This window comes from Ambystoma mexicanum, chromosome 3q, assembly GCF_040938575.1.
Source record: "Ambystoma mexicanum isolate Mex_15411 chromosome 3q, UKY_AmexF1_1, whole genome shotgun sequence".
NCBI lineage: Eukaryota > Metazoa > Chordata > Amphibia > Caudata > Ambystomatidae > Ambystoma > Ambystoma mexicanum.
The window spans coordinates 840,498,253-840,570,341 of NC_090926.1; positions in this window are offsets into that span (position 1 = coordinate 840,498,253).

Genomic DNA, 72,089 nt, shown 5'->3' on the forward strand with positions numbered 1-72,089 from the left:
ATCCTGGTCTCCAACCCAGGCCTCCCTATCGCTGACACCTACACTAGTGCCTCCTCCAAGGAGACTCATACTGACATCCTCTTTTTCGTGCCTTCACCTGACCTGTGGACCCTTCATATGGTCTCTGTGCTCTCTCCTTTCTCCTCTTCTCCCATTAATGGTGGCACCCATTGGGATGTCCTCTTGGCCTCCTTCCACTCCTCTAAGGCCATCATTAATGTCTACGCTAATGGGACCGTCTTGGTCCAAGGCCCTCAGGCCAACCTTCACCTCTTCGATAGACGCTTCCCACACCTCATCAACTTCCTTTCCTCTCCTGCTGTGCCCCCTCTTCTGTCCTCGACTACCTTGCCTCTATCCTCCCTCCCCACCCCCTCTCGTGCTCCTTCTTCACCTCTGCAGGGTGTACCTCTGATCTGTACCCCTCCCCGGAAGTCCTTCAAAGATGGCAACCTTCTCCACATTGCTACTCTTAACTCTCGCTCTGCCGTCAAACATTCCTCTGATATCTGCCGCCTTCTTGAGCAACTTGACCTTGACGTACTCGGTCTCACTGAGACATGGTTCACAGCCAGCTCTGTCACCAGCTTTGACACACTCCTACCCAACGGCTACAAGATCCTCTCCGTGCCCAGGCCCAACCGTGCTGGGGGGGTGTGGCCCTTATAGTCCCTGAGTGGATTCAGGCCACTGTTACTCCCACACAGACCTACTTCTCTTTTGAATGTCTTGTCTGCCGACTCTCTCTCTCTCCTAGCCATTCCCTTACCGTGGCTACTATCTATCGGCCACCTGGTCAAATTTCCTCCTTCCTCTCCGAGTGGGCAGACCTCTCCTCCTCACGCCTGTCCTCAACCACTCAACTCCTCTTTCTTGGAGACTTCAACATCCACCTGTATGCCTCCTGTCCCCCCTCTGGACTCTTTCGCGACCTCTGCGACTCGCTCTCACTCTCTATTCTCCCGTCTGGGCCGACTCATTCTGCAGGGCACACTCTTGATGCTCTGATCTCCTCTGACCTTGCCCTCTCTGTCCCTCTCTCCACTCCTCTCTCCTGGAGTGATCACTCTCTCCTCTCCTCCCACCTCACCCTTCCTACCCCACAGGCAAAGCCACCCCCATCACTGCCACCTTCCTTCTCGGTCATCCGACCCATGAAGCGCGTGTCAGTTGACGCTTTCACTGCCACCTTCTCGCCCCCTCCTCCCCCTTCGGCTGACTCCCACCCTGAAACAGCCCTCTCCACTCTGCTATATCTGATACTCTTGATATCTTTGCCCCTGTCATGAGAATCCGCCTGAAGCCCAAAGCCAAATGTAACTCCTGGTATGACTCGGATCTCGTCACCCTTAAACGCAAGTGCAGGGTGGCAGAGAGGAAATGGCGTGCTTCATGTTCATCCTCTTATAAACTGGCCTGTCGCCTGCTCCAAAGGCAATACCGGCTCTCCGTTCTCACCAAGAAGAGAGCCCTTATCCAAGCCCGCATCTCTGCGGCATCTAACAATTCGGCTGAACTCTTTAAAATCTGCAAGGAGCTGGTCAACCCTGCTGCAGTCTCTACCTCTCCTGTCCCCTCCCAGGCCCTCTGCACGGCACTGGCCTCTCACTTCATTTAAAAAACTCAGGACATCCTGTCCTCACTCTCCTCCTATCACCCCCCCCCTCTATTCCCTGCCCTTCCTCTGGCCCATCTGCAGCCACCCCTCCTCTCTCCTTCTCTGCCTTTCCCCGTTTTTCTGCTGATGAGGTTTCAAGACAAGTCCGATCTATGAAAGTCTCGTCAAAATAGGTCCACGCCTGTTCCTCCAAAACTATCAAGAAAAACATCGACTCCTTGGCTCCTGCCCTTGCTGACTTCTGCAATCACTCCTTCACCTCTGGAGTCTTCCCATCCCCTCTCAAGCACTCCCTTGTGCACCCCCTTCTTAAGAAACCCTCTTCCGACCCTTCCTGCCCAGCTAACTATCGCCCAATCTCTATCACTCCTTTCCTGGGCAAGCTCCTGGAGAAACTGGCCATCTCCCAGCTTAATCTCCATGCTGAATTTGTTGGTAGTCTTCATGACCATCAGTCTGGCTTCAGAGCTGCCAGAAGCACGGAAACTGCTCTCCTGAACATCTGTGAGGACCTACTCTCGAACCTTGACTCTAACATTCCATGTGTCCTCATTTTGCTTGATCTCTCTTCTGCCTTTGGTACTGTCAACCATACCATCCTGCTCAACCGTCTCCGTGATAACCTGGGTATCACTGGTCAGGCTCTGGCGTGGCTGACCTCTTTCCTCTCCAATCGACCCTCCCAGGTCCAACTGGGGTCTTTCCTCTCTGACATCTTTTTCTCTACCTGTGGTGTCCCCCAGGAATCTAACCTCTCTCCCTGGCTGTTCAACCAGTATCTGGCACTTCTCGCCCACCGCACCCCTGCTCTCTGCCCCAACTTTCAGTGGTATGCGGACGATACCCAGCTCATTTTCAGGCTACCCTCGGCCTCCTCTTCTCCTTCCCTCATCTCTGACTGTCTTTCTGTTATCCAGGAATGGTGTGTTGCCAACGACCCCTGCCTTAATGCCAGTAAGACTGAGATTCTACTCATCGGCACTCCCACTCCCTCCTTCCCTGCAGCTCTCTGGTCGGCCTCTCTGGGCCCTCTTCCTGCTTCTACCTGCAAGGCAAAAAACCTCGGGGTCATCTTCGACTCGACACTCTCCTTCTCTCCTCACATATCCGACGTCTCTAAGAAGTCACACTACCAGCTACACTTTCTCAGAGGAATCCTTCCTTTCCTCTCCTTCCCCCAGAAGCTCACTGTCTCTAGAGCCCTGGTTCTCTCGAAGCTGGACTACTGTAACAGCCTCTATCTAAATCTGCCTGCCTCTACTCTACGCCCTTTGCAACTCATCCAGAACAGGACTGCGAGACTTGTCCTTGGCCTCAAGCCCAGGGATCGTATCTCTCTAGGACTGAAATCACTACATTGGCCCCCAGTGACTGCGAGGATCAAGTTCAAAACCCTCTGCATTGTCCACAAGGCCGTCTGGGGCCTTGGGCCAAAATACCTTCAACTCTCTCTTCCTAAATATCTTCCTTCTCAAGCTCTTCACTCATCCCCCTCCAACTCCCTCAGGGTCAGCCGCTTCTCCAAACAACGAGTTGGGGACAGATCTCTCTCCGCTGCAGGGGCCTCCCTCTGGAACAGCCTTCCTGCCTCCCTGAAACTTGAGGAGAACCATCTCCGGTTCCGGAAGCACCTCAAAACCTTCCTCTTTGCCTCCGCTTTCTCTCCCCCTCTCCCCTTCTAATACTACTGAAACTGCACTGAATCTGCAATCTGCAACTGGGTCACTTACCATTCTTGGTGCTTGGCCCAGCCACTCTCCCCTGCACTGCCTCCCCGGCAACCCCTGCACTGCGGGACTGTGTCTGTATTCCTACAGCCCCCCTTCCCAGCACTTGTCTGCACTTACCTCACACTTGTCACCAGCTGGCCCTTGTTATTTATCCTGTATGATGTATGCTAATAACCCTGTACTGCACTTTCCCCTCTCCCTTTCCCCCATGCACTTTTCCCTTCCCCTCTACACTTGCACTTGCGTGATCTGAATGACACCTGGCCTAGTAGGATCGCTGTCTGTCTCCCCTTGTTCCCCCCCTGCCTCGTCGCACCTTGAAACACTTGTGTATAGGCGCGTTACAAATGCCATATCATATCATATCATGCCACTGTTTTACAGTTTATTTGGTAAAATGCATTACCTGACATAGATATAAAAAGAAAGGTAAATACTATACCAAATGCCGCTTTCCTAGACCAGTTTGCAAAAAAGGACAAGTAAATAGCTTGTCTTCTGTTAGACACAGTTTAAAAGGCAAATCCCCTATAAACACCTACATTAAAAGGGATGAAGCATCCAAGAACATCAATAATTAGAATATAATAATTGCCCTCTTGTGGAATGCAAACATAGACACACAATACATTGCAGACAATTCCACTGCAGTTGCAAGGTATGTTACAGCCTATCTGTCAAGCTCACTCCTGGATTCCGTCAATTTCACCCCTCCTCTCGGAGTGCCCCTTACACCCTCCTGCTCACCTGTCGTCTCCTCGTCAGATGCGAGTCCGAATCTCTTCTTTCTCAATGCCTCCTCCCTGGAGTGTGGATGAGGTCTGCCTCGAGAGGAAGCCACCCTGCCCCTCTGACACGGGGCCAAGGGGGCCCCCGTACCGGGGCAGACCGATTAAGGGGAAAAAGCCTTGAGGCACAAAAAACCCCTTCCTTGATGAAGATGGCAGCAGGACACAAGGTGAGAACTGAGTAACTTCAACCGATTAGCAAAACCAGAGTAAGTGGAGTAAGGTGACTGTAACAGGGGGGAAACAAAGTTACAAGCTGGAAAGCCAAAGAAATGGGCTGTGGGAGGAGGACCCAGGAGAACAAGGGAGAGAGAGATCAAGAGAGCCAAAGTAGAGCAGAGGGGAGCTGAGAGCAATAGAAAGTCGGCCAGCAAACTGGAGAGAGAGAGCGGCAAATGCCGCGAAGGTAAGGACTGGAGCGTACCAACCCGGAAGGCTAACGCAAAAGGTTGCAACGCGCTTGCTTCCGGGTTGGCGCTCGTTAAATGTGCGTCGTCGGTCGGATGGCTGGAAGACTAGACCGCTGCCGAGGAAAGCGCGGGCGGCGTGACGGCTAGGTCAATGGCCGCTCCACCGCCAGCGCCTCCACAGCTGCCAGCGACCGCCGTGCGTGACAGTATACCCCCCTCCAGACCCGAACCCACCGGGTTTCCCTGGATGTGTCCGGTGAAAACGCTTGACAAGCCTAGGCGCATGTACATGTGACTTGGGTTCCCAGGAGTCCTCTGAACTGGGATAGTTCTTCCATGACACCAGGTATTCCAACCTACCCTTGCGATATCTTGAATCTAAGATGGCAGATACCTCATATTCTTCAGGTATAGACTTGGGATTTCCCAATAACCCTGTAGTCTTCCTAACTGGGGTGCTTGGATCTACTGGGCGGAGAAGGGAGGAGTGAAAGACTGGGTGCACCCGATGCATGGACTTGGGAAGTTGTAATTTGAAGGCCACTGGGTTAATCCTCTTGATTATCTTGAAGGGTCCTATATATCGGGGCGTCAGTTTGGTCGGATGTACCCACCTAGGTAAGTATTTTGTAGATAACCAGACCCGATCGCCCTCCTTCCAGTCAGGACAGGGTAAACGAGCTTGATCGGATTGGTCTTTGTACTTGCGTCTAGCCGAGGTTAAACTCTGTTGAGCTGTAGTGTGGGCTGTAGTTATTAGATCCAGGGCGGATTCAATGGTGGGTATATTAGTAGGTGAGGAAAATACTGGGAGAATACTGCGAGGATGAAAGCCATAAGAACAAAAAAAAGGGCTGAGTCCCGTTGCCGAGTGCACAGCGTTATTATACGCAAATTCGGCGGTGGGCAGAAGGTTTACCCAATTGTCCTGATTTTTATTGACATAACACCTAAGGTATTGCTCGAGAGAAGCATTAAGCCGCTCCGTCTGACCATTGGTCTGGGGATGGAAGCCTGATGACAAAGCCCTCTCTATTCCTAACCGTTGACACAGGGCACTCCAGAATCGAGATGTATACTGACTACCCCGGTCAGCAATGATCTTGTCGGAAGTCCGTGAAGCCTAAAAATGTCCCTGAGAAAGACATCGGCCATCTCGGTGGCTGACGGCACTCCCCGCAATGCGGAAAAATGGGATAGCTTGGTGAACGTGTCAATTGTAACCATGAGACAAGTCGACCCCTGGGATTTGGGCAGGTCCACTATAAAGTCGGTAGAGATTTGGGACCATGGTCGGCTAGGCAAGTCTGGCTGCAGAAGCAACCCATAGGGTTTGTGGGTGGAGTTCTTATTTTGGGCGCACACAACACACGTCTTACAGTGTTGCCTTACATCTCGGGAGAGAGAAGGCCAATAAAAAGACCGAGAAATTAGTTCTAAGGTACCTCGGATACCCCTGTGCCCAGCGGTTACATGGTTGTGACCCCATTCCAGAACCTTAAGCTGTAAGGACTTAGAGGGAACGTACAGACGCTGTCCCACCCGTAGAAGACCCTCAGACCAATGGATCTGAGAACGTAAATCACCGGGTACTGTGGTTGCCAAATTAGGTTTGGTTACTGTCCTAGTCTCTTGCAGGAACGAAGAAACTATCCCCACGATCTTATTTCGGGGAAACATAGGGTGGCTAACGGAGGAAGAGTGATAGTCTGTAGACCGACTTCTAGACAGGGCGTCTGCCACGTTGTTTCGGGTGCCAGGAATTTAGGTAATGGTAAAATCATACTGGCTGAAGAAATGCGCCCAGCGAGCCTGCCTTGAATTGACACATTCCATATTACGGAGAATCTTCAGATTCTTATGGTCGGTACGCAATGTAAATGGATGCGTTCCGCCTTGTAGCAGGTGTCTCCATTCTTCACAGGCCACCTTGAGAGCCAAAAGTTCCTTTTCGATAACAGAGTAGTTCTGTTGACTGGTGGAAAGAGTCTTGGAAAGATATGCAATTGGATGTTCTTCGCCATCCTTCAGTTGAAGGAGTACAGCCCCTAAGGCGCTCGCAGAGGCGTCGGCCTCGACTATAAAAGGGTGGTCTTGATCTGGTTGAGATAGGATAGGAGCAGAACAGAATCTCCTTTTGAGCTCGATAAAGGCTTGATCTGCTAGTTCCGACCAGAGAAAAGGTTTGGCATCCTTTTTAAGTAGAGAGGTTATGGGCAGCACAATCTGCGAAAATTGGTTGATGAACTTCCTGTAGAAGTTGGCCAGACCTAGGAACCGTTGGACGTCTTTCAAAGAGGTGGGCGTGGGCCAGTCCAGGATGGCAGATACCTTCCTCGGGTCCATGGTGATACCTTCCTGGGAAAGATTGTATCCCAAATAAGGTACGGAAGACCTATTGAAGAGACACTTCTCGGGTTTGACTAATAGATGTTGCGACTGTAAACGATGTAGGACCGTCTGGAGATGTAAGGCATGTTCTGAGGTGGACTTTGAAAAAACTAAGATGTCATCCAGGTATACTATGACACTGAGGTATAACAGATCAGAAAACAGGCGATCCATGAAGCGTTGAAATAGGGCAGGAGCGTTAACCAAGCCCAATGGCATCACTCGATACTCAAAAAGGCCAAACGGAGACCGGAAAGCAGTCTTCCACTCGTCCCCATCCTTTATTCGGAGCAGGTGGTAGGCACTCCGAAGGTCTAACTTAGAGAAGGTGGTAGAACCCTGGACGGCTTCCAATATGTCTGTTATCAAAGGCATCGGATAGCGGTCACGAACCGTGACCTTGTTCAGACCCCGATAGTCAATACATGGCCTTAATTCAGAGGAGTCTCTCTTAGGTATGAAGAATAGAGAGGCTCCAGCCGGAGACTTGGAAGGACGGATGAGGCCGTTGGTCAAATGAGAATCCAAATAATTGCGAAGAGTCCTCTTCTCCAGTAGAGACAAAGAAAACATGCGGCTAAACGGAACCAGAGCATCTGGTACCAGCTCGATGGCACAGTCTTCCGGCCTATGTGGGGGTAGATCCAAGACAAGATTGTCTTTGAAGAGTTCTGTGAATTCGGCCAACTCCGGGGGAACCTTACAAATCTCATTCACTCCTTCTTGTTGGGGAGTAAGGATTTGGACCAATTCTTCTGAGGAATGAACTGAACAATTCTGTTTACAGTATGAGGAGGTAAAGGCCATAGTGTTCTGCGCCCAATCGATGAGCGGATTATGCCTCCTCAGCCATGGGATCCCAAGGATTACTGGGAAATGTGCTGCTCGGATCAAGTCGAATTGTAACTGTTCCGAATGCTGGAATCTGCAGACTTTTAATGATACCGTGGAATGGGTAATAGGCCCTGATGAAAGCGGGGAACCATCTACCCCTTCTACCTTCTGGAATTCATCCCGTCTAAGCAGAGGGAGTCCTTGTTGGTGTGCCCACATGGTATCCATAAACACCCCTGCGGCACCACAATCCACCAAGGCCATAGTGGTAAGTACTTCTGTTGGAGTTTCCAACTAGATAGGAACGGCCATGAGGCGAGAGTCCAACTTGGTTGGGTGTGGAGCTACCGTCATAGTGACATAGGAACTAGCGCTCTGACCTCGGTTACTCGTCCCCTTAAGTACCGAGGTTGTTCGTTTCCCGACCGTTTAGGCGGTACTTCTGGACAGTTCCGAAGCAGGTGTGCGCCTGATCCACAATACATGCAGAGGCCAGCATCCCTCCGACGTCTTCTCTCTTCAGGTGTCAAGGAGGATCTAGCGGACCCCACTTGCATCGGTTCTTCCTTGTTACTGGAATGAGGCAGGGAGGGCAATGAGTGGGCACTCGGTAGAAAGGGGCCAGGGGTTATTTGCTTCTTCCTCTCCGCCTTGCGTTCACTGAGGCGATAGTCAATCTGGGTAACAATGGAGAATAAATCAGACAAGGTGGTGGGGCGGGCTATCCTTGCTAGTTCATCCTTTATCTCCTCCTTCAAACCCCGACGGAATATCGTGTACTGGGCCCGTTCTGGCCATCCAGCCTCTGAAGCCAAACGTTTAAAAGTGGAGATATAAGTCAGCAAATCACTGGAACCTTGATGCACATCCAAGAGTTCTTCCGCCGCAACATGTATGATTTCAGGCTGTTCAAAAGTCTGACGCAGTAAGGCCAAAAAAACCCTGTAGTCTCTGGTTATAGGATTATTGTTGGTCACTAGAGGGGCTGCCCAGGCTAAGGCATTCCCTGTTAAATTGGATATCATAAATCCCACCTTGGTGTGATCATTGAGAAACAACTGAGGTCTAAAGGAGAAATAAATGGAGCAGGCCTCCAGAAATTCCTTGAGGCGCTTCGGAGTTCCATCGAACTTGCCCGAGGATAGGGCCATAGGAGGTAAGTCGGAGTCCCTAGTTTCCCGAGTAGAGACCATCTGTCTCAAGACTGCATTATCGGCCTTCACGTTTTGTAGTTCTACGTTCATGGCCTGGACTGCGGCCACTAGTTCTTGCATTTGTTCTGGGGTGGCCATTTTCCCTTCTTGGCGTTGCAAACTGTCAAGCTCACTCCTGGATTCCGTCAATTTCACCCCTCCTCTCGGAGTGCCCCTTACACCCTCCTGCTCACCTGTCGCCTCCTCGTCAGATGCGAGTCCGAATCTCTTCTTTCTCAATGCCTCCTCCCTGGAGTGTGGATGAGGTCTGCCTCGAGAGGAAGCCACCCTGCCCCTCTGACACGGGGCCAAGGGGGCCCCCGTACCGGGGCAGACCGATTAAGGGGAAAAAGCCTTGAGGCACAAAAAACCCCTTCCTTGATGAAGATGGCAGCAGGACACAAGGTGAGAACTGAGTAACTTCAACCGATTAGCAAAACCACAGTAAGTGGAGTAAGGTGACTGTAACAGGGGGGAAACAAAGTTACAAGCTGGGAAGCCAAAGAAATGGGCTGTGGGAGGAGGACCGAGGAGAACAAGGGAGAGAGAGATCAAGAGAGCCAAAGTAGAGCAGAGGGGAGCTGAGAGCAATAGAAAGTCGGCCAGCAAACTGGAGAGAGAGAGCGGCAAATGCCGCGAAGGTAAGGACTGGAGCGTACCAACCCGGAAGGCTAACGCAAAAGGTTGCAACGCGCTTGCTTCCGGGTTGGCGCTCGTTAAATGTGCGTCGTCGGTCGGATGGCTGGAAGACTAGACCGCTGCCGAGGAAAGCGCGGGCGGCGTGACGGCTAGGTCAATGGCCGCTCCACCGCCAGCGCCTCCACAGCTGCCAGCGACCGCCGTGCGTGACACTATCTCACCAAAGCTGAGAAAACTAAATGACCTCTGGGATGACATATTATCTGACAAAACCCTGGGCCTCATTACGAGTTTGGCGGCAGCCATGGCGCTATTAGCTCCTTGGCTGCCGCCAAACTGGGCTCCTTTACCGGGTTCCCTGAATGGGGAATTACCGGGCCATTCCGAGTTCGGAGGTCCCGGTAATTCCCCCCTCAGGGAACCCGGGCCCAGACCTTCCCCATTCTCATTTAAGCCCCCATAGGGCTCAATGGGAATGGGAGAGGGAGCTAACAACGGGCCGACCCGTTGTTAGCTCCCTCTTCCCCTCGCGGGCCCTGGTAAGGACGCCTGGTTCCGTTCCAGCATACAAATAAACTCTCACTGCCGATATGTCATAGTAATGCTTCTAAGGTACAATGCAGATGGCATCGCCTGCATTAGCGGAGCCCGTAAACCCGTTCTGCGAAGGTCGTAATGAGGCCCACTGTCAGAAAAAGTGTACAGCTTCCGTATAATAATCCTCTCGCATAGACAATGCGGATGCTACCAAGTTGCTGATCGTTTAATAGGTACAGCCTTAAATGGAATATCTGAACACAATGTCTGGCTAAACCTTGGTTCAGCTTCATCACGAAAAAAAGAGTACAAAAATTCTACCAAGAGATAGAAACCATATCCACAAATGATGCCACAGGCAGGACATTTTAAAAAAAACAATTTCATTGACACACACTGTGTGACATAACCCAAAACGACTCCTTCAAAAACAATGTCACACCAGATGGGACAAGTGGCACATATTCAGTCTCAGAGTTTAAAGGAAGCTAAATGAAACTTAACAAACCCAGCCTAATGAATCACATAAAGCTCTCATTTAAATCTCTGCAACATAGAAAACTGTATTACATGGCCCTACTGCAACTTGTTTAACTTTGGAGAAAAGAAGAAGAATTATTAGGTAGCTATAATTCATTTGAAGCTGCATTCAAAGCAAATGAAAGCAGTATAACAAATGTCAATTTCAAACAATATAAAGCGATGTTGGACAATGAACGCCAATAAGAGGAAGACACTGAAGATCAACTAGCTAAAGATACTCCTGAGGGCAGTCAAACCTTACAGGAAGGCAAGAACCACTTGGAGAACCACTCATTCTAAATGAAGCAGAAATAGACATGACTGAGGTAGAAAATACCATGTACAATATAAACAATCTGAAGAAGACTTGTCAGTGCTCAAATCACAGCTAAATGATAAACAACTCAACATTAATGTGGAAGTCACTGAAAAAATTGAACGTGGTTTTAAACATGAAACTAAAACTTATTAAATATTATAGTCATCTGCTCCTGTATGTTAGTGGTGTAGCTGGGTCTGGTAAAACATTCTTAATTAGAATAATCAGCACATTTCTACAACCTTTCGGCAGTTGTAGCAGCCCCCACAGGTTTAGCTTCCTAGAACATAGGAGGTGTAACTTTACACCGACTACTGCTCCTCCCAGAGGCAGTACAAGGGGCTACTGGTCAAGCAGGAGCCTTGTGCGCATGAGGGTCATAGGGTGGGCAGGTAACGAGTTAGCGCAGCAGACATCAGCAGGAGAGAGAGAGAGAGAAATCAGAAGCAAAGAAGAAAGTCTTGACTTACTTCGGGAACCTTAGGTGGTACTGCTCAAGTTTATGGGAGGCAGGGAGGCTGTTCCAGAGGGAGGTCCCAGCCGAGGACAGAGATCTACTCCCCACTCTCTGTCTGGAGAATCATCTGACCCTCTGAAAGTTGGAGGTGGATGAGCAGAGGGTTTGACAAGGAAGATGCTTACGAACAGAGAGTTGGAGGTAGTGTGGTCCCCGTGCCCAGAAAGCCTTGTGGACAATGCAGAGGGTCTTGAACTTGATCCTTGCAGCCACCAGGAGCCAGTGGGGAGATTTCAGGGCTGGAGAGATATGATGCGTTGGCTTGAGGTCAAGGACAAGTATTGCACTCCTGTTCTGGAATAGTGGTAGAAGCCAAAGAGTAGAGGCAGGCAGATTTAGACAGAGGCTGTTGCAGTAGTCCAGCCTAGAGAGAACTGAGGCTCTGGAGACGGTGAGCTTCAGGGGGGAAGTGAAAAAAGGAAGAATACATCTGAGGAGGTGCAGCCGATAGTGTGACTTCTTAGAGATGTCAGATATGTGGGGATAGTACTACAAATTATCAGCAGAAGCGGCTATTGAAATACACAGAACTCTGAAACAAATGAAAGCACTCCCGACAGATGAAGTAAGCATGCTTTCCAACTTCATGGTGGCTGTAATTCACCTCAGATTGCAAGTAGTCCTAAAAACTGACTACAAAGAACTGTTTGGAGGAAAACACGTTATTCTTTTCTGAGACCTCCTACAGTTAACACCAGTAAAAGGTCAAACTATTTTCAAAACATTAGGACACAAACAATGCCGTAACACACTCGGTAGTATCATGGCATATTATGCCCTTTCTGCAAATCAGACAATCTGTGCAGCATACAAATAAACTCTCACTGCCGATATGTCATAGTAATGCTTCTAAGGTACAATGCAGATGGCACCAAAAATAACTGTAAGCTCACAAGCTTTACACACGGCCAAATATCTCTTGGCAAGAAATCCGTCACAATAGAAGGCATAATATACCACATTTCTTTTTTTGTAACATCTACTTTATTTCAAACCTTTATTACAACATTTTATTTGGTTATTTCAGTCCTTCATTTGTCAATTCTGGTTGATGTTTCTTTAACCCATCAGTTTATGACTTTATCAAGAAAGTTTATGACCGAGCAAGTTAAGTGTACCGAACCTCCACTTAAAATGCGAGCCCAAAAATCGTCCATCATGTCAGTTTTGGGCATGAATTTACTCAGATGGACAGATCGTAAATCCCTGAGCGACGGACATTCAGTCAATAGATGTTTTATTGTCTCCGAGTGCGCTAGACAGTGTCTGCAAGCATCATTTTTTATGTTTTCAATGTGTCGCATCACCATCATTTGTTTTGATTTATATACGTTCGTTCGTAATCGTAAAAAACTATCCCGATGGTATCTAGATGGGAATTGTAATAAGTACTTTGGCATATTGTCAACTTTGTTCATTGTTGTCCTCAGATCTGGAGCTGTGGGTAACTTTCCATACTTATCAAGACGTTCGATCCATAGCCACTCTTTCAGTTTCTTTATTGCATTTTGTGGCCGTTCCAACAACATGCCCATCGAGATATTGCCGGCTTGCATGGTTGCTTTCACCTTTTCTGACCAGGACAAAAGTAAGCCTGTACGAGGATGATTTTCATCAGGTGCCAGTATTTTAAACACTGGTTCAGGGTTGGAGATAACCATCTTTCTCAGTAGTGCCATAGACTTCCATATTACTATTCCATGTAAGCCATCCAGGGCTAGCTCATGTCGTATTATGGTCATGGATAAATATTTTGGCAGTCTCAGGACACGCCGCCAAAAGATTCCTTCCAAATGAGACCACCTCTTTTGGTCGATGTTCCATCCTGTTTCCACCCCGAAAGTTATTGCAGGGACTACTTTCTGCAAGTAGAACGTGCGTATCAGTGTTAACATGAATTTTCCGAATAGAGTCTGGATTCTTACTCCTTCTAAAGCGAGTGTTTTAGTCCGCTGATATATGTCTTTCACCCAGCTCGAACTTGAAGTTGTTGTTTTTACTGCCCTTTGAAGGCCCAAGCTTCATTTTTGTTTTTTTCACATTTATTGTTAGATCATTTTCGGCCATATAAGTTTTTAATTTTGACAGCAGCCGATGTAGACCTATTTGTGTGCGATCACACAGTACCAAGTCATCCGCATAAATTGCACAGCTTATGTGTTGTCCATCGACTTTAGGTGGAAAACACTTTGCACTAGCCAGGGCTATTGGCACATCAGCAATATATAGCTTAAAAAGGGCTGCTGCCAAGGGGCATCCATCATCAGACATCAGCAGGAGAGAGAGAGAGAGAAATCAGAAGCAAAGAAGAAAGTCTTGACTTGCTTCGGGAACCTTAGGTGGTACTGCTCAAGTTTATGGGAGGCAGGGAGGCTGTTTCAGAGGGAGGTCCCAGCCGAGGACAGAGATCTACTCCCCACTCTCTGCCTGGAGAATCATCTGACCCTCTGAAAGTTGGAGGTGGATGAGCAGAGGGTTTGACAAGGAAGATGCTTAGGAACAGAGAGTTGGAGGTAGTGTGGTCCCCGGGCCCAGAAAGCCTTGTGGACAATGCAGAGGGTCTTGAACTTGATCCTTGCAGCCACCAGGAGCCAGTGGGGAGATTTCAGGGCTGGAGAGATATGATGCGTTGGCTTGAGGTCAAGGACAAGTATTGCACTCCTGTTCTGGAATAGTGGTAGAAGCCAAAGAGTAGAGGCAGGCAGATTTAGACAGAGGATGTTGCCGTTGTCCAGCCTAGAGAGAACTGAGGCTCTGGAGACGGTGAGCTTCTGGGGGGAAGTGAAAAAAGGAAGAATACATCTGAGGAGGTGCAGCCGATAGTGTGACTTCTTAGAGCTGTCAGATATGTGGGGATAGCACTACAAATTATCAGCAGAAGCGGCTATTGAAATACACAGAACTCTGAAACAAATGAAAGCACTCCCGACAGATGAAGTAAGCATGCTTTCCAACTTCATGGTGGCTGTAATTCACCTTAGATTGCAAGTAGTCCAAAAAACTGACTACGAAGAACTGTTTGGAGGAAACCACGTTATTCTTTTCTGAGACCTCCTACAGTTAACACCAGTAAAAGGTCAAACTATTTTCAAAACATTAGGACACAAACAATGCAGTAACACACTCGGTAGTATCATGGCATATTATGCCCTTTCTGCAATTCAGACAATCGTTCCAGCATACAAATAAACTCTCACTGCCGATATGTCATAGTAATGCTTCTAAGGTACAATGCAGATGGCACCAAAAATAACTGTAAGCTCACAAGCTTTACACACGGCCAAATATCTCTTGGCAAGAAATCCTTCACAATAGAAGGCATAATATACCACATTTTTTTTTTTGTAACATCTACTTTATTTCAAACCTTTATTACAACATTTTATTTGGTTATTTCAGTCCTTTTTCATTTGTCAATTCTGGTTGATGTTTCTTTAACCCATCAGTTTATGACTTTATCAAGAAAGTTTATGACCGAGCAAGTTAAGTGTACCGAACCTCCACTTAAAATGCGAGCCCAAAAATCGTCCATCATGTCAGTTTTGGGCATGAATTTACTCAGATGGACAGATCGTAAATCCCTGAGCGACGGACATTCAGTCAATAGATGTTTTATTGTCTCCGAGTGCGCTAGACAGTGTCTGCAAGCATCATCTTTTATGTTTTCAATTTGTCGCATCACCATCATTTGTTTTGATTTATATACGTTCGTTTGTATCGAAAAAAACTATCCCGATGGTATCTAGATGGGAATTGTAATAGGTACTTTGGCATATTGTCAACTTTGTTCATTGTTGTCCTCAGATCTAGAGCTGTGGGTAACTTTCCATACTTATCAAGATGTTCGATCCATAGCCACTCTTTCAGTTTCTTTCTTGCATTTTGTGGCCGTTCCAACAACATGCCCATCGAGATATTGCCGGCTTGCATGGTTGCTTTCACCTTTTCTGACCAGGACAAAAGTAAGCCTGTATGCGGATAATTTTCCTCAGGTGCCAGTATTTTAAACACTGGTTCAGGGTTGGAGATAACCATCTTTCTCAGTAGTGCCATAGACTTCCATATTACTATTCCATGTAAGCCATCCAGGGCTAGCTCATGTCGTATTATGGTCATGGATAAATATTTTGGCAGTCTCAGGACACGCTGCCAAAAGATTCCTTCCAATTGAGACCACATCTTTTGGTCGATGTTCCATCCTGTTTCCACCCCGAAAGTTATTGCAGGGACTACTTTCTGCAAGTAGAACGTGCGTATCAATGTTAACATGAATTATCCGAATAGAGTCTGGATTCTTACTCCTTCTAAAGCAAGTGTTTTAGTCCGCTGATATATGTCTTTCACCCAGCTCGAACTTGAAGTTGTTGTTTTTACTGCCCTTTGAAGGCCCAAGCTTCATTTTTGTTTTTTTCACATTTATTGTTAGATCATTTTCGGCCATATAAGTTTTTAATTTTGACAGCAGCCGATGTAGACCTATTTGTGTGCGATCACACAGTCGCAAGTCATCCGCATAAATTGCACAGCTTATGTGTTGTCCATCGACTTTAGGTGGAAAACACTTTGCACTAGCCAGGGCTATTGGCACATCAGCAATGTATAGCTTAAAAAGGGCTGCTGCCAAGGGGCATCCATAAGCAGACATCAGCAGGAGAGAGAGAGAGAGAAATCAGAAGCAAAGAAGAAAGTCTTGACTTGTTTCGGGAACCTTAGGTGGTACTGCTCAAGTTTATGGGAGGCAGGGAGGCTGTTCCAGAGGGAGGTCCCAGCCGAGGACAGAGATCTACTCCCCACTCTCTGCCTGGAGAATCATCTGACCCTCTGAAAGTTGGAGGTGGATGAGCAGAGGGTTTGACAAGGAAGATGCTTAGGAACAGAGAGTTGGAGGTAGTGTGGTCCCCGGGCCCAGAAAGCCTTGTGGACAATGCAGAGGGTCTTGAACTTGATCCTTGCAGCCGCCAGGAGCCAGTGGGGAGATTTCAGGGCTGGAGAGATATGATGCGTTGGCTTGAGGTCAAGGACAAGTATTGCACTCCTGTTCTGGAATAGTGGTAGAAGCCAAAGAGTAGAGGCAGGCAGATTTAGACAGAGGCTGTTGCAGTAGTCCAGCCTAGAGAGAACTGTGGCTCTGGAGACGGTGAGCTTCTGGGGGGAAGTGAAAAAAGGAAGAATACATCTGAGGAGGTGCAGCCGATAGTGTGACTTCTTAGAGATGTCAGATATGTGGGGATAGTACTACAAATTATCAGCAGAAGGGGCTATTGAAATACACAGAACTCTGAAACAAATGAAAGCACTCCCTGCAGATGAAGTAAGCATGCTTTCCAACTTCATGGTGGCTGTAATTCACCTCAGATTGCAAGTAGTCCTAAAAACTGACTACGAAGAACTGTTTGGAGGAAAACACGTTATTCTTTTCTGAGACCTCCTACAGTTAACACCAGTAAAAGGTCAAACTATTTTCAAAACATTAGGACACAAACAATGCCGTAACACACTCGGTAGTATCATGGCATACTATGCCCTTTCTGCAATTCAGACAATCGTTCCAGCATACAAATAAACTCTCACTGCCGATATGTCATAGTAATGCTTCTAAGGTACAATGCAGATGGCACCAAAAATAACTGTAAGCTCACAAGCTTTACACACGGCCAAATATCTCTTGGCAAGAAATCCTTCACAATAGAAGGCATAATATACCACATTTTTTTTTTGTAACATCTACTTTATTTCAAACCTTTATTACAACATTTTATTTGGTTATTTCAGTCCTTTTTCATTTGTCAATTCTGGTTGATGTTTCTTTAATTCATCAGTTTATGACTTTATCAAGAAAGTTTATGACCGAGCAAGTTAAGTGTACCAAACCTCCACTTAAAATGCAAGCCCAAAAATCGTCCATCATGTCAGTTTTGGGCATGAATTTACTCAGATGGACAGATCGTAAATCGCTGAGCGACGGACATTCAGTCAATAGATGTTTTATTGTCTCAGAGTGCGCTAGACAGTGTCTGCAAGCATCATCTTTTATGTTTTCAATGTGTCGCATCACCATCATTTGTTTTGATTTATATACGTTCGTTCGTAGTCGAAAAAAACTATCCCGATGGTATCTAGATGGGAATTGTAATAGGTACTTTGGCATATTGTCAACTTTGTTCATTGTTGTCCTCAGATCTAGAGCTGTGGGTAACTTTCCATACTTATCAAGATGTTCGATCCATAGCCACTCTTTCAGTTTCTTTCTTGCATTTTGTGGCCGTTCCAACAAGATGCCCATCGAGATATTGCCGGCTTGCATGGTTGCTTTCACCTTTTCTGACCAGGACAAAAGTAAGCCTGTATGCGGATGATTTTCATCAGGTGCCGGTATTTTAAACACTGGTTCAGGGTTGGAGATAACCATCTTTCTCAGTAGTGCCATAGACTTCCATATTACTATTCCATGTAAGCCATCCAGGGCTAGCTCATGTCGTATTATGGTCATGGATAAATATTTTGGCAGTCTCAGGACACGCCGCCAAAAGATTCCTTCCAATTGAGACCACAGTTTTTGGTCGATGTTCCATCCTGTTTCCACCCCGAAAGTTATTGCAGGGACTACTTTCTGCAAGTAGAACGTGCGTATCAGTGTTAACATGAATTTTCCGAATAGAGTCTGGATTCTTACTCCTTCTAAAGCGAGTGTTTTAGTCCGCTGATATATGTCTTTCACCCAGCTCGAACTTGAAGTTGTTGTTTTTACTGCCCTTTGAAGGCCCAAGCTTCATTTTTGTTTTTTTCACATTAATTGTTAGATCATTTTCGGCCACATAAGTTTTTAATTTTGACAGCAGCCGATGTAGACCTATTTGTGTGCGATCACACAGTACCAAGTCATCCGCATAAATTGCACAGCTTATGTGTTGTCCATCGACTTTAGGTGGAAAACACTTTGCACTAGCCAGGGCTATTGGCACATCAGCAATATATAGCTTAAAAAGGGCTGCTGCCAAGGGGCATCCCTGTTTCACCCCTTTGTTGGTTTCAATGGGTTCGGACAGATCTCCCCTTTCATTTAGCCTGATTCTGATTGATGTTTTTGAATACAGGGCCTTTATTGGCTCCAGCAGAGCCTTTGGGCATTTCCAGTTTTCCAATTTCTGCCATAATTTCTCCCGATTTATAGTATCAAATGCCTGCTGCATGTCAATAAAAGCAAAGAATATGTTATCCTTCTTCTGCAAGGTTTCCAACTTCAGTAGGTTCACCAGGGCTAAGTTGATCTCTGTGCTGACGCCCTTGGTAAATCCTGTTTGCCTTGCATTGCATGTGTCGGTTTTCAGAGCCCACGCTGAAAGTTTTTTTTGTAGAAAGGTCGCAAACACCTTTCCAATAGTGTCCAGAAGGGCAATCGGGCGATAGTTGGCAGGATCGTCCCGACTGTCCTTCTTAAAAATTGGAACTATTATCGCCTTGTTCCATGAGGCTGGAATTTTCTGTCTTTCCGCCATCACTACGAACCGGTTTTCAATGAATATGGACCACGCATGTTTATGTTCTTTAAGCATCACATTCGTGATGCCATCCGGTCGCGCCGCTCTTGAGTTCTTGAGCTTCATGATGGCAGCACAAATGTCTTCGCTAGTCTCAATTATGTCCCAGCTAGTTTCATCTTTTACACATGCCTTCATCAGTGTCTCCTCGGTTGTTGAGCATACCTTCTGAAAATGCAGCAGCCAGTCACTTTCAGCCACGCCGTTTACCAACGAAGCAGCTTGATCGACAGAGCCTCTATTGAAGATGTTCGATAAATCTCTTGTGTTGTTTGTTTTAATTAGGGCCAGCATCTCTTCCCCACGCTCTTGATCCCTCTGATAAGAGAAAGCTTTCAACCAGTTTCGATATCTTTGCTTTCTCTGTTTTATCGGTCTGGAAGCGTTGGCACCAAAACGTGATTTTAAGTCAGATATGTCTTTCTTTAACAACTTCTTTTCCTTCCTTAATCTCACACTCCAGTTATACTTGTGCTCTTTATCAGTATAATGTTTTTGGCAAAATCCAAGACTTAGAGATGGCAAAAGTGCGACGTAATCTGTCGGATCAGAGCTTTGTTTGTTTGCCGCCTGTATCTCAGTGGTCAATTTCTGTATTTGTTTTTCTTTTATTCTGAGTCTGTTTCACCAATAGTTCACTTCCAGTGCTTGGCCTTCCACCCCAGACTCACGTTTACACCTTAGCAGCCACGACATTACCAATACGTGATGGTCGCTGTTTACAGTTGGTACAATACTTAGATTGTTGATTTTTTCGAACACGTTTCTTGACGTCCAGATGTAATCTAGGATCTTGTCGTGTCCCATGTTATGCCAGGTGTAATTTGGTGGTGTGTCGCCATTTACACTTCCATTTACCATCTGACAGTCACGTGCTTCCATTTCATCATACCATTGAGTTCTTCTTGTATTTCCTTTGTGTCTGTCTTAAGTTTTCTCTTCTATTAGCTCCTTATTTCCATCGAACCAGGAAATATTCAGATCTCCGCACTCGATGATTGATAAGTCATGACGACTCCTTTGATTTTTATCAATTATCTTCATCACCGAGGATATAAATGCCCCAGCAGAGATCTTTACTGGATTCCAATAGACACTGGGCCTCATTCCGAGTACGGCGCTAACCAATGGCGCTATTAACGCCTTGGTTGACGCCGTACCCGGACCGGCAGCGCCTTGGTGGATGGCGGAATTACCGCCCCATTCCAAGGTTGGCGGGGCGGTAATTCCCCAATCCCCATTTACCCTTCCCCATTCCCATTCTTGCCCCATAGGGCATAATGGGAGTGGGGAAGGCGTTAATTACGCCACCGTAAATTACGGTGGCGTAATTAACATCAAGGTCCCTTAGCGCCATGGATTTTAACACCTGCTAAAAGCAGTAAAACCTCCATGGCGCAAAGGGAACTCGGAGTATGGCGGTAAGGGATTACCGCCACCGCTCTCGTTAGCGGTGGCCGCTATCCCTTACCGCCATACTCGGAATGAGGCCCATTGAGCAAGAGCAAGGTTTGTGCTTTATGTTTCGGTTGCTTGAACATGGCTATTTGGATTGTTTTCTTTGATTACTTCCCAGTTTGTACCTGACTTCAACATAGTTAGTAGACCGGAAAATGGTCGTCCTTTTGAGTTTTTCTCAGCTGGGTTTATCAATATTCGATAACTGTCCTTTGCTGGAGGCGCACGCATCCCAGTTTCTTGCAAACAAATTGCTAAATTATCAGTCAGGTCCGCCGGGAAGTCGCTGTAAAGGTGGCTGAAACCCCTTGTGTTCCAAGAGATCAGTGTTACTGGAACATCAAGACCAGGCTTCTCTAGCTAGTGCTTCCTCATCTCGAACACAGAGTTCCCGTTCTGCTTTTTTGGGAATGATTCAGTGTTCAATTGCCTCTGAAGCTCCTCTCGTTGCTGTTCCATGGTTACATTTGCACCCTGATTATCATTGCCCTTTGCTGAGGTTTTGCTTCCAAACATTTCATGTTTCGAAATCTCAAATCCCAAACACACGAGTTCATCTTTAGCAGCCATCAAGCACTTACGAACTGCTTGTGAGTTAATGTGTAATAATACACAATCAACACGATCTTCCGATATGTATTCAACTATGCGAATGTCTTCAGACCTAATGGTTCTTAGCACTGGCACTAAGTGCAACAAACACATTATGTTTCCTCGATTCAAATTTTCATCGATGTCGTCGCTGAATACGTTTTCGATCTTTATTTTTCTTGTGAGCACTTTCTGCTCTTGTCGATGGTTTCTGCCACTCGTTTGAGTATTTTCTAATTTTGAGCTCATGTTTGTTTTGGATTCAGAGACATTCTTGATTTATTTTTGGACTCTGAACTAGTTTTTGCTTGCCATTTGGTCAATTTATTTGACTGAACCACCGGATATCGTTCTCCTACCAGCTCATTGCCTTTTATATTTTAATTTGGTCGTGTTTTCCCCCGCAGCGATTTCTCGTGTGTGCTCTGTGTTGGTGACACTGAACTGCAGCTCGTCACGTTCCGCAGCGCCGCTTCAGACACCAGAGTGCAATCCTCTTCGTCGTCGTCAGGGTATGTGGACAGATTGCATAAGTCCTCGAATCGATCCGCTGAGGAAGACGTGCTCTGGTCAGATTCAAATATCCTTCGCTTTTTGGGATTTGTGGGTCTTTTGCTGACTTTGCCCACTCCTTTGTCAGCATTTTCTTCAGTATTTTTTTTTCTTTGATTTATCAGGTTTTCCCCTTACAAATAGCTTTGGTTTAACTGGCGTAGTTAGATTTCTTATACATTTCCTTGAGTTACTGGTTTGTTTTGTTAAATCCTGAATGTACTTCTTTTTTTCTAGTTTTTTCTTTGCATGTTCCTTTGGAACTGCTTGCGGTTTGACTTTACTCTCATTAATTGAGAGATTTTTTTTCGGATCCGCTGAAGATCCCATACGATGCTGTGGATGAGGAGCAAGATGGCATTTCCACGGACTTCTCATGTGAGGGCGCAGACCCGTTTCCTGTTTTTCTTGATTGAGCATTCACCTCCATGTCACAATCCATGGACGTTTGTGTCCTACTTTGAATGTTCTCCTCCGTGCCGAGAGAGTTATATTTCCTGTCATGACACTCATCGTGTTGTCACTTTTACTTGTTAGGTCGGAGTGTCCATTTACATTTATTTCAGTATCAGTGGCACTTTTCCGGCTCTGCCTGTTCATGTTTTCTGTCTCCTTGTAGCATTGTATGGCCGCATCTGTTCCATGTTTCACCGCGCTTGGTGTTACTGTTGCCGGTGCCGTAATCTGCCCGGCCATCTGTTTCAAAACACCAAACATTTCGTCCATTAGAGTGTTTTTTTTTCTCTGCTAACTTTCAAAATCAACTCATATTGCCTGTTTATTCGCTCTTCAAACTGACCCCCTTCTGAGTCTTGTCGCTTTGACAGGCCACAATTTGGGATTCCATTTTTGTTATTTTTTCATTCAGGTGTCCCAATACAGCTCCATTATTTTGTATAGCCTCGTTTAAACTTTCATACAGTTTTATGAATGGAATTAGGGCCAATGATGCGGCAGCCAGAACATTATTATGAATCTGGATCACTGCTGCGGCTGACAGATTTGATTTTAAATCTGTATCTTTACTGGCAGCACTACATGTAATTTCATTGTTCATATTTCTCTGATCACACGTTCCATGTGAGGGAGTTCTTTTTTCTCTATGACTAAAATCTGATGTTGACCCTTCTTCACTCTCGTTAGTCGATTGCATGTCACAATTGCCCCCCGCCCTTTTCGGGCGTCCCACCAACGCAGCCAAATCTGGCTCGGTAGGATGACATTTTTGCCCAGCTTCTCCCACTCCATCTCTCGGCGGGAAATTAAATTCGCTGGCGGTGACATTTCCAATGACATTTCCAGCTAGCGTGCTCTTTCCCGTTTTTACATTTGTGAAACTTTCAGCCAATCTTGCTTTCATTTTCTCAAAGTCTGCCTGTAGTCTCACCATCAGGTGTGCCTCACACCCCGCTAGGTCAATCCCCTTATGACATGTGCCCCTTTCTCGGCTCCAATGCGTGTCACCACCAAATCCACTGGTCTCACCACCAGTTCCTAAATCCAAACTGTTTTGCATGTTTATTTCGTATTCTACTCTTCTGCTGCAGACATTATTTTTCAAGCTGTAAGTGCCTCCATCATACTTGGTACTTACAGTCTTTTGTATGGGAGTGCTCTCATTCCCTGAATTTGGGTAGCCTGCATGTACTTGGGGAAAAGTGAACCTCAGCAGGTTTGTGTCCAGGGCGGCGCGTTGAACATCTAGTGCCAGCAGTTCCATGTCTGTCACATCAAAGGGCGATTGAAATGCTCCAGCATTTATCTCAATCACCTCCGGGTTGATAACATGTGAGGGAGGACCATTTAAAGGTGTCTCTGATAAAGAAATGTCAACATTGTCCGCACTATTTCCAGCACCGGAGGATATTCTTTCATCGGCGCTGACTTCACCAGTGGCGGGGAGAATGATCGGGAGAGCGCGGTGGAATTTTTTTTCCGTGTTTTCCTTCTCTCTGCCCTATGTTTAGTCCTTTGCCCTCCATTGCTTCTCGTGATCTTAAGTGGATCCCGAATGATATTAGCTGCGAAGATAAATAAATCTGAGCCCCAATACCACATTGGTGCGACAACCATCTCAGGCCACTATACTGCATATGTCAAAGAAAGAAGTGGTTGATTTGAATGTAACAACACCCCCGTTACACCAAAACATATGTTACCAGAAAATCTAACAAATGCTTACTTAATATTCCTTCAACCCAAATTTACTCACTAAACTTTGCATAATAAACAGTTAGAATATGCCAACAGGAATCTAACTATATCCATAAACCTACAATACTACTTTTAAAAGTCTAGATAGTTAGAATTACTCCAACAGGTATCTAACTACTTCATTAATACCCTTCAGTGTAATACACTTCAAATACGCCATCACATTTCCTGTTACTGCAAATCATCTTCTAAAGCCTAATATGGTTAGAATACGCAAACAGGTATCTAACTATTTTAAACAGTCCCTTAATTACAGACATTTCAAACAAACATACTATCACACACTCACATAATTGTAATATGTTATTTTAATCCTTTATGATTTTTTTCCCAATGACCCAATGATTATTTGATATCAATACAACAACAGTGTAGCACACACTAATATTGTAACAAACATAGTACATAGAACGTACTGTTTATGAGGGTCAAAACAAGTAAATGTATATGTAAAATTGTATGCAATTGAAGCTTTTAAACGATCCTACTTAGCAAATTATACAGTTTTATTTTCACAGAAAAAGAACGAGAGATTCCAGCTTTATTACTGTATGCAACTAAGTAACCATAACAAGTATAAACAAATACATATTCCATAAGCACTATCCTCAATTGTACTACAATCATAAATGCCATATAAGCTTCAATTATATAATTCCACCATATTACAAATACTGTATACTCCCACTACATTACCTATAATTACTATAAACATATTACTATAGTGCGTGTGGCTATTGGCCAGATTCTTGGGGGCTTGGCCTACCACCATGCCCGCAAGAATCTGGCCACTGGCCACAACCACCACTATAGAATGAAACCATATAACAAGTATGTACAATACACCTTCAAATAACAAAACTCGCACTGAAACCCCTGCAATTGAAATTATGTCCACGGACACCAAAATGGACCGCAGATTTCACCTATAAAAACAGCTCCATGTCAATTTTATTCCACTCTCCCACCCTTTCCAGCCCCTCTTTCGGCCACCAAATAACCCCAAATGTGTTTTCCAGAATTTTTCCCACCGCGCTTTCCGCAGATAACGGCGGCTCTCCGCAGATCCAACATGGCGACCGTTTAAAGAAATATGATGCAACTCAAGCTTTTGAGCATCCAATTAGCAGGGGCGTACAAATCAGGATTTGAGTCCACAGACTAGATCCAGATATCACAAATGGATTTATACCTACTTTTTGGCATTTAAGAAGAAAAAATTGGATGGATTTACACCAAATTTACAAAAGCGTCCAGCAGTTTGGGCTGTAGAAGCGAGCAACTTTTTTCCATTATTTCTATGAGGCTTTCAACACATTTTGGGACCCCCCCTATAACTTTGCCCCCCTGAGAATAAAACCGCACCATATTTCGATGAATCATTACAAGGCAGACATATACTTTTCTTGCAAAGCTTGGTGAGGATTTGTCCGGGGGAGGGCAAGGTTATAAACCACCCAAAAAAGTGCTCTTTCTATGAGTTGAGCAACATAACCATAACTAAAGGCTTGCTACCGCAGGCCCTGTAATATCCAGGAAGCAGTGTAGAGCAGTGAATCTGCACCAAACACAGAGGCAGGAGATCAGGTATTGCCAGACAAAAGTAATTCTTTAATTGATTTAATGTCTTGGACAAAAGAGAAAAACACGAAAACTACGCGTATCGCGGCAAACAGAATGCTTGTTCACATTTAGGGTATAAACACTGGAAAAGGACTTATGAACTGGCGTCATCTCTATGGTCACCGTGTGTAGAGTGACTTACAAATCCAGACTGTGGGTTGTCAAGATCCGCCATATTAGAACGGCATACGTGGGGCAGTGAGTCATGACAAATACATGAAAGCATCTTTAAAGGAGCATCAAAGTTAATACACAGTGTTCCTTTTTAGCCTCGACAATATTTATAAACCGCACGGAAATATTTTATCCATAATTAGCATTTTACATACAGATAGTATTCCATTTCAGTAGCAGCTTATTTGTAATACATACTCAATAACATATCTCATTATATGCTGCCTGGCTGTATTTTTTCTTCCAAATGAGGAAAAATAAATAGCAGTTAAAATTTTGTATTCAACTGTACCATTCAGTAAATAAAGTACATCACTTGAATTCGTACACAGTAATGTGTTTACATGGCCATAGGAATTTGGGATCTCTGTTTGTTTAACTTGCTGAGATACGTGCTGCAACACGCTGAAAAGGCTGGTTTGTGCAATATGGAAGCAGTATGTCTCAAGTGAGATGTGGTGCTTGCAAGGTGTTACGGTATTATGAGTAAAGTGCATGGTGCTCATGGCTGTATGTTCAGATACCTATGTTAGAAAATACCACTTTTTTAAAGGTGAAAATGCATATTTTTACTAAATGTGCAACTTAGCTATATTCAACTTGATGTTGATAAAGTCCAATCTGCTATTAACGGCTAGAAGGCAGTATTCCCTATATAGGGATTGTAAGCGATATTCAATCAAAATGCCTAGTCTGGGATGCTGAGGAAAACCCTTATTGATTTATTTTTATATTCAGTTCAGTACTCTGGATGACAACCCTTGTATAACACCCCCCTCTTAGAATACCCCTGACTCCACTGAGCCAAGAAGTAGGTTTTTTTTGCAAATTAAAAGGTTTATTTGAAAAATTAAACAATATATATATATCACACTTTTATAATAAATTAATATCTGATAGTGCACTGAGACATATGATGTGGATCCACAATGGGTAATGTTACAGTGGTACACTTGATTACTTACGAGTAGTATAGAGGGTGAGGTAGCTGAGAATGCTTTATGGTTTCAAGGAAATGCAATGAGGAATGAAATGCAGTACAGAAATACTTGATATGATTTTAGCAAAAGATAAGATAATCACTTTTTCTCTGGCAATTCACCCCCCTCCCCTATGCAATGTAAGAAATGGAAGGAGATGGAAAGAGGAGCACACCGTTCTCAGGAATGCAATCAAATACAATACAAAATTCAGTTCCCCCCCCAGCAAGCTTAGAGGAAACAGGTAGGAGTTTGAAACACAGGCCCAAAATGCTTTTAAATGTGATGGCAATGGATGGGAAAATGTGCAAACTGATTTTAATTCCCTCTAGAGATTCAGGGTGAGTGGGAGATGCGTGTTGGTATTAGTTCAGGCTCACTTTAGCAATGCTCTATGAGTTATTACCAAGTTGCAACGGATTTTAACAAAAGAAAGAATGGAGCTGCTATTTTGACAAGTGGAGAAATTGAACCAAAATCGCAAATCGCGGAAAATTTCGCGCGTAAATCGTGATTACGGAAAAAGTATAATGAGTAGGAAGTCGCTTCTAGGCTTGTTAGAAAGCTTAGATTCTAAGCTTTCAGGGGAAAGTTAAATCTCGTTCCTAGCCCAAACGGTTCCAGAGATACGGATATTATCTGTAGATATTAAATAAAGGTAGTTTTTCAGATTTAAAGTAAAACTCAAAATGACAGGTGACAGCTTGCAGCTTCAGAATTGACAGGTGACAGTTGTGCAGCTTTAAAAATAACAGATGACACGATTTCTAGGAGGCAGTTCTACTTAGGTTAAAATAGTTTGGATTACATTATTTTAACTAAGAGATTGGTTCTGCACAGTTCTGCTAGGTACTCACAATATAAATTTCAACTAGGCCTCGTCACGGATCTGGTCAACACGTCCGGCTGCGGTTCTGTCTGCTCGGCGGGTCAATCAGGCACCGGTTCTGCTCACAGCGATCTGGGTCAGCTCTGCTCTGCTGGTCTAGCCTCTCTGGATTCTGGATGTAACACTGCTTTCTGGCTACTGCTACAGGTTCTTGCAAAAATTCTCGGCAAAACTTCAAACAGCTCGCCCGGCTGTTGAATAGTTTGGTTAGTTTTGAGGCCTGCTGAAGAGGATTCAGCTGGTGGATTCAGGCCTCTCTGCTACAAATTCTGGAGTTAATTTCTGCTACAGGTTCTGGAGATTGATGGGTTTGAAGTCTGGATCTCTGGATGTGAAGTCGTCGGTCAGCATGCTCTGCAGCAAATGGAATTGAATGTCTCTACCTGTCCCAGCAGTCTCTTTTTATGTGTTCTGGAAAGTGGGTGTGTGCGTTGGTCATAACTAAACCTGCCCCTCTCACTTATCATTGGCCAATTCCTCCTCTCTCCCTTGATTGGGGGAAGGAAATGTGAGTCAGAGTGATGCTGTGGGTTTTATGGTCAGAGGAACCTCCCCTTGTCAGATTGCACACAAATCTATTTCTGACCCAAATACATATTTATCTATGTACCATTTTTCTAATATTATAGGTCCAGTTAACATATTTTCTGTAGCACCAAACCATCCGATCCCTGTCTTTGTACGATGTCGTGTCCACTGATGACAGAATTCTCCCCTTTTCATCCAGATAACGACCTCTAAACCTTTCCAGATTTTACACAAATGTGCACCAGGGATATGGGTTACAGATGATAAAGTGTCAGATTTTTAACATGCATACGTTTAGAGTGAGACCCTATTTTCTGCTAGCAACCCCCCAGAATACACCACAGGGTCCTAACGCCTCTTAAAATGTTCACAGAAAAATCACAAAAATAATGATATTACTTATATAATTCTGACAAGTCCGCACTATGAGTTATCTATCTTTTTAAAATTATGCCCTGGTCAAACAGGGGTGTGGCTTCCCACATCACAGGGTGGAATAACTGGTTTATCCACTTCCCCCAAGCCAGCTTGTTCACAGAGGCACAGCTGCCCCCAGTTTCTCCCAAGAGGAAGCTATTTTACGACGCCCCCAATATAACATTTGCCTGAGTCCAGGACAGGCCTTTGTTCAACTCCCTGTAGTCCCCAGCTGCTCCACCCCTAATCTAATCAGAGAGGTGACAACTCCTTTTGGCAAGGGGAAGCTGAGCAGGTTTCAACTCCTGTCGGGGGTAGTTGTCAGGCAGAATCCAGTTTCATTAAGCCAGGTTTCAGCTAAATGTCACTTTTTGTTCCCAGTTTAAATCACTTACAATTTTTACATATACATTAAATAATTACTTCCTTCAAGTCATTTCAGAATATAGTTTTACATTGTATCCACCTCTTAGCAAGTCTTTCCTTGGTCTGGTTTTGTCTCATTTGTTCAGTTTTACACAAAAGTCTGGTGGTTTTAAAACGCCGGCTTTCTGATAGTGGTGAGTACTGGTAATGCAACCATTTTTGGGATTAAGAAAATGAATTCCCCACAGTTCTAAGTTGCTTTTTTGACAATCAGCATTGCCATTCCCAATGGTTTCAGGCTACTGTGTGTGTAGCCCAATGGTGGTTTTAGGCAGTGCCCTCCTGTGCTCACAACATAGGCAAAAATGGGTGGCAGCCTATTCTTCATGTTTTCCCTGTGCACTCTCTGGGGAGTTCTGGCCATCATGATGTTTTCCATGCCAGTACTGCACAGTTTTATGGTAGGGCTTGTATGCATGGGTAAAAACATCCCACAAGCCCCCCCTCTTGCGATGGCCATTCTGTCCTTTCACTGATGGAACTTGCAAGATCTGGGATGTTTGCCACCTCTTCTTCCAATTCCATGGATGGCACAGTTCAGCATCTTTTCCTCCCTCCAGTCGATCAATCAGTTCTCCTTGCTGGTCCTGATGGGAGGATTGGGCGGTACCCCCGGCCCCTCGGGTCTCTGCTCCCGGTCCCCGGTCATCCTTCTTGGTCAGTCTCCATGGTTTCATCTCTCCTAGGATGATAAAGCAAAGCGGCAATACCTATTCGTAGACATTTCTTCACCACTATTAATGGTGTGGCGAACATATACATTTTATGAATCAGAAGATATGAACATATACATTTTCTTTTTTAAATTAGGAGACAAGAACATATATATATACAAGGATCACAGAATTTTATATGCTATATGTGGAATATTTTAGGGTTGGAACTGAATTACTCTGGAGCGGCCCCCTCTGGGATTCCAGTGGATTCCTCCAGTTGTTGCAGAGTGTGCATGGGATGGCAACACTTTAGCTGATTTATATGTACCCACTTGTCTTCCCCTTCCGCCAGACTGCCTTTGGGGATGCAGATCTTATAGGCAACAGGGGAGATCTTGTCTATAATTTCAAACGGTCCCTTCCATGTAGGCAAGAATTTTTGCTGTTTGGCCTGGTTCCTTTGGAAATTGTATAGATAGACCCGATCACCCACCTTATATTCCTTTCGGGTAGTTTTTAAATCATAGTGGGTCTTCATGCTCTCGGCTGATCTTTCTAGATTCCGCTAGGCAAAAGCATGCCGAAGGTGTTTCCTTAAGTTCTCCACATACTCATGAATTGAGGAGGCATTTATCAACGTTTGCTCTTGGGTTCTGTAGAGCAAATGCTGGGGAAGCACCATCTTGCGTCCAGTCATCAACTCAAATGATGACATTTTGGTTGCAGATGAAGGGGTAGATCTGATGGCCATTAGGACCAGAGGTAATCGGATATCCCAACTTGGCTCAGAATCTGCCACAAACTTTTTTAAGATGCTCACAATGGTTCGGTTATATCTCTCCACTGCTCCAGAAGAAGCTGGCCTGTAAGCAATTATTTAGCTTTCTTTTGACCCCCAGTATCTCCCTCATCTCTGTCATTACTTCACTGGTGAAGTGGCTCCCTCTGTCTGACTCAATCCTTTGAGGTAGACCAAAACGGGAAAAGATGTGGTTAATCATCAGGGCAGCTGCTGTTTCTGCCTTGCAATTTGGTGCCGGGAGACATTCCACCCACTTGGTAAACAAGCATGTAACTGTCAACATGTACTTGTTTCCTCTAGACGAGCGGATTACAGGGCCTACAAAGTTTGCAAATCTGACCATGGCAGTGTCATCCCCCTCTTTTGGAGAGGCGCACGGTGTGTGAGGGATGATGGCTGAAATTGTGCACACACAAGACACCCCTTCAAGTATTGGTTGAGGTCCTGCCCCATGTGTGGCCAGTATGCAACCTCTCTTAAGATTTCCAGTGTTGTGTGAAACCCCCTATGACCGGCGGTGGCCGCATCATGGACGTGATTTCACATCAGGCTTCGGAATGAGGTAGGAACCACCCACTGATCGTGGCCAGCTTGGGATTTCCTTACCAACAAACCGTCTTGGATTCGGAACATTTTTGGACTTTTCATCAACACTCTTAGGTCCTCTTTCCCAATGTAATCGGTATCCGTCAGGGGAAAGTTCTCAGGGTCCTCAAGGTGTTGGTAAAACTTACCAATAATTGGATCCCCCTTCTGAGCTGTAATTAAATCAGCATCAGGGGTCTCCTTACTCCATTGTGCAGTTGAAAGATCATTGTGAGCATTTGTCTGGGACCTAGTGATAGCAGTGACCTGGATTTCCCCCAACAGGGACTCTATTTTTATTAGATCCCCTTGGATGGCCCCGGTTTTGGCCAGCTGATCATCTAAGTCATTTCCAGTTTTGTCTGGTCCCTCTACTTTGGAATGACCCTTGATCTTTTTTCCAGTAGATGGTCATCCCATTCGATGTGACCAGATCATCAATATTTTGGATTAACTTCCCATGTTTCAGGGGTTTGTTATTAGCACATAACATGCCTCTGGTTTTCCAGTTAACCAGGTGCTCCACGAACCCGTTCCGTACATAATCCGAATCTGTGATTATGACCAGTTTGTGGAGTTGATGTTGGACAGCAGTGAGGATGGCCTGATGCACAGCCATCAATTCTGCCACCTGACTACTTCGGGGACCAATTTTGTATCCAGCGGAGGGTTCTGGAAACTCCCTCACCCATGCATTCCCTATGCCGGCCACCAGTTCTTTCTCCCCGTTGTCGTCAACATGGTACGAGCATCCATCCACATAGACAGTGGGCATTCCCTCACACTTGTCTTCTTCAAAGACTTTGTGGGGGGAATTAAGGTATGCCTCCATGTTGTCCTTGGTTTTTAGACTTTCGTCCTTGAGACAGTTTTCTCTGGCACAATCATGCAAGTCAGCCAGACCTTGCGCGAGGGGACTCTTCTTGTTTTGGGCATATCTGACCTCTACAGGAAAGCCTTGCATTGACAGAATCCAGGAAGTAATTCGGGAATTACTCACATTTCCGGCCCGGATTCTGTCACTTTGGATATATTGCAGAGGCTGGTGTGGAGTCTCCACTATGATGTGTTCCCCCTGCATAAACGGGAGGTAATTCTTCAATGCCCACACCGTTGCCAGGAGTGCCTTCTCACAATCGTTGAATTTTTCCTCCACAGAGGATAAAGTTTTGCTCGCATAGGAGATTACTTTATTGACCTTGTCATGCTTTTGGTATAATACTGCTATCAAGCACGTATTAGAGAACCCCGTCTCCAGGAAGAACTCCTTGTTTCTGACAGGGTAAGCTAGGCAAGGCGCTTGTGAGAGGCTTCTTTTGAGTTGTCTTACCGCCTCGGATTGTTCTGGACCCCATTCCCACTTGACCCCCCTCCCTTCAAGAGATGAATCAGGGGTCTGGTGATCTCTGCGTAGCCTTCAATGAACTTTCTGCTGTAATTAGTCAGTCCAAGGAGGCTCCTTAGTTCCCGCAGAGTTGTGGGGTCTTTCAGTTTCTGGAGTGCTTCCACTTTCTTTTCTTGGGGACAGAGACCCTGAGGAGTAATCTCATGCCCCAAGAAATTAACACGGGTTCTACACCACTGTGCTTTCTGAAAGGAAGGTTTTGCTCCGGCGGCCCTCAACTGTGTCAGAACATAACGGATCTCTGCTATGTGTTCCTCCACAGATGAACTTTTGATGAGGACATCATCTACATAAGCCAGGTTACCCCTCGCACCCAGGTCGGGCATGGCCTTATGTAGGAAAATGTTGAATTCATTGCCGGAGTTGAGGTATCCGAAGAGAGTCCGGGTCCATGTGTACTGCTGGCCCCTAAAGGTAAAAGCCAGTTTGTATTGGTCCTCCCTACTGACAGGCACGGTCCAGTATCCATTGGTCAGGTCTATTGCTGTGAATACCTGTGACCCCTGGATCTGGGCCAGCCCTTGGTCAATGTAGGGCAGAGGTCATCGTGAAGTATGGACCCGTTTGTTGAGCTCCCTAAGGTCGGCGCAGAGTCTCCACTGGCCGTTTGGCTTCAATATTCCCAGCACCGGATTATTGAAAATGCTGTGGACTGGACGGATTATTCCCCGGGACTCAAGGTTCTTAATTATTTCAGTAAGGGACTCCATGGATGCGAGAGGCAAGCGATATTGCTTCACAAACACTGGAGTCATTCCAGGGTCCGTGAAAATTGTTGTGGTGTGGATGTCGGTGCGACCACAGTCATATGCATCTACCGCAAAGAGATCTTGGAAATCCAAGAAAACTTGTTTCAACTTTTGCTTCTGTTCCAGAGTCACACAGGCATCAGCTAGGTTGACTCTCTCTTCCACCATCTACCTGAAGCCTGGAAAGACTTCTGGTTTGGCTATCTCAGCGGCCTCCTCCAGCTGGGTAAGGAAGTCCCTGGTCAGAGTGCTGATTTGGACTGGAGGCTTCAGTTGGGAAAGGCAGCCCTCATGGACCTGGAAAATCACCTCATCCCTCCTGAAGTCACAAGTCACATCTTCCTTACCATAAGGGCAAGAAGTGTACACCAGGAAGTTTCCCCCATGCCGGGTGAAAATCCTGTCTGGTGTTGTATTGTCCTCACTGTCACTGTCAAAACAGTCCTTGGGGATTGGTCCTAACAGTTCATTTCCTAAATCAATGGAGAAATGTCGGTCATCAACCGCCATTCCAATAGTGGTGCCTGCGGCTAGAGTAATACTCTGTAAGTCGCTGTTATCCACCTCTATTGGAATGGTGTCATGTTCTATGTTGACTAATGGTGTTGGGTTTACCCCTAACCCTTTCTGTTGGAGAGAAGCATTTAGATGAATATAAGCATCAGGGTTTTGCAATTTTTGTCCTCTTTTAACTTTCACTTCCAGGGAGAATCGCCGGGTCCTTTCTGGGATGGTGATTTCCTCTTTAATCTGAATTTCAACTGCATAAGGTAGCAATTGAGCTGACCTAAATGCTTTTTCTGGATCATCAAAACCCATGGGATTATCCGCTAATCGGGACCAAGCTTTGAAGTTTATTAGGTCCAAACTAATGGCGAAGCGATTGAGAATGTCACTGCCTAAGTAAAAGGCGGCAGTGACGTCTCGCACGACCCAACAATTATAGAATATGCTCTTGTTGCCAAAGGAGATTTTGAGCATACACCTGTTTGGCAGGAGATGTTTGGAATGAGGTGCTTCCAGGTCCATTTCCCATTTGTCTATCAGTTTGAATGTGGGAATGGCTGGATCTTTTGGGAGTTGGCGGAACATGGCTTTGCTGATGAAGCTCTTACCGTTGTTCACACACACTCGAGCGAGAACAGAGTCCTTCCCATCATTTAACTGAACAGGGATGAACAACTGATCTCCAATTTGCTGAATATCAGCCAGGCTCTGAGGTGATTTCACATCTTTCTGGACTATAGGAGTGGGAGTGTCTGATTGTGGATTGGTGAAGAATTTCAGAGTGTTTCCTTCCAGTGTGGAATACCACCTTAAACTGGAAGGAAGGTTGATTTTTAGAAATAGAGAGGACCCCCCATCACCAGTCTGTTGTCCTACTGCTATTACTGTCACGTCTGGAATCTGGTTGTTCTGGAAGTGAAATTCTACTTGCTCAGATTTTTGTTCAACCGTGTGGCAGGTGCCGTTTAAACTAACATGGTTGACACTCTGTTTTAATTTTATTGGTCGGCTAGTCTGGGTCCAGAGGACCTTGTTTACACAATCTATTAGGGGTGACAACCTTCTCAGGAGGTCATTCCCTAGTAAACAAGGGGTGCCCTCTGGAGTCACTACTATGACCGGGTGTTTCACCTTGTGTCGCCCAATTTTGATGTCCAAATCTGCAGTCCCCTCGACAGGAATTTCCTTCCCGTCAAAGTTCTGCAGTTGTCCAGGAAGAGAGGTGAGAGGAATACGGTAATTCTCTCCCCTTCCTGCATTCAGTTCATCAAAGGCCCTTCTGGACAGAAGGGTAGCTTGAGATCCAGTGCCCACCAGTGCTGCAATTGTACCCTGCCCCTGTACTTGTACCAGGGCATAATATCTTCCCTCCTTCTCCTCAAGGGGGCACAGATAATGCACATTTTTGGACAACTGGTGGGCTAACTTTCTGGTTTTGGACATTGCTAGCGAAGAGATTTGGGCAGAATTCTGTGGAGCGTCTTGGGAATCTGAAAGAAAAAGTTGGCAACTGGAGATCAGAGCCATTGTGGGTTCCCCTGGTTAGGGTTCTGGGCTGCCCCCCCCTTTTTGGAGGCAGTCATCAGGATGGGTTTGACCCAGGGGATTTCGGTATTGTGGGTTCTGGGATGAGATGATGGGCGGCGGTAGCACAGTCTCCATGTCTCTCCAGTCTGAATTGGCATCCCTTGGGACCCATTTTTCCTTGGGAGGAGTTCCCCCATCTCTGAAGGAGAAGATCCTTTTCCCAGGATCTTCTGAGGATCCCTCTCCCTCAAATTGGAAGACCTGTACCTCCTCCACAAAGTGGGTCCGTTTGGGTCCTTTGTTTCTCCTACCCCCCCTCTGCTCCTTGGGAGGCAGGCTTTCAGGGGCAGGAGATTTTGTTTCTGGTTCCTGGTTTTCCAGGGGCTGTTTACAAGTTGGGAAGGAAGCTTCCTCCAAGGCTTAACACCCCCCTTCCCCTTGTGCCTCCTCCCTGGGAACCGGTGGGTTATCGGGGTGCTGCCCCCGTCATTGTTCTGGAGCACCAGGTCCAGAGTTTGGGGCATTCTGCGGTGGCATGCTCATCTGAGGGTTCTGTTGAGCCCTCAGTATGTGACCCAGATCTCGTGCCATATTTTGGACCTGGCGCTCAAGTTGTGAAACCCGCTCAGGCTGATACGGGGCTCTATTTTCTCCCCTGTGCTGATCCCAGGAAGGGTAGCTATCCCTTCTCTGGTAGTACCCCTGGTTGGGAAGATTTTGGTACCCCTCCACCCTTGGCCTCCCCTCTCCCGGATTAGGTTGTCTGGGCTCAGGGAATTGGGGCAAGAAGGATGGATGATTTTGGGGCTGGAAATTGGGTGGATACCTGGGGAAAAAGTTCTGCCCAGGATTTGGTGAATTTCTGCCCTCCTGGGGGAAGTAAGGAGGGAAGTTCCCTGGGTCAGGTGCTTGGCTGGATCCCCCCCTTGGGCTGGAGGAGTCCACACATAACCCAGGATTGGTCTGTTTCCCTTGTAGCGGGGACTTACATAGTCAGGGGGCGGGGGACCCCATTTGTGGGACTTCCTCCTCGACTCCCTGTCTGTGACTGGCCCGAGGGCCTTCTGGGCTGTGAATTATTTGGTGCAGGCAGGTTTTTAGGCCCCCCCATCTCCAAATCTAAAACGGGGGCAACCTTTACCTCTGCCACCTTGGCAGCAGCAGGGGTGCTGTTGGTTTTGGGGTTTTTCGGCGCAATATTTTTATTTTCGATGAGCTTCTGCACCTCATAGATCCGAGTAGCCTGTTCAATGACCCAGTCTAAAGATCTTTTCTCATGAAAATCTCTCACGAGCTGGGTCATTATGTATTTGGGTAAGGCATGGAAAAACATATTGATAAATTCTCTGCTATCCGTGCGCACCCTTCTGGTGGTCTGCGCAAAAGCACGCTTTAATTCTTGCACAAACTCTTGTGGGGCCTGATCCTCCCCACATTGCAAATTGTAGGCTGCCTTGCGAGCCTCTTGAGGATTTCTGTGCACAGAAAAATGTTTCAAGATGGCCGCCCTGTATGTGGACCACCTTGAATGGTTTTGATCCTCCAGCCCCGCAAAGAAACTGGAGTATTCTGGTGAGAAAGTCCACTTTACATATTGAATACAGCTTTGGCTGTCCTTCAAATGGAAAGTCTCCATCATTTGCTCATAGAGCTCCAAGTGTTCCCAAACAGAATACTTGGCGTTCTTATGATAAGGCGTGATGACACTCCTTATTGCCTTTATTTGTTTCAATGGGTCCTTAAGCAAGGCCCTTTTTGCCTTATTGGCCTTTTTGGTTCGGGTAACCCTGGTCCATTCATCCTCCGACTCAGAAGCGCTGCTCCCAGAGGTGCCCGTCTGATCTTCCAGGTTTTCCCGGATTCTGCGAGCCTGGGAATGGCTGGCAGAATGTGGGGACCTGGTCTCCTGTGTCCTGTGACGCTCAGAGGAGTCTTCAGATCCCTCCTTGCTACCAGGATTTGCTGGGTATCCCCCCCACTGACCTAACTGGGCAGAGGTTTTCAGGATGCCCTTAATGGGCCTACTCTCCTGGGGTTCCCCACTAAATTGCACTGTGCTTGGGGGCCCATACCCGGATGCCCGCCCATCCATTCCTTGGAGGTACTGGCCTTCTAGCTGGATAGTAATCTGCCATCCCCGTGGCCCTGGGCTCATGTGCGCGAGGGGACATGGGGGTGGCAGAGTCCAGGGACTGGGAGAGATGAAGGCCTCTGGTACTAGGGCTCCTGAGGTTATGCTCAGGAGTTTCTCTTTCCCAGTGAACCTCATCTCTATCCACCCCTGCTTCCTGTTGCAATGCAAGAGCCTGCGCTTTCAGTTCCTCAGTTAAGGCCTTACTAGACTCTATCAGTCTCTCCTGCATGGCTACCTGTTGCTAGAGCCTATCATTGTGCTGACAGAGAGCCTCATTTTCTATCTCTGCCTCCTGATTGGTCCTGGAGTACTGGGCCAGTCTCTTCTGCAGGAGGGTTACCTCCTCAGTCCCATCCCTACTGGCCTGCTCCTTTCTTGCCAGAGCCTCCTTCACCCTCCTGGTGTGCTCTAACAAGTTCTGGTGTTCTTTTTGGAGGTCACCCAGTCCCTGGAGGGCCAGGTGATTTTCTTCCATTTTCCTTTTTAAGTTGCAGACTTCCTTGCCTAAGGTATCCCTTTCCTGACTAAGAGCCTGCATCTGTGCCGCCAGGTTGTCCCTTTGCCTTCGGAAGGCACCCACTTTCTGGCGCTCCTGATAAAACTCTGCCTGGGTATCCAGGTCTTTCAGAATCTATTTATTGCTTTCCTCTTTTTCCCTATCTAGGTGGCTTTGCAGGGTGACTACCTGCTCAGCACATGTCCTATTGAAATCTAATTGTTGCTCCAGCTTTTTCTGGCTCTGCAGTAGGAAGTCCAAACATTCTTGGTACTCCTTCTGCAAGGCCGGAAATCTGGTATCCTGGTCCGCCTTTTCCTGTTGCAGCACATCCATATCCTCCTTTATTTTAGTGATGTACTGTCTGCTGTCCTTTTCTGACTCCTGGCTCCTGAGCAGCCTCTGCTCCGAAGAGTCCAGATCAGATTGGGCCTTCTCTAACGCCATCTGTTGGCTATTTGCCAGATCTTGGCCTTCAGCACATTTGTCCTGCATGGCTCCCCATATATAGATACAAATATGCTGCTATCCTGGCAATCTTATTATGTTCATCTTTGGCTTTATGGGCCATATATAGTTCACTCAGGGCCACATGTAGGGCACCCTGATCTCCCCATATATCTGACCCTGTTTCAGTGACCTGTTGGGCGATTGCCTGCAACCAGACCGTTTGGTCCTGATGAGTCCACTCACCTCTCACAAATAGCTTATGTAAGAAGTGCTCTCTGGCTATTTTCATATCTACCAAGGTCGTCAATCTGGAATTTGAGTTCCTTCCTGACTTACAGAAGTTTGTATTTTATTTTGCAAAACAGACCGTTTCCTTAGAGCGTTCCTTTGAGGGATGCTTTCACAGTGTAAAACAGCGTGGTGATCTAACCGGATATGTGTATCTGGTCAGTTGGCACACTGTATTAATCTGCACAAGTGGTAAATCTAACCCAGGATATCCGGGCTCCGAGCCCCCACTTTTGTAAGCGATATTCAATCAACACTACAGCTAAGTCCATGCCTAGTCTGGGATGCTGAGGAAAACCCTTATTGATTTATTTTTATATTCAGTTCAGTACTCTGGATGACAACCCTTGTATAACACCCCCCTCTTAGAATACCCCTGACACCACTGAGCCAAGAAGTAGGTTTTTTTGCAAATTAAAAGGTTTATTTGAAAAATTAAACAATATATATATATCACACTTTTATAATAAATTAATATCTGATAGTACACTGAGACATATGATGTGGATCCACAATGGGTAATGTTACAGTGGTACACTTGATTACTTAGGAGTAGTATAGAGGGTGAGGTAGCTGAGAATGCTTTATGGTTTCAAGGAAATGCAATGAGGAATGAAATGCAGTACAGAAATACTTGATATGATTTTAGCAAAAGACAAGATAATCACTTTTTCTCTGGCAATTCACCCCCCTTCCCTATGCAATGAAAGAAATGGAAGGAGATGGAAAGAGGAGCACACAGTTCTCAGGAATGCAATAAAATACAATACGAAATTCAGTTCCCCCCCAGCAAGCTTAGAGGAAACAGGTAGGAGTTTGAAACACAGGCCCAAAATGCTTTTAAATGTGATGGCAATGGATGGGAAAATGTGCCAACTGATTTTAATTCCCTCTAGAGATTCAGGGTGAGTGGGAGATGCGTGTTGGTATTAGTTCAGGCTCACTTTAGCAATGCTCTATGAGTTATTACCAAGTTGCAACGGATTTTAACAAAAGAAAGAATGGAGCTGCTATTTTGACAAGTGGAGAAATTGAACCAAAATCGCAAATTGCGGTAAATTTCACGACTGCGAAAATCGTGATTGCGGAAGAACTTTCATGACTAGAAAGTCGGTTCTAAGCTTGTTGGAAAGCTTAGATTCTAAGCTTTCGGAAGAAAGTAAAATCCCGTTCCTAGCCCAAACGGTTCCAGAGATACGGACGATTAAATAAAGGTAGTTTTTCAGATTTAAAGTAAAACTCAAAATGACAGGTGACAGCTTGCAGCTTCAGAATTGACAGGTGACAGTTGTGCAGCTTTAAGATGACACGATTTCTAGGAGGCAGTTCTACTTAGGTTAAACTAGTTTGGATTAGATTATTTTAACTAAGAGATTGGTTCTGTACAGTTCTGCTAGGTACTCACAATATAAATTTGAACTAGGCCTCGTCACGGATCTGGTCAACACGTCCGGCTGTGGTTCTGTCTGCTCAGCGGGTCAATCAGGCACCGGTTCTGCTCACAGCGATCTGGGTCAGCTCTGCTCTGCTGGTCTAGCCTCTCTGGATTCTGGATGTAACACTGCTTTCTGGCTACTGCTACAGGTTCTTGCAAAAATTCTCGGCAAAACTTCAAACAGCTCGCCCAGCTGTTGAATAGTTTGGTTAGTTTTGAGGCCTGCTGAAGAGGATTCGGCTGGTGGATTCAGGCCTCTCTGCTACAAATTCTGGAGTTAATTTCTGCTACAGGTTCTGGAGATTGATGGATTTGAAGTCTGGATCTCTGGATGTGAAGTCGTCGGTCAGCATGCTCCGCAGCAAATGGAATTGAATGTCTCTACCTGTCCCAGCAGTCTCTTTTTATGTGTTTTGGAAAGTGGGTGTGTGCGTTGGTCATAACTAAACCTGCCCCTCTCACTTATCATTGGCCAATTCCTCCTCTCTCCCTTGATTGGGGGAAGGAAATGTGAGTCAGAGTGATGCTGTAGGTTTTATGGTCAGAGGAACCTCCCCTTGTCAGATTGCACACAAATCTATTTCTGACCCAAATACATATTTATCTATGTACCATTTTTCTAATATTATAGGTCCAGTTAACATATTTTCTGTAGCACCAAACCATCCGATCCCTGTCTTTGTACGATGTCGTGTCCACTGATGACAGAATTCTCCCCTTTTCATCCAGATAACGACCTCTAAACCTTTCCAGATTTTACACAAATGTGCACCAGGGATATGGGTTACAGATGATAAAGTGTCGGATTTTTAACATGCATACATTTGGAGTGAGACCCTATTTTCCGCTAGCAACCCCCCAGAATACACCACAGGGTCCTAACGCCTCTTAAAATGTTCACAGAAAAATCACAAAAATAATGATATTACTTATATAATTCTGACAAGTCCGCACTATGAGTTATCTATCTTTTTAAAATTATGCCCTGGTCAAACAGGGGTGTGGCTTCCCACATCACAGGGTGGAATAACTGGTTTATCCACTTCCCCCAAGCCAGCTTGTTCACAGAGGCACAGCTGCCCCCAGTTTCTCCCAAGAGGAAGCTATTTTACGACACCCCCAATATAACATTTGCCTGAGTCCAGGACAGGCCTTTGTTCAACTCCCTGTAGTCCCCAGCTGCTCCACCCCTAATCTAATCAGAGAGGTGACAACTCCTTTTAGCAAGGGGAAGAGTGGCTGAGCAGGTTTCAACTCCTGTCGGGGGTAGTTGTCAGGAAGAATCCAGTTTCATTAAGCCAGGTTTCAGCTAAATGTCACTTTTTGTTCCCAGTTTAAATCACTTACAATTTTTACATATACATTAAATAATTACTTCCTTCAAGTCATTTCAGAATATAGTTTTACATTGTATCCACCTCTTAGCAAGTCTTACCTTGGTCTGGTTTTGTTTCATTTGTTCAGTTTTACACAAAAGTCTGGTGGTTTTAAAACGCCGGCTTTCTGATAGTGGTGAGTACTGGTAATGCAACCATTTTTGGGATTTAGAAAATGAATTCCCCACAGTTCTGAGTTGCTTTTTTGGCAATCAGCATTGCCATTCCCAATGGTTTCAGGCTACTGTGTGTGTAGCCCAATGGTGGTTTTAGACAGTGCCCTCCTGTGCTCACAACATAGGCAAAAATGGGTGGCAGCCTATTCTTCATGTTTTCCCTGTGCACTCTCTGGGGATTTCTGGCCATCATGATGTTTTCAATGCCAGTACTGCACAGTTTTATGGTAGGGCTTGTATGCATGGGTAAAAACATCCTACAGGATACATAAAGTGCTTAGTGCATATGAATTTTACTAAATGTGCAAAGTTGCAATATTCAACTTAATGTTGATAAAGTGCAATATGCTATTAGCAGCTAGAAGGTAGTATTCCCTATATGGGGATACATAAAGTGCTTAAGTGCATATAATGTCAGAACATAGGATAGCCATGTTTTAACCTTCCTTATACGCTAGATATTATTGCAATACATAGATTAAAGCCATAAAATCACCGTAAAAAACCTTAGTATATTATGAGACACCTCAAGCATTTTGCTATCCTAATGTGCAGTTTAAAAAGAGGAAACAAAATGGATAATGTACAAAAGTCATACAGATGCCAGTAAGCCTATGTTCGTAAATGCAAAAATATTGCACACCCTATTAAGTAGTATAAAATAAAATAGCAATGGGAGAGGGGAATCTAAATTCATTCAATTCTTTTTTGAAAGAGTAACATATTAAATTGATAGACTCTCTGACCCAAATGCAAGTGAAAGGCACTTTCCTGTCACAACAGTTGTCAGGCCCCCTTATACAATAAAGCATTTATATACTTCAGTCAAAACCACCTCTAAAAGATATAAAAAATAAAAAGGTTGACCAACAGGATTACACTAGAGGGTAATAAAGAAAGCCCCTCATGTAGGAGAATGTTAGGGTCTGGGGTATGTGTAAAATTGCATACAAATGCATGCCTGGTTAACTCAGAGTATGATACATTGTACTTAAGTGCCTAAGAAGGTATAGAGTTCTTCATCCAGGTTATGGCCTTTTGGTTTCTTGGTTTCCAAGTCTAGGATGTACATGGTCTCTGATTGTCTAAGGAGGAGCTCCCGATTACCACCCCTAGGTGTCTTCTGAACAGTATATATGCCAAAGTAAGTAAAGCCTTCTAGTTTTCCTCCATGTTTTCCCTAGAAATGTAGAGCCATCGGGTATGTGGGGTTGATGTTTTTAATGGCTCTTATATGTTGGAGTATCCTTAATTTCAATTTGCCAATGGTGCTCCCCACATACCATTTGTCATACGGGCAGGTAAGTACGTACACGGCATACTCTGTTTCACATGTGATCCTTGAATTTATTATCACATTTTTGTGTAATACAGGATGGAGGTAATTTTTGATGTTTTTCGCAAACTTACACGCCTTGCATTTCATACATTTCTGAAAACCTTGTGAGTTGGCACATAGCCAGCCTTGGCCTATTGGGGTGGTTCTAGGACTCATGTAACTAGATACTAGGCAATCCTTTAGTGAGGTAGATCATCGAAAAGTAAAATTGATGTTATTGCCCAAAGTTCTTCCCAGGTGCTCATCTTGTTTGAGTATATACCAATGTTTGTGCATTATGTGGCGTATGTTGTTTGAAGCTTTACTAAACGTTAAGATGTGTCTGGTATCTGTTTCATTCACGTCTGCCTCGGTTTGAACTTTGGACATCAATAAAATAAAGCAATTCTTTTCTCGTGCTTTGTTGTATGCTCTTTCCAACACTCTCTTAGGGTAACCTCTTTGTTGAAACTTTAGGGCCATACTTCTGCATTCCTTATCAAAAGTTTCAAGTTGGGAACAGTTCTGCCTTATGCGTATAAATTCACCATAGGGTATGCTCCACTTCAGGGCTGTGGGGTGGTTGCTTTTTGCGTGCAGAGGTATATTGGAGCTTGTGGGTTTCCGATAAAGTTCAGTCACTAGTTCACCTTGCACCACAGTAACAAGAATATCTAAGTAAACGATAGCAGTCTTGCTGTGGCACTCGGTGAACTGCAAATTACATTCATTCAGATTAAGTGACTTGACAAACAAGTCATGTAGTGACTGTTGGTAGAAACCCATACTGTAAACTTCTCCCACCAGCCCATAGTCAGATTTGCATATGGAGGAGTAAAGGTTGTCCCCATGGCTGTTCCTTGCAACTGTGTGTAAATGTTTTTGTTAAATAAAAAGCTGTTATTAGTCAGACAAAGATTGGTCATCTCTAAAATCATCTTTCCATGTTCCAAATAGTTCAGTGATCTGGTTTGTAAAAAGTACTCACTCGATTTCAGAACATCTGTGTATGTTATTGATGTGTAGAGGGAGACCACATCGAGTGTTGCTAATAGATAGGTGTTTTCCCAAGGTATTCTGTCAATTTTATTAAGGAAGTCTTTTGTGTCTTTTAGATATGACGGTAAGCTGGTAACAAATTTGACTAGCTTTTCATCCACTAGTTTGGACACATTTTCGAGGAGTGCTCCACAAAGTGTGACTATGGGCCTCGCCGGTGGTCTGGTTTCATTCTTAGGGACCTTGGGCAAAAAAAGTAAATGGTGGGCATCACTGGAAATTTAGGATGTAGATATTTACACGTATCTTCGTCAAGTAGGCCTTTCTCTTTCCATTTCATCAATAGCTCGAAAAGATTGTTATTCATTTTTGCATATATATCAGTGAAATCAGTGAAAACACTTTTTGAAAGGGATGTTATGGTTACAAGTAAAACCAAAAAAAAACAGAAATTCACCAGTTATGGTAAGCTAAGCAACCATAATTCATGCCACCACTGTGCACTGCTAAGACCGACACCCGGGACATCAACCAGAACCCATCCCTCCTCCCCAGGAGCCACCAACACCAACACTACCACCACCACCAGCTGGAGGGCCTGGACAATGGAAAAAGTGCAATGATGCAAAGGAGAAACAAGAGGACCAGGAAGATGAGATAGAGTAAATGCCTACCTCCAGCACCCAGAGAGAATCATGGATGTGGCGGTTCTTTACCACCGTTGGGGGTGACCTAAAGGCTTGGGATGCCAAGGTGAAAAGCACTGAGTGCAATGTTGTACGCGCACAGTCACGCACAACCTGGGCAGTACTCCTACGGGACCACCTCCATGCACTGCCACAACAAATCCCACCACCAGGATGCTCTGAGATGGGCTGTTCCTTTCTCAGGAAGTAGTAAGCTGGCTTCCTCTACATCATCTTCCTCAACCGCTACTGCCACCCGACAGGCTACTCCTGTGGAGTAGAAGATCCCACCAGTTACCTTGCAAGCTATTAAAGAGGGTGATGATCCATATCTTTCCGAGACAACAGTACTCTGTATAGACTGCAACACACCACTCTGCAGGGAGGAGCAGTTTCTAAGGACTGTTGAGAATGCAATCACAGAGCATGAGAAACACTGCCCCTTACCTTAGATTTAAGGTACACCTAACATCTTTCCATGTCCACCTGCCGCTCCATATCAGTGGTTGGTGCCCCTTACCTCTTTTCCCTCCCCACCTTACTTCCAGGCCTCTCCTGCAATGAAAAACATACAATAAAGTACAAAATAAAAAACACCGCAAAGAAAGGTTCCTTTCGGAGCCACCTCTCACAGTTCAAACATGTAACAAAAAATAATCTTATAGATTCAATCTACTTTACATTTTTTCAAAAATAGTAGTTAGACTCAATAAGATTCTTCAACATTTCCATTAGCATGTTGTACTATGCCAATGCAAATAATAGACAATTGAATACTAGAGAAAAAGAAAAAAGGACAGAAACAATTTTCTGTCACAAATACATTTCTCTAGCATAACATAAAGGACCATAAGCCATGGAACTTCAAGACTATCCACGCTCTCCATATTCCCCTTTCCAGGACAGGCATTGTTAAAATACCTTGATGGCATGTGCACACTATCACACAGGGCAGCTCTTTTACCCTTTTTACTTTTATGTTTCTAACACTCCCTCATTGCCTGCATTCAAACAGTGACACATTCATCCACCTATCACTTGCAAAAACTCTCCATGTAACCCTATCAACATATTAAAGTTCAACACACCAACAGCCACGTAACAATGTTGAGACATCTTTTGTATCTGCATTTCCCTGACTTATACAAACAAATTGTACACACTGCTGCTATAAATGCACATATGCATTGTGCAGTGAGAGAAGTGCATGAATGCAAGGAGGAGTAGGGCTGGGCAAGTGCTGGGGAATGCCAAGGTGTGAAGCCAGTGGCTAAGTGCTAGAGTGGGGGATTCCCAAAGGTGGTGTGCACAGCTGCCAGGGAGTACACCTGCAAGTGCAGTACTGAAGGGTGGTTAGGGTTGCTGGTGTCAACTAGGTATAGGGCATGGTACCTTTGAGGTTCATGAGGCCACCAGTCGCAGTGGCAGTGGTATGAGTTAGCATGGAAGTTACAGAGGGAAAGAGGAAGACAAAGGCAGAGTTTTCACACATTTCCAGAACTTAAGGAAGTGCGGTTCAAGTCTCAGAGGAGCAAAGAGGCTGCTTCAAATAAAGACACCAGCAGAAGAGAGAGACCTGCCTTCTGCTCTCTGTTTGGAGAAACGTTTGGCAAGTAGAGAATTGGAGTTAGAGGATTGGAGTTCTCTACCAGGAGAGTATTTAGAGAGAGAAAGATGGCGAAAGCATGGTCCCAGACCCAGAAAGCCTTGTTATTGATAAGGAGGTTCTTCAATTCCATTGTTGCAGCCACCAGGAGCCAGTGTTGAGATTTTAGGACTGCACATATACAATCATTAGGCTTGAGGCCAAGGATAAGTCTTGAAGCCTTATTCTGGATTAGCTGACGAGACCGTACGGAACAAATGGGGAGCTTGAAGAAGAAAATGCCTAGACAGGATTCTACAAATGTTGAGTTTCTAGGGGAAGGTGAGGGAAAGTCAAATACCTGTAAGGAGGCAAAGCTGAAAGTGGTTCTTCTTGACAAGGTCGAAGATGTAAGACTGAAGGCAAGAGAAGAGTTAAAGATGTCCCAAATGTTTTGGGCCTTACAGGATGGTGAAGGTAGAGGGCCCAAGGAGGGGTGCCAAAGGGTAGGAGGGAAACAGAGCACAGGTGTCTCAATAAGAATGATCTCCATCATACTGGCATTGAGAAACAGATTGTTAGCCACACACAATGCCTGGATGGTGTTCAGACAATCAGGGATGAAAGATGGGGAGCAGAAAGTAGAACAGGAAAGCTTAAATGACAGTTGCAGGTCATCAGTATAACACTGGAATTAAGGAGAGAAGGAGAAGATCAGATGAGCCAGAGGAACGAGATAGATATTGAAGAGCCACAGCAATATGATAGAACCCTGGGGGACACTGCAGGTTGAGAGTGAGGTGGTGGTGAAGGAAAGACAACCCAGTCGCAGGTGGCAAGGGCAGTTAGTGAACAAACAGGTCACCTAGTCTAGTGCCCGGACCGTGATGCAAAAGGTATCATGTAGCCATTTTATGAGGATAGAATAGTTAACTGTGTCAAAGGCAGAGGAGAGATTGAGGAGCACTATCCTCAATTGTACTACAATCATAAATACCATATACACTTCAAATATATAATCCCACCATCTTACAAATATGTTATACTCCCCATATAGTACCTATAATAACTGTACACATATTACATATGTATGTTGCCAGTGGCCACGCCCCAAAGAATCTGGCCTCTGGCACAGCAGCCACAGCAGCACCTGCACAGCTTTTTTCTCCACTCCCCCACCCTTTCCAAGCCCTTTTTCATCGACAAAATAACCCCAAATATATTTTCCAGACTTCTTGTTCTCACTGCGCTGTCTGCAGACAAAGGCTATGATCCACCCGTCCAATATGGCGACCTAATCTAAAATGATGACGTAACTCATGTTTTGAAACATCCAATCAGCATGCACCTCTCTGCAAACTTTGAAGACTATTCGTCAAAAGGGTGCCAAAGTTATAATCTGCCCAAAAATTACTCTTTCTATGGTTAGGCAACTTAACCAATGGCGTCCATCAGGGCTCTATCCTATTGCCATGGCTCTTCAACATCTATCTGGCCCCTCAAGCTGCCTTCCCCTATCTCCTCCTCCTCCTGCTCCCTCATACCTGATTGCCTGACTGCTATTCAGGCATGGTGCTCATCCAATGATCTCTGCCTTAATGCCAGTAAGTCAGAGATCCTTCTCATTGGGACGCCTGCTACTTGTCTCGCCCCACTCTCTGACCAGACTCCCTGGGTCCTCTCCTCTCACCCACTTGAGAAGCAAAAAACCTTGTGATCATCTTTGACTCCTTTCTCTCTTTCTCTCGACACATCATGGACCCTGCCAAGAAGTCCAAATTTCAGCTCCACCTCCTCAGGGGCATTCTTCCTTTCTTTATCTTAACCCAGAAACTCAACTTCTCCCTGGTTCTCTCTAGGCTAGACTACTGCAACAGCCTCTTCCTCAACCTGCCTCTTTCCTCCCTCCCCCCTTCAACAAATCAAGAATAGCACTGCAAGACTTATCATTGGCCTTTACCCTAGGGCAAATTCAAAACCCTTTGCATCATCCACGAGGCTGTCTGGGGCCTGGGACTTCTTTAAATCTAGCTTTCCCTCCCTAAATACCTCCCAGCCAGACTCCTTTGGTCTTCTAGCTCCAACTCTCTGCAGATCAAATGTTTCTCCAAGCAGAGAGTGGGAGGTAGATCCCATTCCTCGGCTGGCCCCTACTGCTGGAACCCTCAGACTTGAGCCAGAACTTCTTAAATTCTGGAAAATTCTCAAGACTTTCCTTTTTTTCTCTTCCTTCCCTCTGCCTCTTGCATGCTTACTTAGATCCGCCACAGCGACTGGGGCCTGGTCCTTCAGAGTCATACAGGGGCCAGACCACTAACTTCCAGTCCGCCTAGCATCCTTTCCCATCACTTGCCCTCAGGGCCCCTTTCCCGGACTAGCCCAACCTGGTCCTCCCTGTCGACCACACTAATCCTCCCTCCCCCTCTTCCCCTGGCAATCGCAACCTTATTAGCCCTCACCCTCGGTAGGATTGTCACAAGGCCAATATAACCCTTTTTGTTATTTTTGATTCCCATGCCCCCCACAACCCCATCTTGTTGTGGTGCCTGGAAACACCTGCGTATAGGCGCAATACAAATGTCCAATAAATAAATAAAATGAATATTATTACCATTCAATACATATACATTTGTCATGAGCAAATATCACAATTTCTTATATTGACAGAAATGGCAAACACAATTGAGTGGCTAGAAGCAAACCTTCCCAAAGAAGAAATGAGTGAAAGTCAAATCTCTAATGGTAAACAACACATCTTTCAATATAAACAAATAATGTAATTTATGGATAGCCCATTGAAATAATAATTTCTTTTCTTATAGTACATACATTACATAAAGAAACCACACCATAGATTAACTATGCATAATCCCAGCAATCAACAATACAATCCCAAAACCCCACTGTACGGAATGAAATAATGATCTTGGGCCTCATTCCGAGGTTGGAGGTAACCATGCGGTAATTTGCAGCATGGTTACCTCCTTACCGCATACCAGGTCCGGGTTCCTCAAATGAGGACTTACCAGGCCATTCCAACCTTGGAGGACCCGGTAATTCCTCAATCAAGGAACCCGGACCCGGTACATCCCCATTCCCATTCGAGCCCCCATAAGTATAGTTAATAACGGGCCCATTGTTAGCTCCCTGGTCTCCTCACAGGTAATATGCCTGCGGTGGATGGAAAATACCAATTAAGATGTACTGTCAGGTCTACCTGCAACTGCACCCTAGCTTCAAATAAAAAATGAATTAAGAAAAAATAAATAAGGCAAACTGCAGCATAAAGCAATAACAGCAGGCATTATGTCAAATGCCAAAGAGGAGGGGAATTTAAACGTGCTTAACAAGGGGAAAAACACAGTTTACCTCAAAACCCAAGTACAAACCTCAACGAATACTAACCTCAAAGACACCAAAGAATCAACTGTGTAGAGAGATAACTGCATGCAGACCCCGACAGACTCCTCAATAGGATAGCTCATTGGCAATACCTCTTTATTAAATCTTTGCCTCAGTCTACAAAAGGACACTACCAGTATACCAAACACAGCAATACAGACTGAAGAAGTGGGATGCTCGAGAGTCATATTCGAGGTAGTACCATCTACCCTTGAAAAACTCTCCAGGTCACCTAATTTGGTGAAGATTGTGGAAAGTATCTACACATCCTCATGGGCCCATAGTACATCAAATACCATGACAGACTCCTCAGATGAGGAAACATAAGCAGAGACAGAGACGCTTATAATGCTTAAACCATTAGTGACTCTCTGTAACAGCATTCTCAAAGAGCAGCAAACAATCAAGCAAGGTGGTGGACGAAAATTAAGAGGCGGAAAAGAACACAGAAATAATTGAACAATATTCTGTAATAAGTATTTATGCTATGTCCTCCCGACCATTCACATCAGGAGAGAACGAAAAGGAATAAATCTGCATCTGAAAATAAGTGTGCTAAAGACTAGAGGCCATCTTAGACATGCCCAGAGAAAAAGAAGATGTGGCAAAACAAAAGGGCCCCAAAAAATAAACCGATGGTGGCTAAACATGATACAAACATAACTGCAGACCTTGCACAGTCACATGCTAACACCCCCCTGAATAACTCACAATGCAGAGAAATTGCCAATCGTTTTGAGCTTACAGAGGCACAGTCAATAGTTGCCCCAAGGAATGATCATATTAAGACACCCCAGCACAATTCACTAGACTCCTGGGCAAGAGAAAAGACTGAGAACTGAGCCCTAGTGTCAAAACAAGGGATGGGTTGAGATCCAATTGGATTGGTCCCGGCTTTACACTTGAAGACCCATCAAACTAAAACCAAGGGAGTCAAGCGATAAGAAAGGACTACACATCAATTGCACTATACACTAGAGAACATGGGGCACAAAATATTTGTCTAAGAAAATAAAAATATGGGATCTTATTGTAAGTACTGACAGCCCATTCTTGTATCTTAATGAAATCTTGGAAATATTTAAGTCCTCCATAAATTTGCAGCACAGAACATTGACTATCTTGCTAAAAAAAAACTATGGCTGGTCTAAACACAAAAAATTATCTGCACAACTGTTAAGCTTGTCATGTAGAATAAAGCGAGTTTGGCCAAGTCTCCTGACAAATGGCAGATAGCGAGAAACCCTTGAAGTTTCTGCTCTGGAACACTAGAAAATTCTGCTCTTTCACCGTTAGCTTTAGGGGGCAGGCCTTCCTCTGAGATTATGACTTGTTTTCACTACAAGAGACCTGGATGACTGACAAATGCAATTTGGATAGCTATTACATAATACGGAGAAGAGCAAACTAACTAACTAACTAAGTAGTTTTTTATATAGCGCAACTCTCACCCAAGGGTCTCAGGGCGTTTACATAGAAAAAGAAAACAAGAAACAAATACATTCAGATAGAGGGATTGAGAAGTCATTCTGAATCAAATGACAAGCAGTGTCATAAAGAGAGGCAGGTGTTTAAGAACAGATATCAATTTTAAACTTCACACAGAAATGTCTTCAAACGCTTTCTGAACTGCTGCAATGAGAGCCGAACAGAATAACATGGGAAAGCATCAGAGGACCTAACAGGCTCTAATAGCAGCATCTATATGAAGGAACATATACTAACAATCGCTAGTGTGAATATTTTGGCCACCACAGTTCAGTTTAAGGTGGATATCCATGAACAACTAGTACTTATGTTTAATGTGTCTAGTCCCCCGGGTAACATCATGAAGGAGGGGATAATTCTAGAGGAATTGCTCTACAAGAAGACCTGAGGATATTTCCTTATAGCAGGGAATCTAAAATGCCAACACAGGCTTGACAGAGGGAAATGGGGCGAGCTGACCTCACATGAAATGATAAACAATAAGTATGACATTTGTGTGACAGAGGTTGCAATTGAGAAGGTAGTTGATTTGGAGGAATACTGGTTGGATTTCTTTTCTTTTTTAAACATAGTACAATTGAGTTAGGCCCCGGGGTTGAAGGGTTATGTGGGATGTTTTTACCCATGCATCCGAGCCCCACCAAAAAAAAAAAAAAAAAAACCTGTGCATTACTGGCATTGAAAACATCATGATGGCCAGAGCTTCCCAGAAAATGCCCAGGGAAATGCATGAAGAATAGGCTGCCACCCATTTTTGCCGATGTTATGGGCACAGAAGGGCACTGCCTAAAAACCACCATTGGACTACCCACACAGTAGCCTGAAACCATTGGGAATGGCAATGCTGATTGCCAAAAGCAACCTAGAACTGTGGGGAATTCATTTTCGTAAATCCCAAAAATGGTTGCATTACCAGTACTCACCACTATCAGAAAGCCGGCGTTTTAAAACCACCAGACTTTTGCGTAAAACTGAATAAATGAACCCAAAGCAGGCCAAAGAAAGACTTACTGAGAGGTGGATACAATGTAAAGTTATATTCTGAAGTAACTTGAAGGTTTATAACAAGACTGGCTGAGCTCTGCAGGTCTGCAGCGGCTTAAACTGAAACTGGATTTAAAATTACCAAAAACCGAAATGTGTAAATAAACTGAGGGACAGACTTGTGACTGCCACATAGTTTGTCACTGTTAAAATGTTATAGTTTTGAACTTAGAATCAGCATTCTAGCTGCATATGTAAAAATTGTTAGTTTTATTTGAATGCAGAAAACTGGGTAACTAAAAGTGACATTAGCTGGGGCCTGGCTTAAGGAACTGGATTCTGCCTGACAACTTCCCCCCAATTGGAGTGAAACTGGATCCACAGCAGTTCTCAGGCCTGGCTGCATTCTGAGGGGAGGTTACCCCTCTCTGATTGAATTACCAAGGGACTGCTAGAGACTAAACAAAGGACCCAGGCAGAGGGTTTATTGAGGGGAGGTAATAAATGGCTTCCTCTTGAACAATGGGCCTTCCAGGACTCAGGCAGATGGTTTATTGGGGGGACCGTAAAACAGCTTCCTCTTGGCAGAAGCTGGGAGGGGCAGGGTCTCTGAGCTTGGCAGAAACTGGATAAACTGGTTTCTATACCATGTGACCTGGGAAGACACACCCCTGTTGGCCAGAATATGATTTTAAGAAAGATGTATAACTCATGGTGCGGACTTGTCAAAATTATTTAAATGATACCATAATTCTTGTGAATTTTCTGTGCACGTTTTAAGACGCGTTGGGAATTTGTGTGATGTTCTGGGGCAAAACCCCGCTATTTATGGATACTACAGACTCAGTGTTTAAGCTAGAGACATGGGAATTTACTGGAGTATGTAAGGACAGGCCGTGTATATGTGTATAATTTTTAATGAAGAACCAAGGTTGCATAACCCACTAAAATCAAAAATAAGTTGCCATTTTTGAATGCAAGCCCTCAGGAAGAGCAGAGTTTGAACAGAGTATACCTCATGTGATATGTAATATGTACATGCAATGACAAACCACTATGTATTTGAGAAATGTGTATTTTGATCAAATATAGATTTGTGTTCAATTTGACAGGGGAGTGTCCTTTCTGCAAGCCATTAAATGACATCATTCGGACACACAATCCTGCTCTCCAGTGAGAACGCAAAGAATTCTCCAACCTATCAGAACTCTGAAGGGGTTGGGCCTAGAAAGCTAGCCTCTCCACCCACTTTCAAAACACATAAAAAGAGACTGCTGGGACAGGTAGGGACATTCAATTCCATTTGCTGCGGAGCATGCTGACCGACGACTTCACATCCAGAGATCCTACACTTAGACTTCCAAGCTAAACAGAGACTACAGAACTTTGAACCAAGAAGGCCCACTGCAAGCAAAAGTATTTGGCAGCAGGCACAAAAATCATTTGCAGACTATTCACAGCCGGACCCAGGTGTTGATTCTGGCCTGAAACCCTGTGCCAGAAAGATCCAGAAGCAGTGCTGTACCCAGAGAAAGCAGAGCAGTATCCAGAACCAGAGGCCAGAGATCCAGAGTGACCCAGACCGCTGTTAGCAGAACCAGAGAGCTGACCCAGATCACTGTGAAGTGCCGAGACCAGAACCGGAGTCCAGTCCAAAACCTGACCAGATCCGTGGGGAGGCCTATTTCAAAATATATTGTGAGTACCTAGCAGAACTGTGCAGAACCAATCTCTTAGTTAAAATAATCTAATCTAAACTATTTTAATCTAACCAGAACTGCCTCCTAACTGTCACCTGTCATTTGCAAAGCTGTCACCTGTCATTTCTAGCTGCAAGCTGTAACCTGTCGCTTTGAACTTTTAAGATTTCAAATCCGAAAAACTACCTTTATTTAATCGTCCGTATCTCTGGAACCGTTTGTGCTAGGAACTTGGTTTAACTTTCCTCTGAAAGCTTAGAATCTCAGCTTTTCAACAAAGTTTTTGCCGTAATCACGATTCTCGCACTCGCAAATTTTGCCACGATTTGCGATTTGCGATTTGGCCCGATTTCTTTACTTGTAAAAAGATAGCTGCTTTGGCCTGAACTGCTAAATTTCGTCTGCCTCTTAAGAACCATCCCTGAATCATTGCTAGAGTGAGCCTGAACTCATATTAACTAGATACCACTCACCCTGAACCTCCTGAAGGGAATTAAAAGCATTTTCAGCATATTTCTCACTGCATTGTCATCATATTCAAAGCCGTTTGCCTGTGTTTCAAACTTCTGTAGTCTAAGCTTGCTGGGGTGAACTGAATTACATTTGATTGCATTTCTAAGAACTGTGTGCTCTCCCCTTCATTTACTTACATTGCATAAGGGGGGGAGTGGATTGCCAGAGAAAAGTGATTACATTGTTTTGTTGAAATCATATTGAGTATTTTCTGTATTGCATTTTCATTCAACATTGCATCCATCTGAAACTCGATAAAGCATTCTCTACCACCTTATTCATCTGTTCCTATTCCCAAGCGGGCTACCTCATCCTTTATACTACTCCTGGGTAATCAAATCAGTTTGTTAGTAGAACATTTCCCATTGTTGTTAACTGCTCATGTTCTGAAGTGTGATATTAATTATTAATTTATCACAAAAGTGTGATATATATATATTGTTTAATTTTTCTCAAATAAACCTTTTAAACTTGCAAAACAGAACTACTTCTTGGCTCAGTGGGGTCAGGGGGATTCCAAGAGAGGGGTGTTATATAGGGGTAGTCATCCAGAACTCATGAACTGGACATAAAGATATATCAATAAGGGTTTCCATTCAGTATCCCAGACTAGGCATTGACTTAGCTGTAGTGCTGGATTGAATCCTCTTACAAAGTGGGGGCTTGAGCCGGACGTTTGGGTTAGATCTATCACTTGAGCAGATTAATACAGTGTGCCAGCTGACCAGATACACATATCCGGTCGGATCACCACGCTGTGTTACGCTGTAAAGCACTCCTCAAAGGAACGCTCTAAGAAAAAGGTCTGTTTTGCAAAAATAAAATACAAACTTCTGTAAGTCAGGAAGGAACTCAAATTCCAGAATGACGACCTTGGTAGATATGAAAATAGCCAGAGAGCACTTCTTACATAAGCTATTTGTGAGAGGTGAGTGGACTCATCAGGACCAGACGGTCTGGTTGCAGGCAATCGCACCCCAGATCACTGAAACAGGGTCAGATCAATGGAGAGACCAGGGTCCCTTACATGTGGCCCTGAGTGAACTATATATGTCCCCTAAGGCCAAGGATGAGCACAACAAGATTGCCAGGGTAGCGGCATATTTATATTTACATATGGGAGCCATGCAGGACAAATGTGCTGAAGGCCAAGATCTGGCGAGTAGGCAACTGCTGGCATTACAGAAGGCCCAATCCGATCTGGACTCTTCTGAGCAGAGGCTGCAGAGGAGCCAGGAGTCAGAAAATGATAGTAGGCAGTATATCATTAAAATAAAAGAGGACATGGATACACTGCAACAGGAAAAGGCTGACCAGGATACCAGAATTCTGGCCTTGCAGAAGGAACGCCAAGACAGTTTGGACTCCCTACTGCAGAGCCAGAAAAAGCTGGAGCAACAGATCAATTTCAACAGGGCATGCACTGAGCAGGTAGCCACCCTGCAAATCCAACTAGACAGAGAGAAAGAGGAGAGCAATAAACTGATCCTGAAAGACCTGGATACCCAGGCAGAGTTTGATCAGGAGCGTCAGAAAGCTGGTGCTTTCCAAAGGCAAAGGGACGACCTGACGGTACAGATGCAGACTCTTAGTCAGGAAAGGGACACCTTAGGCCAGGAAGTCTGCCACTTAAAAAGAAAAATGGAAGAAAATCACCTGGCCCACCAGGGACTGGGTGACCTCCAAAAAGAACACCAGGACTTGCTAGAGCACACCAGGAGGGTGGAGGAGGCTCTGGCAAGACAGGAGCAGGCCAGTAGGGATGGGACTCAGGAGGTAACCCTCCTGCAGCAAAGACTGGCCCAGTGCTCCAGGACCAATCAGGAAACGCAGAGAGAGAATGAGGCTCTCTGCCAGCACAATGGTAGGCTCCAACAACAGGTAGCAATGCAGGAGAGACTGATAGAGTCTAGTAAGGCCTTAACTGAGGAACTGAAGGCGCAGGCTCTTGCATTGCAACTGGGAGCAGGGGCGGATAGAGACCAGGTTCGCTGGGAAAGGGAAACTCCTGAGCATAACCTCAGGAGCCCTAGTACCAGAGGCCTTTATCTCTCTCAGTCCCTGGACTCTGCCACCCCCATGTCCCCTGGCGCACATGAGCACCGGGCCACAGGGATGGCAGATTACTATCCAGCCAGAAGCATGGGGCTCATAGGCCAGTACCTCCCAGGAATGGATGGGCGGGCATCCGGGTATGGGCACCCAAGCACATTGCAATTTAGTGGGGAACCCCAGGAGAATAGGCCCATTAAGGGCATCCTGAAAACTTCTGCCCAGTTAGGTCAGTGGGGGGTACCCATCAAATCCTGGCAGCAAGGAGGAATCTGAAGACTCCTCTGAACGGCGCAGGACACAGGAGACCAGGTCCCCACATTCTGCCAGCCAATCCCAGGCTCGCAGAATCCGGGAAAACCTGGAAGATCAGACAGGAACCTCTGGGAGCAGTGCCTCTGAGTCAGAGGATGAATGGACCAGGGTTACCCGAACCAAAAAGGCCAATAAGGCAAAAAGGGCCTTGCTTAAGGACCCATTGAAGTAAATAAAGGCAATAAGGAGTGTCATCACGCCTTATCACAAGAACGCCAAGTATTCTGTTTGGGAACACTTGGAGCTTTACGAGCAAATGATGGAGACTTTCCATTTGAAGGACAGCCAAAGCTGTATTCAATATGTAAAGTGGACCTTCTCACCAGAATACTCCAGTTTCTTTGCGGGGCTGGAGGACCAAAATCATTTAAGATGGTCCACCTATAAGGCGGCCATCTTGAAACATTTTTCTGTTCACAGAAATCCTCAAGGGGCTCGCAAGGCAGCCTACAATTTGCAATGTGGGGAGGATCAGGCCCCACAAGAATTCGTGCAAGAACTGAAACGTGCCTTTGCGCAGACCACCAGAAGGGTGCGCACAGACAGCAGAGAATTTGTCAATACATTTTTCCATGCCTTGCCCAAATATATAATGACCCAGCTCATGAGAGATTTTCATGAGAAAAGATCTTTAGACTGGGTCATTGAACAGGCTACCCGGATCTATGAGGTGCAGAAGCCCATAGAAAATAAAAGCAATACCCAGAAAAATCCCAAAACCAACAGCACCCCTGCTGCTGCCAAGGTGGCAGAGGTAAAGGTCACCCCCGTTTTGGATTTGGAGATGGGGGGGCCTAAAAACCTACCTGCACCTAATAATTCACAGCCCAGAAGGCCCTCGGGCCAGTCACAGACAGGGAGTCAAGGAGGTAGTCCCACAAATGGGGTCCCCCGCTCCCCTGACTATGTAAGTCCCTGCTATAAGGGAAACCGACCAATCCTGGGTTATGTGTGGACTCCTCCAGCCCAAGGGGGGGGTCCGGCCAAGCACCTAACCCAGGGAACGTCCCTCCCAACTTCCCACAGGAGGGCAGAAATTCTCCAAATCCTGGGCAGAACTTTTTCCCCAGGTATCCGCCCAATTTCCTGCCCCAAAATCATCCATCCTTCTTTCCCCAATTCCCTGAGCCCAGACAACCTAATCCGGGAGAGGGGAGGCCAAGGGTGGAGGGGTACCAAAATCTTCCCAACCAGGGGTACTACCAGAGAAGGGATAGCTACCCTTCCCGGGATCAGCCCAGGGGAGAAAATAGAGCCCCGTATCAGCCTGAGCGGGTTTCCCAGTTAGAGCGCCAGGTCCAAAATATGGCACGGGATCTGGGTCACATACTGAGGGCTCAACAGAACCCTCAGATGAGCATGCCACCGCAGAATGCCCCAAACTCTGGACCTGGTGCTGCAGAACAATGACGGGGGCAGCACCCCGATAACACACCGGTTCCCAGGGAGGAGGCACAAGGGGAAGGGGGGTGTAAAGCCTTGGAGGAAGCTTCCTTCCCAACTTGTAAACAGCTCCTAGAAAACCAGGAACTGGAAACAAAATCTCCTACCCCTGAAAGCCTGCCTCCCAAGGAGCAGAGGGGGGGTAGGAGAAACAAAGGACCCAAACAGACCCACTTTGTGGAGGAGGTACAGGTCTTCCAATTTGAGGGAGAGGGATCCTCAGAGGATCCTGGGGAAAGGACCTTCTCCTTCAGAGATGGGGGAACTCCTCCCAAGGAAAAATGGGTCCCAAGGGATTCCAATCCAGACTGGGGAGATATGGAGACTGAGCTACCGCCGCCCATCATCTCATCCCAGAACCCACAATACCGAAATCCCCTGGTTCAAACCCATCCTGGTGACTGCCTCCAAGAAGGGGGGGCAGCCCAGAACCGGAACCAGGGGAACCCACAATGGCTCTGATCTCCAGTTGCCAACTTTTTCTTTCAGATTCCCAAGGCTCTCCACAGAATTCTGCCCAAATCTCTTCTCTAGCAATGTCCAAAACCAGAAAGTTAGCCCACCAGTTTTCCAAAAATGTGCATTATCTGTGCCCCCTTGAGGAGAAGGAGGGAAGATACTATGCCCCGGTACAAGTACAGGGGCAGGGTACAATTTTGGCACTGGTGGACACTGGATCCCAAGCTACCCTTCTGTCCAAAAGGGCCTTTGAGGAACTAAATGCAGGAAGGGGGGAGAATTACTGTATTCCTCTCACCTCTCTTCCTGGACAACTGCAGAACTTTGACGGGAAGGAAATTCCCATTGAGGGGACTGCAGACTTGGACATTAAAATTGGGCGACACAAGGTGAAACACCCGGTCATAGTAGTGACTCCAGAGGGCACCCCTTGTTTACTAGGGAATGACCTCCTGAGAAGGTTGTCACCCCTAATAGATTGTGTAAACAAGGTCCTCTGGACCCAGACTAGCCGACCAATAAAATTAAAACAGAGTGTCAACCATGTTAGTTTAAATGGCACCTGCCACATGGTTGAACAAAAATCTGACCAAGTAGAATTTCACTTCCAGAACAACCAAATTCCAGATGTGACAGTAATAGCAGTAGGACAACAGACTGGTGATGGGGGGTCCTCTCTATTTATGAAAATCAACCTTCCTTCCAGTTTAAAGTGGTATTCCACACTGGAAGGAAACACCCTGAAATTCTTTACTAATCCACAATCAGAAACTCCCACTCCTATAGTCCAGAAAGATGTGAAATCAGCTCAGAGCCTGGCTGATATTCAGCAAATTGGAGAGCAGTTGTTCATCCCTGCTCAGTTAAATGATGGGAAGGACTCTGTTCTCGCTCGAGTGTGCGTGAACAACGGTAAGAGCTTCATCAGCGAAGCCATGTTCCGCCAACTCCCAAAAGATCCAGCCATTCCCACATTCAAACTGATAGACAAATGGGAAATGGACCTGGAAGCACCTGATTCCAAACAGCTCCTGCCAAGCAGGTGTATGCTCAAAATCTCCATTGGCAACAAGAGCATAGTCCATAATTGTTGGGTCGTGCGAGACGTCACTGCCGCCTTTTACTTAGGCAGTGACATTCTCAATCGCTTTGCCATTAGTTTGGACCTAATAAACTTCAAAGCTTGGTCCCGATTAGCGGATAATCCCATGGGCTTTGATGATCCAGAAAAAGCATTTAGGTCAGCTCAATTGCTACCTTATGCAGTTGAAATTCAGATTAAAGAGGAAGTCACCATCCCAGAAAGGACCCGACAATTCTCCCTGGAAGTGAAAGTTAAAAGAGGACAATATTTGCAAAACCCTGATGCTTATATACATCTAAATGCTTCTCTCCAACAGCAAGGGTTGGGGGTAAACCCAACTCCATTAGTCAACATAGAACATGACACCATTCCAATAGAGGTGGATAACAGCAACTTAAAGAGTATTACTCTAGCCGCAGGCACCATTATTGGAATGGCGGTTGATGACCAACATTTTTCCATTGATCTAGGAAATAAACTGTTAGGACCAATCCCCAAGGACTGTTTTGGCAGTGACAGTGAGGACAATACAACACCAGACAGGATTTTTACCCGGCATGGGGGGAACTTCCTGGTGTACACTTCCTGCCCTTATGGTAAGGAAGATGTGACTTGTGACTTCAGGAGGGATGAGGTGATTTTCCAGGTCCATGAGGGTTGCCTTTCCCACCTAAAGCCTCCAGTCCAAATCAGCACTCTGACCAGGGACTTCTCCACCCAGCTGGAGGAGGCCGCTGAGATAGCCAAACCAGAAGTCTTTCCAGGCTTCAGGCAGATGGTGGAAGAGAGAGTCAACCTAGCTGATGCCTGTGTGACTCTGGAACAAAAGCAAAAGTTGAAACAAGTTTTCTTGGATTTCCAAGATCTCTTTGCGGTAGACTCATATGACTGTGGCCGCACCGACATCCACAGAACAACAATCCCCATGGACCCTGGCATGACTCCAGTGTTTGTGAAGCAATATCGTTTGCCTCTCGCATCCATGGAGTCCCTTACTGAAATAATTAAGAACCTTGAGTCCCGGGGAATAATCCGTCCAGTTCACAGCACCTTCAATAATCCAGTGCTGGGAATATTGAAGCCAAACGGCCAGTGGAGACTCTGCGCCGACCTCAGGGAGCTCAACAAATGGGTCCATACTTCCCGATGGCCTCTGCCCTACATTGACCAAGGGCTGGCCCAGATCCAGGGGTCACAGGTATTCACTGCAATAGACCTGACCAATGGATACTGGACTGTGCCTGTCAGTAGGGAGGACCAATACAAGCTGGCTTTTACCTTTGGGGGCCAGCAGTACACATGGACCCGGACTCCCTTCGGATACCTCAACTCCGGCAATTAATTCAACATTTTCCTACACAAGGCCATGCCCGACCTGGGTACAAGGGGTAACCTGGCTTATGTAGATGATGTCCTCATCAAAAGTTCATCTGTCGAGGAACACATAGCGGAGATCCGTTATGTTCTGACCCAGTTGAGGGCCGCCGGAGCAAAACTTTCCTTTCAGAAAGGACAGTGGTGTAGAACCCGTGTTAATTTCTTGGGGCATGAGATTACTCCTCAGGGTCTCTGTCCCCAGGAAAAGAAAGTGGAAGCACTTCAGAAACTGAAAGACCCCACAACTCTGCGGGAACTAAGGAGCCTCCTTGGACTGACTAATTACAGCAGAAAGTTCATTGAGGGCTACGCAGAGATCACCAGACCCCTGATTCATCTCCTGAAGGGGGGGTCAAGTGGGAATGGGGTCCAGAACAAGCCGAGGCAGTAAGACAACTCAAAAGAAGCCTCTCACAAGCGCCCTGCCTAGCTTACCCTGTCAGAAACAAGGAGTTCTTCCTGGAGACGGGGTTCTCTAATACGTGCTTGACGGCAGTATTATACCAAAAGCATGACAAGGTCAATAAAGTAATCTCCTATGCGAGCAAAACTTTATCCTCTGTGGAGGAAAAATTCAACGATTGTGAGAAGGCACTTCTGGCAACGGTGTGGGCATTGAAGAATTACCTCCCGTTTATCCAGGGGGAACACATCATAGTGGAGACTCCACACCAGCCTCTGCAATATCTCCAAAGTGACAGAATCCGGGCCGGAAATGTGAGTAATTCCCGAATTACTTCCTGGATTCTGTCAATGCAAGGCTTTCCTGTGGAGGTCCGATATGGCCAAAACAAGAAGAGTCCCCTCGCGCAAGGTCTGGCTGACTTGCATGATTGTGCCAGAGAAAACTGTCTCGAGGACGAAAGTCTAAAAATCAAGGACAACATGGAGGCATACCTTAATTCCCCACACAAAGTCTTTGAAGAGGACAAGTGTGAGGGAATGCCCACTGTCTATGTGGATGGATGCTCTTACCATGTTGACAACAACGGGGAGAAAGAACTGGTGGCCGGCGTAGGGAATGCATGGGTGAATGAGTCCTCAGAACCCTACGCTGGATACAAAATTGGTCCCCGAAGTAGTCAGGTGGCAGAATTGATGGCTGTGCATCAGGCCATCCTCACTGCTGTCCAGCATCAACTCCACAAACTGGTCATAATCACAGATTCTGATTATGTACGGAACGGGTTCGTGGAGCACCTGGTTAATTGGAAAACCAGAGGCATGTTATGTGCTAACAACAAACCCTTGAAACATGGGAAGTTGATCCAAAACATTGATGATCTGGTCACATCGAATGGGATGACCATCTACTGGAAAAAGATCAAGGGTCATTCCAAAGTAGAGGGACCAGACAAAACTGGAAATGACTTAGCTGATCAGCTGGCCAAAACCGGGGCCATCCCAGGGGATATAATAGAAATAGAGTCCCTGTTGGGGGAAATCCAGGTCACTGCTATCACTAGGTCCCAGACAAATGCTCACAGTGATCTTTCAACTGCCCAATGGAGCAAGGAAACCCCTGATGCTGATTTGATTACAGCTCAGAAGGGGGATCCAATTATTGGTAAGTTTTACCAACACCTTGAGGATCCTGAGAACTTTCCCCTGACGGATACCGATTACATTGGGAAAGAGGACCTAAGAGTGTTGATGAAATGTCCAAAAATTTTCCGGATCCAAGACGGTTTGCTGGTCAGGAAATCCCAAGCTGGCCATGATCAGTGGGTGGTTCCTACCTCATTCCGGAGCCTGATGTTAAGTCACGCCCATGATGCGGCCACCGCCGGTCATAGGGGGTTTCATACAACACTTGAGATCTTAAGAGAGGTTGCCTACTGGCCACACATGGGCCAGGACCTCAACCAATATTTGAAGGGTTGTCTTGTGTGTGCACAATTTCAGCCAACATCCCTCACACACCGGGCGCCTCTCCAAAAGAGGGGAATGACACTCCCATGGTCAGATTTACAAATCGACTTTGTAGGCCCCGTGATTCGCTCCGCTAGGGGGAATAAGTACATGTTGACTGTGACATGCTTGTTTACCAAGTGGGTGGAATGTCTCCCAGCCCCAAACTGCAAGGCAGAAACGGCAGCTGCCTTGATGATTAACCACATCTTTTCCCGTTTTGGTCTACCTCAAAGGATTGAGTCAGACAGAGGTAGCCACTTCACCAGTGAAGTGATGACAAAGATGTGGGAGATACTGGGGTCAAGAGAAAGTTACATATTGCTTACCGGCCAGCTTCTTCTGGGGCAGTAGAGAGATATAACCGAACCATTGTGAGAATATTAAAGAAGTTTGTGGCAGATTCTGGGCCAAGTTGGGATATCCGATTACCTCTGGTCCTAATGGCCATCAGATCTACCCCTTCATCTGCAATCAAAATGTCACCATTTGAGTTGATGACTGGACGCAAGATGGTGCTTCCCCAGCATTTGCTCTACAGAACCCAAGAGCAAACGTTGATAAATGCCTCCACAACTCATGAGTATGTAGAGAATTTAAGGAAACACCTTCAACATGCTTTTGCCTATGCTCGGCGGAATCTAGAAAGATCAGCCGAGAGTATGAAGACCCACTATGACCTGAAAACTTCCAGGAAGGAATATCAGGTGGGGGACCGGGTCTATCTATACAATTTCCAAAGGAACCAGGCCAAGCAGCGAAAATGTTTGCCTACATGGAAGGGACCCTTTGAGATTATAGACAAGATCTCCCCTGTGGCCTACATACCCAAAGGCGGTTTGGCAGAGGGGGAAGACAAGTGGGTCCACATAAACCAGTTGAAGTGTTGCCATCCCAGGCACACTTTGCAGCAACTGGAGGAGTCCTCTGCAATCCCAGAGGGTACCGCTCCAGAGTAATTCAATTCCAACCCTAAAATATCCTAGATATAGCCTATCAAATTTTGTGTTTCTCAGGTTTATGTGTTCCTGTCTCTTAATTTAAAAAATGTGCATGTTCATATCTGTTGAGGACTATAAATTTATATGCCACCCCACTATATCAATGGTGGGGGAAAAATGTCTATGAATAGGTATTGCCACTCTTCCTTTGTCGTCCTAGGAGAAAGAAAACCTTGAGACTGGCCAGGGAGGACGATCCGGAGACCGGGAGCAGAGACGCAAGGGGCCCGGGGTACCGCCCAACCCTCCCATCAGGACCGGCGAGGAGAACCGATCGATCTGACCGGATGGAGAAAAAGATGCTGAACTGTGCCATCTATTGGAAGAAGATGAGGAGAACATCCCAGATCTTGCGAGTTTCATCAGTGAAACAGAATGGCCATCGCAAGAGGGGGGCTTGTGGGATGTTTTTACCCATGTATCCGAGCCCTACCAAAAAAAAAAAAAAAAACCTGTGCATTACTGGCATTGAAAACATCATGATGGCCAGAGCTTCCCAGAAAATGCCCAGGGAAATGCATGAAGAATAGGCTGCCACCCATTTTTGCCGATGTTATGGGCACAGAAGGGCAGTGCCTAAAAACCACCATTGGACTACCCACACAGTAGCCTGAAACCATTGGGAATGGCAATGCTGATTGCCAAAAGCAACCTAGAACTGTGGGGAATTCATTTTCGTAAATCCCAAAAATGGTTGCATTACCAGTACTCACCACTATCAGAAAAGCCGGCGTTTTAAAACCACCAGACTTTTGCGTAAAACTGAATAAATGAACCCAAAGCAGGCCAAAGAAAGACTTACTGAGAGGTGGATACAATGTAAAGTTATATTCTGAAGTGACTTGAAGGTTTATAACAAGACTGGCTGAGCTCTGCAGGTCTGCAGCGGCTTAAACTGAAACTGGATTTAAAATTACCAAAAATCGAAATGTGTAAATAAACTGAGGGACAGACTTGTGACTGCCACATAGTTTGTCACTGTTAAAATGTCATAGTTTTGAACTTAGAATCAGCATTCTAGCTGCATATGTAAAAATTGTTAGTTTTATTTGAATGCAGAAAACTGGGTAACTAAAAGTGACATTAGCTGGGGCCTGGCTTAAGGAACTGGATTCTGCCTGACAACTTCCCCCCAATTGGAGTGAAACTGGATCCACAGCAGTTCTCAGGCCTGGCTGCATTCTGAGGGGAGGTTACCCCTCTCTGATTGAATTACCCAGGGACTGCTAGAGACTAAACAAAGGACTCAGGCAGATGGTTTATTGGGGGGACCGTAAAACAGCTTCCTCTTGGCAGAAGCTGGGAGGGGCAGGGTCTCTGAGCTTGGCAGAAACTGGATAAACTGGTTTCTATACCATGTGACCTGGGAAGACACACCCCTGTTGGCCAGAATATGATTTTAAGAAAGATGTATAACTCATGGTGCGGACTTGTCAAAATTATTTAAATGATACCATAATTCTTGTGAATTTTCTGTGCACGATTTAAGACGCGTTGGGAATTTGTGTGATGTTCTGGGGCAAAACCCCGCTATTTATGGATACTACAGACTCAGTGTTTAAGCTAGAGACATGGGAATTTACTGGAGTATGTAAGGACAGGCCGTGTATATGTGTATAATTTTTAATGAAGAACCAAGGTTGCATAACCCACTAAAATCGAAAATAAGTTGCCATTTTTGAATGCAAGCCCTCAGGAAGAGCAGAGTTTGAACAGAGTATACCTCATGTGATAGGTAATATGTACATGCAATGACAAACCACTATGTATTTGAGAAATGTGTATTTTGATCAAATATAGATTTGTGTGCAATTTGACAGGGGAGTGTCCTTTCTGCAAGCCATTAAATGACATCATTCGGACACACAATCCTGCTCTCCAGTGAGAACGCAAAGAATTCTCCAACCTATCAGAACTCTGAAGGGATTGGGCCTAGAAAGCTAGCCTCTCCACCCACTTTCAAAACACATAAAAAGAGACTGCTGGGACAGGTAGGGACATTCAATTCCATTTGCTGTGGAGCATGCTGACCGACGACTTCACATCCAGAGATCCTACACTTAGACTTCCAAGCTAAACAAAGACTACAGAACTTTGAACCAAGAAGGCCCACTGCAAGCAAAAGTATTTGGCAGCAGGCCCAAAAATCATTTGCAGACTATTCACAGCCGGACCCAGGTGTTGATTCTGGCCTGCAACCCTGTGCCAGAAAGATCCAGAAGCAGTGCTGTACCCAGAGAAAGCAGAGCAGTATCCAGAACCAGAGGCCAGAGATCCAGAGTGACCCAGACCGCTGTTAGCAGAACCAGAGAGCTGACCCAGATCACTGTGAAGTGCCGAGACCAGAACCGGAGTCCAGTCCAAAACCTGACCAGATCCGTGGGGAGGCCTATTTCAAAATATATTGTGAGTACCTAGCAGAACTGTGCAGAACCAATCTCTTAGTTAAAATAATCTAATCTAAACTATTTTAATCTAACCAGGACTGCCTCCTAACTGTCACCTGTCATTTGCAAAGCTGTCACCTGTTATTTCTAGCTGCAAGCTGTAACCTGTCGCTTTGAACTTTTAAAATTTCAAATCCGAAAAACGACCTTTATTTAATCGTCCGTATCTCTGGAACCGTTTGTGCTAGGTTTAACTTTCCTCTGAAAGCTTAGAATCTCAGCTTTTCAACAAGCTTATAACAGACTTGCTACTCCTTATACTTTTGCCGTAATCGCGAATTTTGCCGCGATTTGCGATTTGGCCCGATTTCTTTACTTGTAAAAAGATAGCTGCTTTGGCCTGAACTGCTAAATTTCGTCTGCCTCTTAAGAACCATCCCTGAATCATTGCTAGAGTGAGCCTGAACTCATATTAACTAGGTACTACTCACCCTGAACCTCCTGAAGGGAATTAAAAGCATTTTAAGCATATTTCTCACTGCATTGTCATCATATTCAAAGCCTTTTGCCTGTGTTTCAAACTTCTGTAGTCTAAGCTTGCTGGCGTGAACTGAATTACATTTGATTGCATTTCTAAGAACTGTGTGCTCTCCCCTTCATTTACTTACATTGCATAAGGGGGGAGTGGATTGCCAGAGAAAAGTGATTACATTGTTTTGTTGAAATCATATTGAGTATTTTCTGTATTGCATTTTCATTCAACATTGCATCCATCTGAAACTAGATAAAGCATTCTCTACCACCTCATTCTTCTGTTCCTATTCCCAAGCGTGCTACCTCATCCTTTATACTACTCCTGGGTAATCAAATCAGTTTGTTAGTAGAACATTACCCATTGTTGTTAACTGCTCATGTTCTGAAGTTTGATATTAATTATTAATTTATCATAAAAGTGTGATATATATATATTGTTTAATTTTTCTCAAATAAACCTTTTAAACTTGCAAAACAGAACTACTTCTTGGCTCAGTGGGGTCAGGGGGATTCCAAGAGAGGGGTGTTATATAGGGGTAGTCATCCAGAACTCATGAACTGGACATAAAGATATATCAATAAGGGTTTCCATTCAGTATCCCAGACTAGGTATTGACTTAGCTGTAGTGCTGGATTGAATCCTCTTACTGTTACCTACCGTACACTTGCAAATTATTGCAGTAGCTCATGTATAGATTATGTTCTAGTACCAAAAACGTATTTAATTTTTTACTCAATTTTAGCCTGTGTAAAATCGACCTGAGTGATCATGTGCTACTTCAATTTTCCCTAATAAGCGATAAAAGAAAAAACCATGACAGACCTTTGTGACTATTGAAGTTAACTCAGCAGGACACTGAATAATTTAGTCAGAGAAGAATGTCCTAACCTTCAATGAAAGAATATTCACTAATTGTTACATTGAGGGATCGGTTAGGGAGATCAAAACTTAAGAAAAGTGTTTGGATGATGCCTTTCAATTGACTCTAGATGGTCAGAAAAATTAGTTCACGGTAAGAGGGAGATAGACAGAATCAATGACAAGAGTATAGTAAATAAAAAGAAACAGTCAAATGGGAAGATAAGAGAAATTATTAGAATTGTCGAAGATAGGTTAGTAGCAATGAATACCATCACACAACTAAAGACTTGTTATAAAAACTGGGTAGGAGCCCACAAAGGGTCTGTCAGGACTGTCCAGTGGCAGATCATGTTTTGCAAGTTTATTTATTTATTTAATCATTTTTTTATAACATGCTTTTTACCCGAGTTTGTTTTCTAAGCGCAGATCCAGGATTCAAACCTATGTTGCTCTGCATGGTCTTGCTTCCAAGACCAGCACGTTACCCCTGTGCTATACTCCGTTCACAAGTTGCATTTTAATTATTCATGTTCGAGCCTGTCTTTCCCCAGTGTGTGAAGGGAATGTATATGTGTTCATGCAGGGAAGAGGGGGATTACAAATCTCATGTACCTGATTGGGAAAGAGGGAGTAAAGGTTTCAAAGGGAGGGGAAAACCATGTCTCACAATTAGGTGCCCCACACCCACTCCCCAAGGATCCCACATCCAGGTGATCTGCCTGCACTGGTCCACTCACGGGGTCTGGATGCAATAGGGATAGCCATTCCCTGGCCACCTGGATGACAGATCCCCGAGGACTGGTAAGTGAGACACCTCCTGGTTTCTCACAGTCTCATATAGTGAGGAAGAAAAGGTGGTAGAAGAAACAGAGAGGTGAGAGGGTTTTTGGAGAGGCAGACAAAGAAACCAACATTCTCCTCATCAGAGACGACAAAGCAACCCTCCTCCCCAACTTGGCTTTTGCCCAGCAAAATGATCCCACACTGGCTGAAGTCTTTGCACACGCCAAGTCTAAGGAGGATGGGCTGGAGAAAGGACGTTTTTCTTTCTTTTTTTAAACAAGACTTGCTTTATCGAAGAGACACCACCCGAGATGGAATAGTTAGGGCCCAAATAGTAATACTCACATCCCATAAGAGAATTGTGTTGGAGATCGCACACTACCATTTAACAGGAGGTCATCTGGCACAGGTTAAAACTCAGGCCCACATTAGTGGGAAGTTCTATTGGCCAGGTATTCATGCAGACAATAAGAACTTTGTCCAATCAGGCGTGATATGTCAAAAAAACAGTACACATATTCCCTTACCAGCCCCACTGAACCCACTGGCTAAAATAGAAATCTACTTTTCCTGAAAATGTTTGGAGATCACAGGGCCCCTAAAGACTTTGAAAATGGGAAACAAGTACATCTTAGTGATCGTGGACTATGTCACTCGATACCTTGGCGCTTTCCCCCTGAGAAATAGCACTACTCAACAAATCCTAAAACATCTAGTTCCTTTGTTCTCACGCGTAGGCTTCTATAAGGCAATCAGAGAAAGAGGGATGTATTGCTACCTGCCAAACCTCAGCGCACTCCCAGGGGAATTCAATCCCAAGTAGGTAAGTGTAGCAAGTAGATGGAGTTCGGTGAGAACCCCACTACTGGCAGTTAAAGATCTGGGTGTCTAATAATTTCTTAGTTTCAGGAATTAGAGTACTAAGATTAGGGGGAGTCAAAATCAATGGCTAGCCCCAGGCTTAATGATAATTTCACCAAATGTTAGTGTGTATGAGCGTGAACCACTCAATTTCTTTCAGAAGTCTGTAGTTTCATAGATCAACATTGTCAATCAGACCAATTTCATGACACAAGCTTTTACAAAAGTGAAAAGTACCCTCTGTGGGTTATTTTAATCAATTAGATTGCACAATTCTTTGTGAGTGTTTTTTCGAACAAAAAAGAAGAAAAGTAAGACAGAGCGAGTTCACATCACAGGCCTTGTATCACAGGATTTCAATTATAAAGCTAAAATAACAATTTTTGCTTAGCACATAACATAAAATTAAGGCTTTGGCTTAAGAACAGTGTGACATCCCGTGTCGATAGGTAGTTCTTGGAAACATACACATAAGGCACTTTCTTCAACCTCTTAACATATGATTACAATGTCCACTTTTGATCATAATAACAAAAATAAAGTTCTTTGGTTTAAAGTCATCAATCCCAAATAGCATCAGGGTTTTTTAGTGTATTGCCAACCCTTTTCGGACTTTACAACAGTCCATCTTCAGGGCCAATGATACTACTTGTTCCAAAAATATATCTGTTCACGACTTCAATTTCCTAAAGCAAAAATGTAGAAAATACCCAACTATTAGTGCTATTTACCTGACTCAATGTCAACAGTTCAAAGTATGAAAATTACACATGACCCACCTCGTTTCTACTACTGGTAGGATCTCTACTTCCAGTCTTTGGGCACACCCTTGTGTTTGGATGTGACTGCGCACATAACAACTGTTGTGTGATGGTTTCCACCTCATGCAGACTCACTCAGAAGAAAGCTTCTAGAGTAAACACAACAACAACAACTGCTGCCGTGCAGTTCACCGCCGCAGGCCCAGGTTCCCATTCGCTGTGTCCGCCTGCCCGCCCCTCCCCTCCTGCTTTAAATGGAGGGGGAGAGGGCCGAGAGGCAAAGCCGACGAGAGAAGGCCAGGAGAAAAGGCCTCCTGTGCTCTTTGCAGCTCCGCTGCGAACACGTTTCCCCACACTCCAGCTGGATGCTGCATCAGCTGTTTTCCTTTCATTCGGAACAACCGTGTGTTCCAAGGAAATCCTGCCGCGTGGAGAAGCCCCAAAATGGATGCCGTTGCCATGGAGGCATCCACAACAACAACTGCTGCCGTGCAGTTCACCGCCGCAGACCCATGTTCCCATTCGCTGTGTCCGCCTGCCCGCCCCTCCCCTCCTGCTTTAAATGGAGGGGGAGAGGGCCGAGAGGCGAAGCCGACGAGAGAAGGCCAGGAGAAAAGGCCTCCTGTGCTCTTTGCAGCTCTTCGCTGCTGGTCTGCCGTTTGCCCAAAACCTATGCCGCACCCAGAAGGTAAGAAGCACTACCCTTGCAAGCTTCTATCTAACCCATGCAGCACCTCAAGGCGTTTCAGGTTGCGCGCCCATACTTTGCAAACCGCCATCAGCTCACAGCCCATTCCAACGAGCACCCGTAATACACGGCTATGCTCATGTACTGTACAACCCTCTTTACTCACTGATAAGGCCAAGCTCCCCCGCAAAACCTCAAAGCCTGCATCCACCTCAAGTACTACCAACACAGCCACCAATAAAGTACTTAACTTTTCGTACAATTATACCGCCTCCATAACTAATATGCTTACAAATATGTCCACCACCTCTGAAAATGAGCCCCCAAGTGTAAAATCTGTGATGTGCAATTCTTCTACCACCATTTTGAATGCTATTGTGCCAAATGCTATGCCACCTGTGTCCACCACCTCTGGAAATGAGCCCCCAGTGTAAAATCTGTGATGTGCAATTCTACCACCATTTTGAATGCTATTGTGCCAAATGCTATGCCACCTGTGTCCACCACCTCTGAAAATGAGCCCCCCAGTGTAAAATCTGTGATGTGAAATTCTTCTACCACCATTTTGAATGCTATTGTTCCAAATGCTATGCCACCTGTGTCCACCACCTCAGAAAATGAGCCCCCAAGTGCAAAATCTGTGATGTGCAATTCTTCTACCACCATATTGAATGCTATTGTGCCAAATACTATGCCACCTGTGTCCACCACCTCTGAAAATGAGCCCCCAAGTGTAAAATCTGTGATGTGCAATTCTTCTACCACCATTTTGAATGCTATTGTGCCAAATGCTATGCCACCTGTGTCCACCACCTCTGAAAATGAGCCCCCAGTGTAAAATCTGTGATGTGCAATTCTTCTACCACCATTTTGAATGCTATTGTGCCAAATGCTATGCCACCTGTGTCCACCACCTCTGAAAATGAGCCCCCCAGTGTAAAATCTGTGATGTGCAATTCTTCTACCACCATTTTGAATGCTATTGTGCCAAATGCTATGCCACCTGTGTCCACCACCTCTGAAAATGAGCCCCCCAGTGTAAAAGATGTGATGCGCATCTCCCCTAACACCCACAGCGCAACCCCCCCACCACCTCACCCTCTCTAATCATGAACCCCCCCCAGCCACTACTGAACCCCACCTGAAATGGGCCATGATTAACGCTAGGTCCATCAATGCCCACGCTCTAGACATCCACGACCTCTGAACCTCCCATGACCTAAATCTACTCATGATCTCAGAAACATGGCTACATGAGGCCTCCAGCCCGGCGCTCTCCCTCGCTCTACCCCCTGGCTACTCCATAACTAGACAAGATCGCCTCTCCAAAGGTGGAGGTGTAGCAATTATTGCCAGAGACTGCCTCTCTATCAGAAAGGTAGAGAAATCCCTGACCAACAATAACAGCGACTACCTCCAAGT